At 44.6% G+C, this 71757-nt stretch overlaps 1 protein-coding gene and 1 pseudogene across 2 annotated transcripts; both read left to right on the forward strand.

Moving 5' to 3' along the window:
* Positions 1-7070: 7070 nt before the first annotated feature.
* LOC102981373 (phosphatidylinositol N-acetylglucosaminyltransferase subunit P-like) lies at positions 7071-7474 on the forward strand (annotated as a pseudogene).
* Positions 7475-29609: 22135 nt separating this feature from the next.
* B3GNT2 (UDP-GlcNAc:betaGal beta-1,3-N-acetylglucosaminyltransferase 2) lies at positions 29610-59785 on the forward strand. Of its 2 annotated transcripts, XM_024133603.2 has the most exons (3): positions 29610-29891; positions 47671-47831; positions 57266-59785. In XM_024133603.2, the coding sequence occupies exon 3, from the start codon at positions 57275-57277 to the stop codon at positions 58466-58468; it is 1194 nt and encodes a 397-aa protein (XP_023989371.1). In that variant the 5' UTR covers positions 29610-29891; positions 47671-47831; positions 57266-57274; the 3' UTR covers positions 58469-59785. The 2 variants fall into 2 exon arrangements, with proteins under 2 accessions (XP_023989371.1, XP_023989370.1); XM_024133602.2 differs by lacking the exon at positions 47671-47831.
* The last annotated feature ends 11972 nt before the right edge of the window (positions 59786-71757 follow it).

The raw sequence follows: 71757 nt of genomic DNA on the forward strand, positions 1-71757 counted from the left end.
CTAATCTTAATTCTGTTTTCCTTTTTGTTATTCTGTTTTACATAAAATATTTTAATTTTAAAATTTCTTCAAAGCTTTTTTGTGATGAGGTGGGGTACAAATAAATACTTTTTTGAAAAATGAGACCGGAATGTGGACAACAGATGTCCCCTGGGATGAAGATCAGGAAAGGCAGAGGTGGAAACAGGTATACTAGGAAGGATGGCAAGTCCCCTGATAGCATTATGCCTCTATGAGGTCCTGAGCACAGTTCTGTGTCATTCCAGACAAAACTGACCTTTGTCCGGGCCCAGCCGCTCCGCGGCACGCGGGATCCTCCCAGAGCGGGGCGCGAACCCGGTTCCCCTGCATCGGCAGGCGGACGCGCAACCACTGCGCCACCAGGGAAGCCCTAAAGAGTTATTTTTTTAAAGCCAAATATTTTTGGTACATCAAGGTCCTCTACTCCTTAGATAACTGAGATCCAATAACTGTACAGTAACATGGTTTTATCCATGTTTGCAAGCTTGATACAATGAACAGAAGATGAAGAAAGTGAGAGACTTGAACTTGGATGATAATCTGGGAATCTTCCTTAACAGAATCCACTAGAAAAGGATAGGGTGCTCTCTTAGGTTGAAAATCAGTGCCATTTTGTCACAGGTGAACTTTGTTAGCTTTGTCCTATTTCTTTGCAAAGCACAGGCAGAATCTGAACCCCTTTTTGGAGATCCACAGAGTAAATGCCATTTCTTTTACCTGGAGTTTCAAACAGCCAACTTTGAGGCTCTGCTGGATCCAGGCAGTGATTTCCTTCTTTAACCCTTCCACAGAGTTGTGGAGTTTTTTTTTTTTTTTGCCTCTGAGCACCACAGAGATTTCCCTGACACAGGTTCCTGTGTTCACACGTAATTACTAGTGAGCCCATTACTGATGGCTCATAGGGATGACTTCGGAGGAACTGGCTTCCTCTCGTGCTCTGATCTTGCGTCTACAGTTCCTCATATGCAGGAGCTGAGTCTCCTCCACCCTCAAAGAGCCTAACTTGGAGCCAGGCGTACAGACATGGCTAGTTAGCATTGGCTCAATTGTTTCAAGATGTTTATAGCTCTCTAAAAGAAAGTATGTACACATCTATTAGAATGGCTGAAGCAAAATTAGAAATAACACCAAATGCTAGCAAGGATGCAGAAAAACTGAATCACTCATACATTGCTGATAATAATGTAAAATGGTACGGCCAGTCTGGAAAACAGTTTGGCAGTTTCTTACAAACCTAACACACACTTACCATATGACCCAGCAATTTCATTCCTTGGATATTTATCCTAGAGTAATAAAATCCTGTGCTCACACAAAAACCTATTCACAAATGTTTATAGCAGTTTTATTCATAATAGCCAAAAAGCAGAAATAACCAGATGTCCTTTAACAGCAGGTGAATGGTTAAACAAACGTTGGTACTTCTATTTATTTACTTATTTATTTATTGGCCATGCCTCACGGCATGCGGGATCTTAGTTCCTCAAGCAGGGATCGAACCCATGCCCCCTGCAGTGGAAGCCCAGAGTCCTACCACTGGACCACTAGGGAATTCCCCAAACTTTGGTACTTTTATACCATAGAATACTGTAGAGCAATAAAAAGGAATGAACTATTGATTAAAAAGCCCATCGAAAAAGATACACACTATATGATTCCATTTATAGAACATTCATAAAATAAAATTTTAGAAATGGAGAATGGATTAGTGGTTGCCTGGGATTAGGGTTGTAAGGAGAAGGAACAGGATGAAGATGGGTGTGGTGGGCTTCCCTGGTGGCGCAGTGGTTGAGAGTCCGCCTGCCTATGCAGCAGACACGGGTTTGTGCCCAGGTCCGGGAAGATCCCACATGCCGCGGAGCGGCTGGGCCCGTGAGCCATGGCCGATGAGCCTGCGCGTCTGGAGCCTGTGCTCCGCAACGGGAGAGGCCACAACAGTGAGAGGCCCGCGTACCACAAAAACAAAACAAAACAAAAACAAACAAACAAAAAAAGATGGGTGTGGTTATGAAAGGCAACAAGAGAGCTCCTGTGGTTATGTAATTGTCCTGTATTTTGACTGGGGTAGTGGATATACAAACCTAATCATGTGATTAAATTGTATGAACACATGCATGAGTACAAGTTAAAGAAATCTAAATAAGATTGGTGGATTATACTAATGCCAGTATTCTGATTGTAATAGTGTTTTGAGAGCTATTAGCATTGGGGGGAAACTGGGTAAACAGTATACAGATCTCTCTGTATTCTTTCTTACAACTGCATGTGAATCCACACTTAATAAAATTTCAACAGCCGTTCATGATTAAAAAAAAAAAAACTCAGCAAACTGGGAATAGAGGGAAACTTCCTCAGTATGACAAAGAGCACCCACAAAAATCCTTGTCCTCCCCAGCAGCTGGTATTTCGTTTTGGGGTTTTATTTTTAAGCCATTCTCATAGGCATATAGTGGTATCATGTTGTTGTAATTTGCAATTCCCTAATGACAAATAATACAGAGCATCTTTTCATATGCTTAATAATCATTTGTGGATCTTTGGTGAGGTATCTGTTCAGATCTTTTGTTCATTTTTTAATTGGGTTGTTTATTATCTTATCGTTGAGTTCTAAGAGTTTGTATAATTTATATACAAGTCCTGTATCAGATATATGTTTTGCAAATATTTTCTCCAAGTCTTTCGCTTGTCTTTTCATTATTTTAATGGTGTCTCTTGCAAAGAAATTTAATTTTAATAAGGTCAAACTTATTAATGTTTCTTTCCTGGATCATTCTATTGGTGTTATATTTAAAAACTCGTTACCAGACCCAAGGTCTTGCAGATTTTCTCCTTTGTTTTCTTCAAGAAGTTTTGTGTTTTACATTTAGGTCTATGGTCCATTTTGAGTTACTTTTTATCAATATATAAGGTGTAAGGTCTGTGTCTAGGTTCATTTTTTTGCATGTGGACATCCATCACCATTTGTTCAATCACCATTTATTGACAAGACTACCCTTTCTCCATTGAGTCACTTCTGCCCATTTGCCAAAGATCAGTTGGTTATACTTGTGTGGGTCTATTTTTGGACTCTCTCTTCTGTTTCATTGATCTACATGTCTGTTTCTTCACAAGTACCATGTTGTCTTGATTATTGAAGACATACTGTAGTAAGTCTTGAAATTAGGTAGTGTGAGTCTGGAAACTTTGTTCTTTTTCTTCAGTATTGTGTTGGCTATTCTAGGTCCTTTGCCTTTACATATAAACTTTAGAAGCAGCTTGTTATTATCTACAAAATAGCTTGCTGAGATTTTGATTTTGATTATATTGAATCTACAGATTAAGTTGGGAAGAATTGACATCTTAACAATATTGAGTCTTCCAATCCATGAAGATGAAATAGTTTTATTTATTTAAACCTTCTTTGCATCAATGTTTTCTAATTTTCCCCATATAGTCCTGCACATATTTTATTAGCCTTATTCCTAAATTTTTCATTTATTGAGTGCTATTTTTTAAATTTAATTTAATTTAATTTAATTATTTTATTTTTTAATTTTTGGCTGTGTTGGGTCCTCATTGCTGCGCGCGGAGTTCCTCTAGTTGTGGTGAGTGGGGGCTTCTCATTGCGGTGGTTTCTCTTGTTGTGGAGCACGGGCTCTAGGTGCACGGGCTTCAATAGTTGCGGCACGTGGGTTCAGTAGCTGTGGCACACGGGCTTAGTTGCTCCGCAGCATGTGGGATCTTCCCGGACCAGGGATCAAACCTGTGTCCCCTGCATTGGCAGGTGGATTCTTAACCACTGTACCACCAGGGAAGTCCTTATTGAGTGCTACTTTAAGTGGAATTGCTTTTTGAAATTTCAGATTCTAATAGTTCATTGTTAATATATAGGAAAGTAATTGACTTTTGTGTAACATTGTATCCTGAGACTTTGCTATACTCACTTTTTAGTTCCAGAAGGGTTTCTTGTCAGTTCTTTGGGATTTTCATGTCATCTGTGAATAGAGTTGTGTTTCTTCTTTTCTAATCTATATAGCTTTTATTTCCTTTTTTTGGCCTTAAAGCACTAGCTAGGAATTCCAGTACAATGTTGAATAAGAGTGGTGTGAGAGGACATCGTTGCCTTGCTCCTAATAATAGGGGAAAGCATCCAGTTTCTCACAACTAAGTATGATTTTAGAGCTGAACAGATACCTCACCAAAGAAGATCTATAAGTGGTTAATAAGCATATGAAGAGATGCTCAGTATCATTTGTCATTAGGGAATCGCAGATTACAACAATGTGATACCACTATATACCTATGAGAATGGCTTAAAAAAAAAACTGCTGGAGAGGGCAAGGAGCAACAAGAACTCTCATTCATTGCTGTTGGAAATCCAAAGTTGCAGAGCCACTTTGGAAACAGTTTAGTAGTTTCTTACAAAACTAAACATAATCTTACCATATGATCCAGCAATCATGCTCCTGATTTGAAAACTGATGTCCCAACTGGCAACACAAAAACCTGCATGTGAATGTGTATAACAGCTTGATTCATAATCTCCATCAATAGGTGAACAACTAAACAAAGTATACATCCATACAGTAGAATGTTATGCAGCAATAAAAAGAAGCTGTTCAAGACATGGATGAATCTTAAATGCATACCACTAAGTGAAAGAAGCCAGTCTGAAAAAAAAACAACATATGTTTGAGTCCAATTACGTGACATTCTGGAAAAGACAAAACTATAGAGATGGTGAGCAGATCAGTGGTTGCCAGGGGTTCAGGGTTGGAGAGGCTTGAAAAGGTGAAACCCAGGGGATTTTTTTAGGGCAATGAAACTATTCTGTATGATACTGTAATGGTAAATACAGCATTAAGCATTTTTCAAAGCCATTGAGCTTTGCATTACAAAGAATAAATCTTGATGTACACAAATTAAAAGAAGTAATTTAAAGGGTTAGAGATCCCATGGTGGAATACAAGATGTGACTAAAGAATATAAATATATTCCAAATGTGTGAAACAACCTCACTGAAATAGGAAGGGAAATAATATGCTGACCTAAGTACTTTGGAAATGAGAGGAGTCTATATGACTAAAAGCAAGAAGAATTGTATATAAGTACCATTTTCCATGGGGGTGTGGGTTAGGAATTCTGAAACTACTATACATGTATATTGGAATTGAAGAATTAAATAAATGAATGATGGATGACGGAAGCAAGGTTGTTAGAGTGGGAGGTTATAGATAAGCAAGTGGAAGAAGCTAGAATAATACATGTCCTAATGGATTAGAGTTAGAAATATCAGTATGAACTCATGTTTAGCTTAATATAGGTACAAGTGGTTACAAATAGAAATATTTAAGACGTGTGTATATATATGGGTTAGTATACACATCTATGTTTATTTGTCCTGTCAACTGAGAGCACCTAAAAGATATGACACCCGGTAACAATGAACACACCTAGAGCCCAGATCTCTGTTTCTTATACCATTCTCCAACAAAAGGAACCAAGGCTCCTTGGAGAAAAAGCTGATTCTAGGAATGGGGCAGACTAGCTACAATTTGAGCCTAGAACATTTTGTAGTGCCAGGAAGTTAAAAAAAAAAATGCTCACAAAAACAAAAATCAAAAACCCCTAGAGTGATGGTCATATGTCAAAGGGTTATCAGAGCCAATGGAATAGAGCTCTTAATGGCCAAAGCTGGAACAATTTGAGCAACAAAATTAATAAAGTAGTATTGTATTATAACTCTAAGTATAAAATTCATGATTCCATACTGGTATAAATAAATGACCGAATAAATAAGTAAATTGGGGAGACTAGATATATCTCTCATGCAAGTAATTGATGTAGATATTCTGCCCTTAAGAGGATGGAACATAATTTTCCACTCCTTAAATGTGGGTTGTGTGTGGTGACTTTCTTCCAAAGAGTACAGTATGGAAAGAGAGAGGATAAAAAGAGTAAGTTTACAGTAGAGAAGCCTGACAAACACTATCAGCCAGGTGATCAAGGGTAACATCAGCAGTGATAAGTCATATTGTTAATATGTTCCCTTGATATAATGTGATGAGGATGGCACTTTACCTCTGTGGTCTTCCTCCCCCAAACACATTACCCCAGTCTAACCATGAGAAAAACGTCAGACAAATCGCAACTGACCGATATTCTACAAAATATTAGACCAGGACCCCTCAAAACTCTTAAGGGTCATAAAAAAAAAACAACAAAAAAAACACCAAGAAAAGTCCAAGAAACAGTCACAGCCAAGAGGAGCCTAAGGAGACATAAACTGCGAATGTAGTATTGTATCCTGGATGGGATCTTGATGCAGAAAAAAGACATTAAGGGAAAACTGAGGAAATCTCAAGTATGAGCTTTAGTTAACAAGAATGTATCAAGACTGACCCATTAATTGTGAAATGCTAATGATAGGGGAAACAGGATGTGGAGTATATGAGAACTCTCTGTACTATCTTCACAATAATTCTGTAAATCTAAAACTGTTCTAAGAACCAAGGGGCAGGACAGGAATAAAGACACAGACATAGAGAATGGACTTGAGGACACGGGGAGGGGGAAGGGTAAGCTGGGACAAAGCAAGAGAGTGGCATGGACTTATATACACTACCGAATGTAAAATAGCTAGTGGGAAGCAGCCACATAGCACAGGGAGATCAGTTTGGTGCTTTGTGACCACCTAGAGGGGTGGGATAGGGAGGGTGGGAGGGAGATGCAAGAGGGAGGGGATATATGTATACATATAGCTGATTCACTTTGTTATACAGCAGAAACTAACACAACATTGTAAAGCAATTATACTCCAATAAAGATGTTAAAAAAATAAGATAAAAAAGAAAAATAAGACTGTTCTAAAAAAATAATTTATTTTGAAATAAAAGGAATGGGCGTGGTCCCTGTGCCGCCTGAAGGCAGTCCCACTGCACCTGTGCCCAGGCTGGGGGCACCATCGCCCCTTGGTCTTTCCTTCAATTTTTCCTCTCTACCCGTCTCCCTCTGCTGTGCTTGTTTGTGCAGAGGGCTCAGTTCTGAGACTGTCTAAAGCCACTGGGAAAATGGTGGAAAATTCACCATCATCATTGCCAAAAAAAGTGATTTATGCCTTTGTTCTTAAGCTCCCAATTTGGCTTCACACTCCATCTCCTGTGGGTTTTTATTCCTGAATCTTGGCTTAACTCCTCAGGTTTAAGCTTTCGGCCTCAAAAATATTGGACAGTTACATTATCTGTCCACCTCCTATTTCTTTTTTTTCTTTCCATCTCCTATTTCTATAGTAAGTGGCTACAATAACCAGCTATGTACTCTTATTTGGAGTTCATACAGTCACAGATAACTATGCTAAAAATCAACAGGAGAAGAAATACCAAGAGAAGTCATCCCAGCATTAAGAGATATTCCTCTTGGTGAAGTAAATCAAGTGTTCTTTCTTGCAGCCAAAGAACTTTATACCGCAAACTGAGTTATATGTAGACATATTAACACAAAGCATTTATGTTTTTGAAATAGTAATTTTGACCACAATTATCTTCACTCTTCTTTTATTAATACCCAGTATTCAGATGTAAAAAAAAAAGTAAGTTGAACTTCTTTTAGATTAAGTTCTATTAATACTGTAAATGTTCTTAAATATTAGTTATTATGAATAGAATAAGTAAAATACTGCATTACCAAAAAATTTAAAAATAAATAAAAGGAATGAACTATTGATACACACAACAACTTGGATGGATCTCAAATTATGTTGAGTGAAAAAAGTCAAACACAAAATATTACATTTATATAACACTTTGACATATAGCAATTTATATTAAAAATTTTAAATAACAAAATTATAGAGATGAAGAATAGATTAGTGTTTGCTAGGGGTTAGAGATAGAGAGAGAAGGAGGGCATGAGTACAAACAGGGAGCAGGAAGGATCCTTGTGATGATGAAACAATTCTGTGTCTTGACTGTGGTGGTGGTTACATGAACATACACATGATAAAATTGCATAGAACTACACGCACACACATGCACACACATGCACACACATACACCCAAGGGCATGTAAAGCTGGTGAACTTGGAATAAACTTTGTGGATTGTACTAAAGTCATCTGCCTGGTTGTAATATGGTACTATGGTTATGCGAGATGTTACCGTTGGGGTAAATGAGTAAAGAGTAAATGAGTAAAGGGTAAATAGAATCTCTCATTACATTTTTTTTAACATCTTTATTGGAGTATAACTGTTTTACAATGGTGTGTTAGTTTCTGCTTTACAACAAAGTGAATCAGTTATACATATACATATGTTCCCATATCTCTTCCCTCTTGTGTCTCCCTCCCTCCCACCCTCCCTATCCCACTCTCATTATATTTTTAAAGGCATTAGCTATTGCTTTTACTCATTCTTTTTAAAAAATTGACAAATAATTTTTATGCCATAAATTCACCCTTTAAAGCTTACAATTCTGTCGTTTTTAGTATATTCACAGTTATGCAGCTATCACCATTAATTCCAGAACATTTTCATCCCTCCAGAAGAAACCCTGTATGCATTAGTAGTCGCTCCCCATTCTCCCCTCCCCCTTCCTCTAGAAACTGTTAACCTACTTTCTGTGTCTGTGGATTTGCCTATTCTTGATATTTCATATAAGTGGAATCATACAATATGTGTTCTTTTGTGTCTGGCTTCTTTCATCTAGCATGTTTTCAAGATTCACCCATCTTGTAGCATGTATCAGTACTTTATTCCTTTCTGTGGTTGAATAATATTCCATGATATAGATATGCCACATTTTGTTTATTCATTCGTAATTGATACACATCTAGATTGTTTCTACTTTTTGACTGTTATGAATAATGCTGCTATGAATATTTATGTGCAAGGGTTTGAAAGTAGTTTTTCAATTTTCTTGGGGACATACCTACAAGTGGAATTTTGGGGCCATGTGGTAACTCTATGTTTAATTTTTTGAAGGACTGAAACAGTTTTCCAAGATGCTGTGCCATTTTACATTCCCACCATCAGTGTATGAAAGTTCCAATTTCTCCACATCCTCACTAACACATGTTATTGTCTGTCTTTTTTTTTTTAATTAATTAATTTTATTTTATTTTTGGTTGCATTGGGTCTTTGCTTCTGCACATGGGCTGTTCTCTGGTTGTGGCCAGCGGGGGGCCAGCCCTCGCCGCAGTGCGCAGGCCTCTCACTGCGGTGGCCTCTCCTGTTGTGGAGCACAGGCTCCAGGCACATGGGCCTCAGCAGTTGTGGCACACGGTCTCAGCAGTCATGCCTCGTGGGCTCCAGAGTGCAGCCCCAGTAGCTGTGGCACACGGACCCAGCTACTCTGTGGCATGTGGGATCTTCCCGGACTAGGGCCCGAACCCGTGTCGCCTGCACTGGCAGGTGGATTCTCAACCACTGCGCCACCAGGGAAGCCCTGTCTGTCTTTTTGATTATTGCCATAGAAGTGGGTGTAAAGTGATATCTTATTGTGGTTTTGATTTTCTATTTCTTATTGACTCAGTTTTAGTAGCTTTTGTCTATCCAGGAATTTCTCTATTTCATCTCTGTTATCTAATTTGTTGGCATATAATTATTCATAGTTTTCCCTATAGTCCTTTTTATTTTTGTAAGGTTGATAGTCATGTTCTCTCTTTCATTGCTGATTTTACTCATTTGAGTCTTTTCTCCTTTTATCTTTTTCAGTCTAGCTAAAAGTTTGTCAATTTTGTTGATCTTTACAAAGAACCAACTTTTGGTTTTATTGATTTTCTCTATTGTTTTTCTAGTCTCTATTTCATTTATTTCCTTTCTAATCTTTTTCTCCTCCCTTCCTTTACTTGCTTTGGATCTAGTTTGCTCTTCTTTTTCTAGTTACTTCAGGTGAAAAGTTAGGTTATTGATTTAAGATTTTTCTTTCTTTTTAAATATAGGCATTTATAGCTTCTCTTTATATTCTTTTGCAACTTCATGTGAATCTATAATTATTTCAAGTTTTTATTTAAATAAAAACATAAGAAAAAAAGTATGTACTTATGCTATGCCAGGGGAGCTGTGTGTAGTGATGGCTCAGTCATTGCACATACCCTCAAGGAGCTTAGTCTAGTGGAGAAAGATAGATACAGAGTGATTTGAAAGATGAGGAGATGACTGCAGAGAGGAAAAAACACTGAAGGATGTCCAGGGAAGCCATGAAGGCACAATTGAGGGCTTACATGAATTGAAGAGTGATGCTTTCATCATGGGAGGTCCATACTCAGAGAGACCAGTCCCTAAGGAGGTTGTCACTTACTTCTGAGATTTTTAGGGACCACAGCTAAAGCCATTTGGGACAGGGATGGAACTACACTCTGATTAAGGCTAATGTTCCTAGCTGAGGTCTTTTCTCTGCAGCTCAAATGCTCAAAGATATCCCCATCTTCTACCAAGTCACTCAGAATGTTCAATATATGCAGATTGACTGCCTCTGAAGGATAGCAAGAATGGTGTTTGAACAAGAAGGAAAGGCTAGAAAATTTGTTGGAGTTGCTAATATTTTTTAAAATTTCTTTAAAATTTAATTTTGAAATAATTCCAGACTCACCAAAAAGTTGCAAAAATAGTACAAAGAACTCCGAATACCCTTCACCCAACTTTCCCAATTCTCCCAAATGTTAACAACTTGCACTGAATTGCTAACACTTTTTAATATTTATTAAAAAAATTTTTTTTGACTAAGTAACACATCTTTTAGCTTATAAAGCAAAACAATATAAAGAGGTACACAGGTGAAAAATCTTGTTTTCGGCTCCGCCCTTCTACCTCATCATTCTCACCCCTCACAAACACTCATAATCATACTTTTTTTTTTTTTTTTTTTTTTTGGCTGCACCATGCAGCTTGTTGGATCTTAGTTCCTCGATCAGGGATTGAACCCAGGCCCTCAGCAGTGAAAGCGTGGAGTTCTAACCACTCGACCACCAGGGAATGCCCATCCATATATTTTTCTTTATGCAAAAATAAACAAAATATTTTTATACCTCCCCTTCTTTCCCACCCAAAAAACTGTTCTGGACCTCACATTTATCATTTGACAATAGAGCTTAGAAAGATTTCCAAACCAGAACATAGTAATGCTTTTTTTTTTTAATTTAAAAAAGACTTGAGGGACTTCCCTGGTGGCGCAGTGGTTAAGAATCCGCCTGCCAATGCAGGGGACATGGGTTCGAGCCCTGGTCCGGGAAGATCCCACATGCTGCGGAGCAACCAAGCCCATGTGCCACAACTACTGAGCCCACGTGCCACAACTACTGAAGCCTGCGCATCTAGAGCCAGTGCTCTGCAACAAGAGAAGCCACCACAATGAGAAGCCCTCTCACCGCAGCGAAGAGTAGCCCCCACTCGCCACAACTAGAGAAAGCCCGCGTGCAGCAACGCAGCCAAAAATAAATAAATAAGTATTTTAAAAAAAAAAGACTTCGGTATTTATCCCATTAGTATTTACCCCATCTCTGCCCCACTGTCCTCCAGCATTGCTTTAGACATAGCTCATGCTTCCTCACTCTCTTTCCTGTCTAACCTCTATTGTTTAAATTCCCAATTCCCCAAGCCTCGTTCATTCTCTGTGCTGACAAGCTCAGAGCTTTTACAGACCCCAGCAGTATGACTGGAGCAAAGCCACCAATCCCATGTGCCATCAGGACCATAGGGACACATTCAGAAGGAACAGCAACAGGATGATGATTGCCTTAGCATGAGCAACGCCCCAAAGAGATCACTCTGGGCCAAGAATAAAAGATGATCTGGAACAAGGCCTTGTTGCCAAGCAACCCCAGAGGGGATGAAATTAACGCAGTCTGTTTTTCATGTAACTGCATCTCAGATGAAAGCTGAGGCCAGAGTTGATCCCATGCAAAATTAATAATTACCGTGTGATTCTTACTTTTAAGTGGCTGCTGCCAAAAGGCTGAGAACTGAAGAAACCAGTCCTTTTTTAAAAGGGGTGAGGGGGAGGGAAGAAAAACCAGAACAAGTAAATTCAGATGCTGTGTTTTTCCATTCGAGTCTTAGGTAGGAAATCAGGCATTTCTATCTTAGACTGCTGTTGAATCTGCCTGGTGGGAAACCTGCATTAATAGCAGATCCCAAGTTGACAAGATAATATGCACCAGAGAGCTGTGGAAAGATTTTTTTTAGAGGCGAGAGAAAGCTTCAGATCACTTGAGACCCTTTTAATCTCCTTTTCAGAAAATTTAAAAGTACTTTTCCCTATTAGTATGTTCAGAGAGGATAAATTACCATAAAAATAAAATATCCCTACTGCTTCCACCCACTCTCCCTAACTCCACACTAAAGGCTGAAGGAAGAGCACAGCTTGATATGCTTAGTAACCCTTGCTTTTAGAGAGCTTATCAATATTAAAAAGGCATAAATGACATAGAAAAGAAGATTCCACCCCCACTCAACTTCTGCTGCATTAATTTGGGTAAATTAAATGTGTGGTTAGAGCAGAGCAATGGCTTTCTTATCAAAAGAACCTTTTTGATTATTATCTTGTGGTTGTACAATAAAACATAACTCAAAAAAAGCATTTTTAGCTAAAGAAACTAATTTTATCAGAGAAGGAAAACTTTCTTCCTGAATAGGAGGTCTGAACTTAACTTCATGCTGGGAAAGTAGGAACCAAATTAGGTGTCTTTCTCACTAAGTGTTTATGCAGTATATTTATTATTAGCGTTGAGGCAGGACACTCTGTTGCTTCCCTTCTGCCACCCACCCCCTCACCTCAAATTGGTCCAGTTTGGGCAAATACCCTCCCAACCAGCTTGCCTCTGTGAAGCAATGAGTGTTTGCTGATAGAGCTGAGCAGAATGTACTAGAACATGGAGAAAACCAGATAGCAAAAAGCGTACACTTGGTTTTTGGAACCTCTGTCATTTGCGGTCTCAGCAGGAAACAGATGCTAAATTAACTGTGTGCTTTGAGGAGCATTTAATAAAGGCATTATTTACAAGGGTTTGTGGGGGAACCACAAAGGATTGATGTCTTCTTGGGCAGGTAACATTGGATTGGGAGTCATTATATGTCTAAGGCCTGAAGAAGTGAGAGAATTGGGAGGCAGAGGGGTAGAATGGAGGGGGCCTCCTTGTAAGAATGTAGCCTTCATGGGGGCATATATACCCTGGTATAACTTGCCTCCTTGTCTCTGATCTCTGGCTAGGGTTCCCCATTTGGCTGAACCCCACTGGAAGTCAGGGGATAAGGAAGCCTTTGAATGTAGTCAGTGTAGGTGAGCCTCCCAGGCATGGAGCATCGGGGAGAGAGATTGTGACACACGAAAGACAGCCAATGCTAAACCTCCGTTAATCTCTCTGGTTCCCAGTGTATTCAGTCATTCATTCAGCCAGCATTACTGATCACCAACTTTGTGCAGGCACTGTGCCAGGAGATACAGCAGCAAACAAGGCAGCCCTCCTGGAGCTTACAATCCCTGTGGCTGTGTCAGCTGGGCGAGGCTCAAACTACAGCTCGACTGAAGGTTTAAGATCACACAAGCCCTCCACCTCCTAGCATGGTGATCGCATGACTTCTCTTACTCCTCTTCCCTCTTGGTCAGGAATAGAAATTCTCTTGTTACTATAAGTAGTGGTGGTAATGGGGGTGTGTATGTGTAGGTGTGTGTGCTAAGGCATGGGTTTTGAAAGCTACATACACAGAGGAGCCAGAAAAAAGAAAACAGTTGGACATTAGGAAAGGCAGGAACAGTGGTAAAGCCAAGTCAAAGGCCCTTCACTCCAGGGCGTGACCTTTAAGGACCCAGCTTCTACCTATGCATATGCGCTCTGCTTCCTCCACATATACCCAGCTCCCATAGGTTTTGCCATTTTTCCATGCCAGTCCACTCAATGCCACTACATTGCCTATTGGGGGTAGCATATGGGGTAGGCCCCTGGTCCTGGACAATCAGTGGCCATTCCTGGACATAGAACAGCTTGGTGCTATTTCTCTGAGCAGGGGGCTCTGGGTAAGGGAGGCTCTCCCTTTGTAGGAGACACTCGGTGTGGCCGAGCCCACAGCTGACATGCTCAGGGCCCCTTACTACCACACGATAAGCTCCTGGAGGTCAGAGGTCAGGGACCTGGTCTTACATTGGTTTTCCAGTAGCAAAGGCATTGTTTCTTTTAAGTCAGCCACTTAGTCAATATTTACTGAATCAGACTGGGCAAATAACCCTTAAGTTACAATTGGATACCTCAACCACATCCGTTCTTGGTGATCTAACATACAAAGACATTTGACATTTGTTGAGAAGGACTTTGCTGATACACAGACAGAGAAGCTGACCTGTGTTAGGCTGATGAAGAGACATGCTGGCAAAGCATGCATCCTGTTGGAAACAATGGCTCCCTTTTTCCTGAAACGCCTCCCAGCTGTGTGTGGCCAAGCCCGGGCTAGGCTCAGATCCTTGCACTAAGGAATGTCTCACAGTAGCAGGAGAGCAAGTGAGGCTACTGCCTTCCTGCTATGGTAACCCTCTTATTTCATTTCAGTGATACAAGTTATTGACATTCTGCAGAGAGACTGACATCATCAATTCTTCCCAGAGAGAAGTTGGCCTTTCTGATGATAAGCATAGGACTCAAAGCTGTGTATCATGGAGGTGTTTTCTTCCTGGGTGGATTCGAGGGGTAGAATTCCTTTGGCTGAAAAATGGGGGTATGAACCATAGTAAAAGCTGCTAGCAGAAACGTCTTTGGGCTTTCCTTACATTTCTGGCCTAGAACCTCTGAGGCAGAAAACAACTGTTTTCCTTGCAAGAACAGCTGGCCTGTGCTGCAGGACACAGCTTTCCAGACCAAACTCTCAAGTCCTTGGGAGACCTGCTTATCCGGAGACTAAGCTAGACAACAACTTGCGAGTTATCCATGAACAGCAGGATTTGACCCTTGGGGCAGAGGAAGGTTTTAATTAACTTCATCTGAGAAGTTTCCAAGGCCTTTCCAGCTGTTTTGGAATGTTGTGTTCCAGGCTTTAGAGTTAAAACTTCCCTTTTCTGGCATCCAAAAGTGACTTTTGGAAGCAAAATAAGAATAGCTTTTAGACCCCAATATCACAGCACATCAGCCAAGCCTGGATCTTGCCACTAAATGGGGAGAAACTGTCTCTGGGGTCTCCTTAGGGACAGAATGGCATGTTTGACCTTAGACATGAGGACTTGGCAGTCTTGGAGCCCACTCTGCTAAGGTCTGGGTCTTCTCCCAATATCTGCGACTCTGAGGGGCAGCTGGCAAAATTAGTGGCCAGCCAGGCAGTGTTGAATTCCAAGAAGGAGAAATGTTGGCCCATCAGTACCCTGAGGCCTGGTTTTCCTGACATCTTGAAGGAGAGGGTACCTGTTGGGACTAGTGGATCCAAAAAAGTCAAGGAAAATGGTATGGGATTTTTTTTTGTACCTAAAAGGATGTGCTGCATCTTTTCATGAGTGGACATCTGATTCTTTCATTCAGGGGGTGTTGATTGAGCCCCTTTTGCCCATCAGGTACTGTCAGTGCTGGTGGTTGAAGGATAGAGCAGTAAACAGTCACGTTTTAAGGGCAAGGACCGTGTTTCATCCTCCTTGGTCTTGCTTATAACAGACATTCACATAGTATTTCACTGAAATGGTTCCCCCAAAGTCACAGCTTCTCCCATTCTCCAGTGTCCATTTTCTTTCCCTTTCCCCCCTTTAACTGATCTCCTATCTCACCAAGTCAAGAAAATACATTCATAGTCTTCCCTATGCAATTTGCTGACTTGCACAACAGTTCACCTTACAAACCAAACCAGAAGAGAATAAGAGGGAAAGGAAAGTAAAATTGGTTTCCCTTGAGCCCTGCCTGGTTTTCATCTGGCACAACCTGATTCTAAGAGGTTGCTGGTCACACTGGCAAAAAGCCTGTTTCACCCTAACTCTTTCTCCCCAACTGCCTACTCTCTCATTTTAAAAAAAAAAGTTTTTTTTTAAATGAATGTTTTCTGATTATGAAAGTAATAAATACCATTTGGAAAAGAGAATAAACTCTTCTCCACACCCAATACATTTAAAAAATGATTTTCCAGGGTGAATTTCTGAAGCCATGCTTGGCTCTTCCCTCCCAGGGTTTTCTGGAAGAGGCAGGTGAGTAAATCCCTCCATCTCTGACCCTTGAATCCATCATGGTACCTGTTGCCCATTGAGAGTGCTTTAGCCCCAGTGCCTGTGATTTTATGCAGATGATCATAGCTGCCCAGATGTTCATTTTACCCGGATTTTTACTAGTAAAAGTGTGGGAAGACAGGCAGGAAATGGAAAGAGGGGCCCAGAGGTGAGATTTTATGTTTATAGTGGAATTAGCACTGGACTAGGGCTGAGCCCTCAGTTTGAGTCCAGGCTTTGAGGGTAACTAGCTATTTCCTTAAGAGAGTCGCTCAGCCTCTCTGAGTGTTTATCATTTGTGAAATAATAGTTGATTTGGTTATCTCTAAGGTTCTATAAATTGCCCTGACCCATAGTTTAAGAATAAACGTTTATTTGGTTAATCTACTTTCTCTTTCCACCATGGTTCTTACTCTTTTCATTTCAAAGACCTACCAATTTTACTGTTTCTTGTTACCCAGCCCCACCACTCTTCCATGTAGTAAGGAGCGAAATGTTCTCCTTTCCAACTCTTCATGTCAGTGAGCAAACTCATCTCACTTCTTAGTCACTTCCATGCTCTTTCTCTATGCTCTTTCTGTTGTGTTCCCAGCCTTTTATACCAAATGAGACCTCACAAAAGCAGGTTTGCCCCTGTGATCAAGGGCTTTAATTGACACATTCAATTAATTAACAAGTCTTTAATGTGCACCTACAATAAACAAAGCAGAGTTCAGCGCTCCTAAAAACATAAAATACGTTTAAGATGTGTTCTTAGCCTCCTAGGAGACAAGACCTCTAAGGCTGCAAACCCCCTTGCTACCTTCTGGTCCTCCACTGACTTCCATGCAGCCAACACTGATAACCATCTGTCATGCTGAAACCTTTTCCTCCCTGGGCTGCTGCATCTCCACACCCTGTTTTCCACCTTCTGTTACTGAACTCAGGTTCGGCTGCTGGCTGCTCAAAAGCCAATACTCAAGGACTTCCCTGGTGGCGCAGTGGTTGAGTCTGCCTGCCGATGCAGGGGACATGGGTTCGTGCCCCCGTCCTGGAAGATCCCACATGCCACGGAGCAGCTGGGCCTGTGAGTCATGGCCGTTGAGCCTGTGCGTCCGACAGGCTCTGCAACCGGAGAGGCCACAATAGTGAGAGGCCCGCGTACCACAAAAAAAAAAAAAAGCAAATACTCAAGAGACGAGTGTTGGTTGGAAAAGGAAAGGTGGTTTATTCAGGAGGCTGGCAACCGACGGAGAAGGTGGACTTATGACCCAGAACCAACTCTCAAGATTCTGCTTGGCCATGAAAGTTTTTAAAGGGAAAAAAGGGAAGCTAGTCTCACTTAATCATTTGGGGAGGGGGGTCACTGTCTACGTCATCTTTCACCGGGTGCAGACTTGCCGACTCCTTGTGATCTTTCTTTAGATGCTATCTTGTTCACACACTTTGCTCGCAGGATTACCGAAGGGGAAGCTGGGGAAAAGATCTAGTCATCCATTAATTACTTATTCTTCATTTCTACTTCTTTAATTGAAGAAGAGAATTTACATGTTAAGCAAGGCATTGTGTGATCAGGGACTTGCAAAAGCTATCCAATTAGTGAAGCATGGGGCACAAGCTACAGGGGTTAGGTTAAATATTGCCTAGTAATCTCACATCTGTAATTAAGTTTTTAAAGTTTGAGGGAAACAGAAATGGATAAAAAAAAAAAAAAGGGCAAAAGAGCTGATTACACTTCCTCTCTCACTTCTTCCTGGCTTCCTGATCCTTCCTCAGGCCCATTCACTAAACTTGGTCCTCAGCCCTCTTCTCTTCTCAGTTTCTTTTCATTCCCTGGACCATGTCAACCATTCCCATGACTTCAGATACCATCTGTATGCTGATAATTCCCTGAAATATATATCTTCATTCAGATATATTAATATGCCTGGAGCAGCACCTGTGATCAAACACATTAACATTTGTAGTGAAATATGGGATAAATGAAAACTATAACTACCCCCCCCATGAATTCCAATCAGGTTTTACTGCCAAAATAACCAAATTAGTTATAGTGCCACTATGAGAAAAGTTTTTCATTTTCCAGAGATTTATGGACTTCAGAATTGCAGAGAAGATTATGGACCTGTATGAAGAGAGGTGGCCTTTGTTAGTCCAGGGGTGGAAAAAGGATAACAAAAACTGCTCTGCATTTCCCTTTCCACAGAACAATGAGTATCCACAAGACTTGAGGTCTCTGCTGCTGGAATAAGAGTGACCAGAAACTTGTAAACAGTTTTTCATGTTAAAAGTAATAATAAGATAATAAAGTCCTATCATATCTGGCTCCTGACTACAATAGTGGCATTATTAGATTCAAGTCCCTTACTCTACCTAGAATTTCTCACTTAGCTGAAATGCTTGGGGTTTCTTTTTTTTTTTATAAATTTATTTTTATTTTTTTAAAATTATTTATTTTTGGGTGTGTTGGGTCTTCATTTCTGTGCGAGGGCTTTCTCTAGTTGCAGCAAGTGGGGGCCGCTCTTCATCGCGGTGCGCGGGCCTCTCACTATCATGGCCTCTCTTGTTGTGGAGCACAGGCTCCAGACGCGCAGGCTCAGTAGTTGGTGCGCGGGCCTCTCACTATCGCGGCCTCTCTTGTTGCGGAGCACAGGCTCCAGACGCGCAGGCTCAGTAGTTGTGGCTCACGGGCCTAGTTGCTCCGCGGCATGTGGGATCTTCCCAGACCAGGGCTCGAACCCGTGTCCCCTGCATTGACAGGCAGATTCTCAACCACTGCGCCACCAGGGAAGCCCTGCTTGGGGTTTCTGTAACACATAGTCTCTGTACTTCCTGAATATACACACAAACACTCCTGTGTATGGCTTTAATTCTTGGGCATTTAACTAGATACATAACAACTAACAAAGTAAATTATCCAGTTCCTTTCAATGACAACTGTTTTCATACCCTAGCTTAACACTTCTCTGTGAGTTGGCCCTACAGCCTGATTAGTAACAGACCTAGAGAACGTTCAAGAGGCTAGGGGTGGGAGGACAGGGCAGCATGGAGAGGCTGGATAAAATGTTATTTTAGTATTTTCAGTGAGACAGAGAAAAAATTCATGCAAATATCTCTACTCCCACCCCACCCCCCTTTTTGTTTTATAAAGCCTTTCTTTGTCCAAATCTCAATTTTTGGATTAGACCCTTGTTGACTGTGTCTGCTTAAGTCCCAGATAAAGGCTTATTTGTTTGACCTGTCGTATCCGTAATTGGTCTAACTGCTCGTTTTGATTTTCCCATTGTGCAGACTGTGCTAGGAAGCTTGGCAGGAAGCACACTATAGAAATGTGGAACTGAACAGCTTAATGTGTGTAATTTGGGAAGTTCAGCAGATGCCAGGGCTTAGCAGGCTCCCGGCTTGTTCAAGACTGTTCCTGTGGATTTCCATTCTTGTGAGCATCACGTTCCTTAAGTCTGAGGGCTTGGGTCCCACCCAAACTCAGTCCACATAGCCATCTCCCAGCTGTCCCACTTTTAAAAGCCAGGATGGTAGCTGACACTTGGAGGCTCTCCTGTCATCTCTTCCTAAGGAAGTGGAAGGGTAATGAGGTAATTGGGTTCCAGAGATGGTTCCGGTAAAGGCTGACATATAATGCTTTCTCTAGACGTGAGTGTGGACTCCTCGTTGGTTTCTAGGAGATCTGAGGGATTGCCCATGCAACATCCATCACTCCTACAGTGGATGACATGTTGAGCCACCCAGATCCCCCCTCCAAGACTGAAGCACTCATTTCCCCATCTCCTGGGAGGGTTGACAGCAGCAGTCATCAGCTGAGTCCCTCTCTGAGATTTTTCCTCAGCCGAAAAGAGCCACCTTGCCCCAGGTAATGCTCCCTTCCCAGGGGCAGCCCACATCTAATGTCTGATTGATACTGGAGTAAAAAGACCTAGCTCTCTCACCTCAATTTGGGACAACTCTGAGCCAGCCCAGCACCAGAGCTCCCCGAAAGATCAGCTAAGGTTTTTATTGTGATTTCATTGCAGCTCAACTTCTCCCTTTGTCCATTCCTGCTTACTTCACTTCTTTCAGGTGTTGATGCTGAGAGTACCCCCCAATAAACTTCCTACATGCAGGGCCAGGGAAACCCTACCTGTAACACCCCCTTTGTCCTGGTTGGTAGCACTGTGTTTTGGGGTCCATACCTTCTTCATGTGAAGATTCAGGAGTAAACCTTAATTAGTCTAAACTAGTCAAGGTGGTTCCATTCACTTAGCCAGTGATTGGCTTAGGAAGGGTGATGTGACTCCATCGCAAATGAGTTGCAAAGGGGAATCTCAGGAAAATTTTCCTGAATCATAATAAGAGACAGAGGGAAGAAGAGACCCTTTTCTATATGAATGAGATGCTTGTAGAAAGGAACAGAGCTGGGAAGAAGGTGGAGCCAAGAGAACAGCAGAGAAATCAAACTGAAGCAGAGGCCACCCTGCTTATGATCTTTTCGTCATCTGTGAAAAATCCCCTTTGACAGCATACTAGGGATTTGTCACACAAGGACTTGATGATGGAGTTGGCTCTACAATCTGTGAGTTTTGTTCCAGTTCCAACTGCCCATTCCATTTTCCCACCCTTTGGGGGCCTCTGCTTTTTGAAATGTTTGTTTGTCAGGATTCTTTCTCTTGGAAGTTTCTTGATGACCCAAACTCTCTTTTTTCTGACTTCTGATGATCATTAATTTGACTTTTGTTGATCAATTAAACTCTGTTTCCTTCTTCTATGGCATTATGGGCATGGAGTTTATAGAGTTAATGTTACGCAATAATGTGTATGTGCAGCTGGGGGTGGAGGGAGGGTGACTTCTAAAGGAGGCTTATTCTAGAAAAACATGTTCTGGGATGGCTTTAGATGAGAAAAGAAGTAAATGGTGACGGAAAGGTTTTCAAATTGTAGAGGAATAAGGGCTTGAACCTAATGTTTGGCCCAGAATAGTGTATTCATTTTTAGAAAAGTGCATCCTCTCCTATCTGTAGTTTATTTTGACAAGTCAATTCATAGCTGCCCCAGAGTTTGGTGCTGGGGCACCAAACTGCCCAGCACAGTAGTGGGACTGATGGTGGGGAGCCCTCTTCTTTCACCCACTTGCCTGTACTCCCCTCTGCCTAAACACTGCTGCTTCACTTTTTGTTTTGTTTTGCTAGTTGAGGTCTAATTTATAACCAATAAAATTCACAAATGCAAAGTGTTCAGTGTGATGAGTTTTGACAGTGGTATGCTCCCATGAAATCATCATTCCAGTCAACAGATGGAACATTTCTCTCATCTCAGAAAGTTCCTTCAAGCCTCTTTCCAGTTAATTCTCTCCTTATCCCCAAGGCAAATAGTATTCTGATTTCTACCACCATAGATTAGTTTTCATGTCTTCTTGAACGTCATGTATATTCTTTGGTGTATGAATTCTTTCATTCAACATGAAAGATGTGGTTTTGAGATTCACCCACATTGTTACATGTAGCCTGCTTCCCTTTTAAGACTATCCATGGGGTCCATCGCTCTCAGATTTCTCTGTCATGTTTAAGGAGGAGGCCCTGCCCCTCCTGGTGGTGGTTTTACTGTGAGACAATTTGCCACGTGAGCTTCATATGTCACTGATTCCTAAAGACAAATCAGGTGGCTCCTTTCAGGGACAGCCAATTGATCTTTCCATTCTACATGGTGATAATGATTGATGATGTCTGAACTTTTTGGAGTGAAGACAGACAGTAATTTCTCCTATGGGCTCCCAGGACAAAGATTGATAATCCCCAGGATTCTATGCCAAGATACTACCTGAACTTCGTCCTGGTGAGGACTTAGTCTCACTGCCAAGGCCAAGGGAGAAACAAACAGTTATTAAGCACCAAGTGTTTGCAGGCACTTGGTCATAAGTGACTTAATTTCCCTTCCTGGAAGCTCTTTGAGATAGGTGTTACTATAGCCATGAGGACACACAGGGCTTGATCTGAAAGTAGGATTTGAACCTGGGTTTGTAGGCTTCCATACCATGATTTTTTACCAGCAGCAGCCAAAACTTAAGCTCCTATGTCCATTTAAGGTGGCACATGCATATCTACAGGTGACAGGTACACCCATGACTGAATTGCTGCAGGGCTGGAGAGGACTCAGGGCTAGATGTACTTCCTTTCTCAATAACTCCCACTAGAGTTGGCAGGTGAGTTTTCATTTTCAGAAATGTTCTCTATTCTTCTTAGCCAGGCAAGTTTGACTTTTGGTAAAGGCCAGCAGATCTTTGTTATGCCCCTTGGAAATCACTGTTGTGTAACAATTGTGTTTACAACTGAGAGAGTTTCCAGACCCAGGGAAGCTTTACAAAGGATGATGCCAGCAAAGAGGCATTAAGTTCTCTAATAGGCTTATGCCCTGATAATCGTATTAATGGCACTGTCTCATGCTTGATGCTGCAATTATGGGCCTCTCCTCTTGAATGTAATTTTGGAGTTTGATAATAATTGAGAATATGATTTTGCATTTCTCTTTAACAAGAGTTCCATTCCCTAAACAACATGATGCCCTTAAGAGAGATGACTGTGCCCCTTCAAATTGCTGACCTTATTCATCATCACAATGTCATGAACAAGCTAGACTTTACTCACCTGGGAATTCTGAGTTTTTCCTGCATCAGGACTCTGTGGGCTGTGGAACAAATCCCCTGGGAATCATGACTGGTTTCTAGCATCTGCATCTGATAATGAGGTTTTATGTTTTTCTGCTGTTGCAAAGTCAAAGTAACCTTGGGAGAAAGGGTCTGCTTTAGGAGTCAGGTGATTTTTAACATGTGACTTAATTGTCAACATTTAAGATATTATCTCTGGTATCAGGTGTTTGGCCTCCAGAAAACCACTTTTGGGGCCTTCTTTTTCTCAGTTGTAAGTTCCAAGGGATTTGGACTAGAATTCTAAGAATTTCACCCTTTCCATCAGAAATTAATATTTTAGCTATTGACAGAAGGTGGCTATTGTTTTCATGGCCCCAACTGGAACTGATTAACAGACTAGCCAATCACTGCTATCCTTTTGAAGAAACCTTCGTCCACAGCATATATAAGATTTGGGGATTTTTGCTTCTGATGCTACCCATGTGCACTTGGCTCTGTGGCATGCTGGGATCTTTTCCAGGCCTGTGGTAAAGGGAGGAGGGAGGTCCAAGGCAGAGGCACCAACCAGGCCATGGGGGCTAGCCACTGAGGAGGAAGGCCCTCATTCTGAACAGTGTCCAGAGGGCTGCAGGAGTTGTCTTCAATATAACAAAGGAGGTGGAAGCCAGCTCTGGCGTTGCAGGTCTTGGGCTCTCGGGGGCAGCTCTGTGGGGCCTGTATCTGAATGGCAGGTTCCTGGGTGCTTCTGGACAATGAGGCAAAGGCAGGAAAAAACAAAGGAGGCAGGTGTGGGAACTGGCTCAGGGTTTTTGTTCTATGGACATGCAGGTGCCCTAGGCTGACCAGGTGCCATGAGGCAGATGGCAGAAGGAGGGGCATCCAGGACTCCTTGCTCAAAAGCCCGCAGTCTCAGGGCTTCCCTGGTGGCGCAATGGTTGAGAGTCCGCCTGCCGATGCAGGGGACACGGGTTTGTGCCCCGGTCCGGGAAGATCCCACATGCCGCGGAGCGGCTGGGCCCATGAGCCATGGCCGCTGAGCCTGCGCGTCTGGAGCCTGTGCTCCGCAACGGGAGAGGCTGCGGCGGTGAGAGGCCTGCGTACCGCAAAAAAAAAAAAAAAATAAAAAAATAAAAAGCCCGCAGTCTGGCTGGGCAAAAATACCAGGTGTGTGCTGGCACCAAACAGGGCACAGGAAACTTGCTGAAGATCAACCTCTGTTTCACCAGGAAATGGGTGACATGAGAGACCCAAACATGAAAAGCCCAGAGCAAAGCACATAGGATCCATTGTGTAGCCCAGGCTGCCCAACCAGCTAGGGGGAGCACAGGTCTGTGACTTAGAGCTGGGCAGGGCTATAGGAGTGACAACAGAAGCAGGGGCACCAAGACAAAATGCTTGACCTGGAAACTTTTCGTAGACCCATGTCAGACTGACAACTTTGCAGTTACAAAGGAATGGGCATATTTGCAAATATTCTCCTCAGGATAAATGATCAGTCTGGGCCCCTTCCACCCCACCTTCTCCAGGAAGCCTCCCAGACTTTCCCAACTCTGGCTAATTGTTCCCTTGTCTGAGCTCAGAGCTCTTATTGTCTGCACCTTACAATTTAGCACTTAATCAGACACAGCTGTGCATTCCTCTCTAATTGTTTTGTGTGTGTTTGTCCTGTCTCCGGGGCAAGATTACAGCTTCCTCTGGAGCAGGGACTCACAATCTTTTGGGAAGGGCTCCTGGGAGAGATGTGGGTGTATGTGAGGGGCTTCTGAACAAGGGAAATCACTCACATTCCTACAGTGCTTTACAGATTAGAAAGTGTTTTTACTTAAGTTATCTCCTCTATTCCTTACAATTGCCCTGAGAGGGGTGTGTATTTTAGCGTCCTCATTTTACAGACAATGAAGCTGAGACAGAAGGAGTCAACAACCCACCTGAGGAAGACAGAAGGTGTGTAGCAGAGGTGAGACAAGCCTGAGATTCCTGATTGACAGCCAGTCAGCCAGTGCCGCGTAGGGGTTCATTTGGTGGACAAGAAAGCCCCCAGTGGAAAAGAGGGGGAGGAGGAAGGGAGGCCTCCACATGCCTTTCTCCCTGATGGGAATCTTGGGGAGGAGAAGTTAGTCAGGGGGATGTGGCCCTGGCTTGCAGAGCTCCTGGGTCAGGCTTCATAGAGACAACTGGGGCAAAACCGACTGGGCCACTCGTTCCTGCTTTCAGTGTCATTCCCTCACGCATCCTCTATCCTGCCATCAGCCCACAGTGCCCTCCCCTTCCTGGGAGTTCCTATCTTCTGAACTCCTGGTCACTCCCTCTTCCTCACTCTCTTAAGACTTTGGCTCCTGGCGCCGTGGCCTTCACACCATGCCCCTGACCCCAATTCTTGCCCACATGCTCCTGGATGGCTTCACTAACCACACAGATGACCCACCCAATACCCTGCCTCTCAATCTCTTGACCTTATATTCTCCAGTGACTTTCTCCTCTACTCTCCCCCATCACATCCTGGCTTTGTCATTGTCCTAAATTTCTCCACCTCCTGAACCACAAACTTAAGCATCCAAAATCTCTGACTCAACCCCCTCTCCTTCCAGCATGACTGAGCTTTGACCCCTTTGACCCTTCCAGCCCATTGACTTCTGTCCTTTCTCTCTGATCATGCATCATGTCAACCCCACTTTTGCCAAGGTTCTCAATTCCTTGGCAAAAGGAATTTGCTCCTCTGCCCTAGCAATTCCTTCATCTGAGCCTGCACCAGAGCAGGCAGCTGAGCTCTGCTGGAGGAAATCACAGAGGAGGACTAAAGGGCACCTCACAAGTTCAAGCCACCAACCTTAGGAGGGTTGCCATGCTGCCTTGCCATCCTGCCGTATCTCTGGTCATCTCAACCTTCTCACCTGCAATGACTGTGTCAAACGTTCTCCATTCTCTTCAAATCCCTCATCTCTCTTGCCCTACTCCCAGTCTCCTCCCCAGAGTAAGAGTAAGGCATCAGGTGGAGGGATTCAACGTCCCATACCAAACCTGCCTGGTTCAGTTGACCTTCAACCACGCCCTGGCTGTTATAATAGAGGAGGTGGCCTCCTGCATGAGGTCAGCCTTTCCCACCCAGATTCTGGTTCCATTCTCTCCCATGGTCACAGGAACCACCTTTATTGTCCATTATCCTTCCCCTGCTGTACCTTTCTCTTCCTCTTCTCTATAAGGTCTTCCCCATCGGCATTTAAACACATTCAATTTATTCTACCCTAAACTAAATAAATATAAACTAAGATAAACCCACTGCTGACATAACATTCTTTTCCAGCTATTTCTATCTCTGACCCTTCACAGTCAACCCTTTCCAGATTTGCCTGTAGTCAGTACCTTTCTTCATTTCTCCACTTCTCACGCACTTTTCAATCCACTCCAGTTTATCTCTCATCCCTTCACTCCACCAGTCACTGCTCTGTAAAAGTCCCAATGACACCAAGTTCACCCAGTCTGGTGAATGTATTCAGGCCTCATTTCCCTTGGGTCTTTCAGCCATTTTGAGTGTTGTTGGCTACTGCCTCTTTACAACATATCCTTTCCCTGGCTCCATGACCCCACTTCCCAAACTCCTAGTTTTTGTTTTTTTCCTGCCTCTCTGGCTGCTCCTCCACCTCTGCCAGATAGTTTGCCTCTGGCCAGCCTTTAGATTAGGGTTCATTAGGCTCAGTCCCAGGCCCTCTTCTGATAGAACTCTATACTCTCCTAGGACACCATCTCACTCTCGGGACTTTACTGCTGCCTCTACACCAGCTACTTCATCCCCAGCCTCTCCACAGAGAACCAGACCCTACAGCCAAACATCCTACTCAACATCTCCACTTGGACATCTTACAGGCACCTCAAACCTACCTTGACCAAATGTGAACCTTGGCAAGGTTTTCTCAATCCTCTTTCCCTGAGGGTCCCCCAACTCAGAAAACGACACCACCATCCATCTGGTTGAAGAAGCAGAGACCTGGGACTTCTCCTTGATTCCTCCCTAGCTAAGCGATCACCAGGTCTTGTTGGTATCTACTTCTCTCCATTTGCTCAACTGCTTAGACAAACAGCCCTTTCCCTTATATTACAGCAGCAGCTTCCTAACTGTCCCTCCACCCCCTCCTCCCTCTTTCCTATTCATTCTTCACATTGCAATCAGGGTGATCTTACTGAAAATGGTACAATACACCCTGGATGGTCTAGTCTGTGCCTACCTCTCCAACCTCCTCCTCAACCACACCCCCCTTCGTAGTGTGAACCTGCCAGGAACTCTTTTCCACTCGCCTCTCCTCTTTGCCTGAGTAAATCCTGCTCATCCTTCAGAGCTCAATGTCACCTCCCCTTGGACTCCCCAGACAAATGGTCCATCTACCTGGCACTCCCTTTGGCCAATATCACAACTGTAATTATACAATTGATAGTGCATTTAATTGCTAAGCTCCTTTCTCCCCAGCTAGACTGTGAGCTCCAAGAGGGAAGAGTGTGTCTGCTACGTTCACCACTTCAGTGCCTAGCCCTGTGCCATGCACCTAGTAGATGGTCAACACATATTTGTTAAATAAATGAACAATACATCTTTACCTACTCATGATGGACCAAGAGCAGAGACTGCAGCCAAATGTGCATTTAGCATGGAGTAATTTAGCGGAATAGTGGAATTCAGCATTGAGTAATTCCCCCAAAGACACAGTGTAACAGTTACACTCCCAGCTGCATTAATTAATGGCACTATGAAGAGAATGCCCTTATTTTTTAATTTCAGGGCCTGGGCAGCTTTTGGCAGCTGCAGAGGATACAACTTAATTTCCTTGTTGGTTGCCAGCTGACATTGTAGCAGTTTCTTTACTAAAACCCCTTGGCTGGCAGTCCCTGAAAGTATGTCTGTGGCTAGTGGGAGTGCATTTAAAGGGAAGGCATATGTGTAGAAACAATATACTGATCTGATGGAAGATAAAAATCTTCAGATGTCAGTCTTGTCCCATCACAGCGTTTAAAGATCAGAAGAGCTGCCAGAGATATTTTTATTTAAACCAAGGAACACGGACTCAGGATTAATTATTTTGACACAGAATGAAAGACTCAGGCTTCATTTGTTTATTAATTTATATACTCTGAAGAGTTCTTAAAAGAATTTCTAATGTATTTCTTTAAAAATGTTTCATTAGTTTTCTAAATTATGAGAGTTAATCTAACTGGAAAAAAACAAAATGCGAAGTCAATAAGGGTATAAAACTCATCTCCCCTCCTGAAACCCCAATCCCACATCTGGGGTAATGGTGGTTAACTGCCTGTCTGTATCATTCCAGATGTTTTTCTATGAGTACACAAAAATCTGACTGTTTGGACTTTACATCCCAGTCCTAGGAGAATCATGTGATCAACATAAAAGCAAAAAGGACTGAAGGCTGCAAATCAAAACTTTCCCAGACCTGACTCAGAATTCCTGTTTCTAGAGGAGCGCACCCACGTGGCTCAGTTCATCCAGCAGTGCATCCACCTGCTCTTCTTTTTCGCTCTGAGTTTGGATTAAGAGTAAGGGCCCATAGTTGAGTAGGCTGATCTCAAAGGTGCCTGAAATTACTACTTTAGCAATTCCTTCTCTTTCAACTAATTCCGCCTCAGAAAGCCTTCTGAAAAATGCAAATAATTGAGGGTGTGGTGTTCTTAATTCCTTAGTCTGATTATCTAAAGGGGATTGCTTTCTTCGTGGAGAGATAAATACCAAGAGACTGGGGAGGTTTCAAGTGCGCCTCTGGCCAGGCTTACCTCCCGGCGGAGCGCAAGGGAAACGAGCTGACTGCACTGCACTGGGACTTTCAAGGCAGGGCAACCTCTCCATCCGGTCGCGCCGGGCTTACCTGAGGCCCTCAAAGTTGTGTCAACAGCAACTTGGACTCACCTAAGAATGCAGTGCTCTGGCGAGCCGGTGGGGGCGCTAGGATAGGAGGGTGCGTCGTGGTCCCCGGAATTCCAGCGGGTGGGTGTGGTTAGCGCCAAGTCCCCGTCCTGCGGGGGGAATGTATATCACAGTTCAGCCATTAAGGCTGCACCTAGGTATCCGCCCTGTCCCTTGGGCCGCGGCGCGTGTTCGAGGCCCAGGCACCTTGCGTTTCTGGCTTCCCGAGACTCGCCTGGAACCTCGAGGAAACCCTCTACAGGACACCACATAAGAGAACTAAAACGCCTCTCTCCCCGTGTCCTGGGCGGCTTCATAAAACCGAAGATGGCGTGGCAGTGTCAAGTAGGTGTCATTTGGGCTCCTAAGAGGTGGAGGCAGCTACTGGATGGGCAGAGAGCAATGGTCAAGTCCAATTTTGGCTCTGGTTCCCCCTAGCTACCCCCATCTTCCATGGTGGAACCCTGGGTTTTGGGGGGGCACATCTGCCCAAGCACTTGGCGGCCGGGGTTCGGTCTAGGACCCGTCACAAACTGACTCCGGCCAGAAGACGCCACTGGAGTCCTCACCAGGCCATGTGCTTGCTTAGTTTCCCAACATCAGATGTACTGCAAGAGGGATTCAGGTTAGACTGGAGTTGGAAAATATTTCTTTTGAACTTCGAGCCGCCCTTTTTCCCCGACGGTCTAGTTCTTGGGGTCCCCTTCCCCCAGTTTAAGCCTTTGCTTTCCAGGTGAGGGCCCGGGTGGGGGGGTCCCCGGAGGCCAGGAGGAGCACCAGCCTGCGCGGGTCCCGCGCGTCCACCGCCCGACAAACTAGAGCTGTGCCTTCCCCAAACTTGGGGCGCGGGGCGGTGGGCCGGGCGGGGCGGTGACGTGAGGGGCGGTGCCGGGCCTGATTGGCCCGTGGGGCGGGGGCGGGACCGGGACTGGGCCGGGGAGCCCTGAGGCGGCGACGGCGGCGCCGGGAGCCAGAGCCGGAGCCGGGAGTGAGGCGCAGCGGCCACGGCGGCAACAAGTGCCGGAGCTGAGCCGAGCCGGGGCCAAGCAGAGGCGGAGCCGTCCCGCCGCGGACACCACCCGGCCGCCCATCGCGGGCGCAACGCATGGAGCGAGAGCGGCGGCGGTCGCCGGGCTGAGCCGCGCGGAGCGGCCGGGACGTGGATGCAGCCGCGATCTCCCGTCCCCGCCCCGCTGAGCAGGAGCTGCTCCCGGACAAGGTAGGGCCGGGCGGGTGTGCACTCCCGTCGCCTCCCACCTCCCCAGGCTGGCTCTGCGCCCTCCTAGCTCTCTGGTCCCCGGCTCCCCCTCCACTGGCCCATCCTCTTTCCCTCCACACCCCGTTCCTCGCCGGTTCCGGCTTCGTACTGGCGCCCCAGAGCAGGAAACAGTCTGTAGGTGGCTCCTGCGGCGTTTAGGCGTCCCGGTCCTCCCCCTCGGCCCCCCGCCACCTTCCTTACCCTAGAGGAAGAGGATAACGCTACCCGCGGCAGCCTGTCTTTTGAGCTTCCTGCCCCACTCCACACACACCCCCCCGCGGGACCCGGGAACATCTCCGCCTCCCCGCTGCACCCCAACTTCCGGGGGAGCGCGCGCCGGGGTGATGCAGGCGTTGGGAAGGGGCGTCTGAGGCCTGGCGTCCTCATCTGGGTTGCATAGGCGTTTTGGGGAGGGGGCCCTGCTGGATTTCGCGCTACACCCCCGCACCCCACCCTCGCACTGCGCTGACTCCCGTGCCGCATGGGGAGATCAGGTGTTCTGTGAGCTACAGGGCCGCCAGCAGTCGCTCCCCAGCCCCATCCGCCTGCGACTGCCACCTCAGGGGCCCTAAAGGCTGGTTTCTGTGAAACTTAGGAAGAACCTTTTGCTTTGACCTCTACAAAATATTCCACACCGCCCGCGTTGAATGATTAACCCGGCTACTTGACCGAAACCTGGGGAGGGGGAAGGGTGGGTGCTGCGGGAGCGTGTCTAGCCGGCCTCTGCGAAACACCTGGAGTGGAGGGTGGACGTGGGGCTGCTCGGGGCGGACTCCTCGAGGGCTGCGGGCGCGGGTCCTGACGGCTGCCCCGGGACGGCAGGCGGACCCTTCTGGAGGCAATAAAACTGAGTCACCTTAATTTCTAGGCCACAGTGCTTTCCACTCAGGGCTGGGGAGCCCCAGAACCAACTGGCTCCCCATCAAGTGGGGAGGAGCACCCGAGATATTCCCCACAAGTGTCACAGCGTGAAAGCTCATCTCCGAAAATAATATATACGTTTTAAACCTGGGTTGTCGAGGAGGCTCCCTCTCCTTCTTAAAACGTAGGGGTGGTATCTTTGTCTTTTCTCCTCTGCCCCTCATGGCCTCCTGGACTTCCCCAACTTCGTAGAACGGTAGTTTGGAACAATTATACCATAATCTCTTGCCGCTCCCCTGTTGGAGCCTTGCTGTAGATTTCAGATTGCAAAGCCAGTTGGTGAATATGAGCTTCTTCTTGTTATAACAGATCCTTCCAGTGTAATTTTGCTCCGGGGAGGTAATGGGTTGGTTAAAGAGGTGGCCGACAGGGCCAAGAATGGGACTAGGAAGGCGGGGACCCAGCCCAGTCCTAGGGCTCTCAACCCAGGCCATTGCGTGGTCTCCCCCGTGTGTTATCTGACAGCTGCCCCAGAGGGAGTATAGGGCTGGGCGGTCACTTTTTCTCACTGCCCTAGTTCCCTCTTCTGTTTCTTTTTATTTATTTTTAAAAATTATTTATTTATTTATATTTTTGGCTGCGTTGGGTCTTTGTTGGGGTGGGGTGCGCCGGCTTCACATTGAGGTGACTTCTCTTGTTTCGGAGCACGAGCTCTAGGCTCGCAGGCTCTAGAGCGCAGGCTCTGTAGTTGTGGCGCACGGGCTTAGTTGCTCCGCGGCATGTGGGATCCTTCCGGACCAGGGCTCGAACCCAAGTTCCCCGCACTGGCAGGCGGACTCCCAACCACTGTGCCACCAGGGAAGTCCTTTCTGTTTCTTTTGAATAGAGGTCATTAAGACTGGTGGAATTTGGGAGAATGTTACACAGAGTCACTGTGCTCTTAAACCAGATTGGATTTTAAGACCTGGGAAGTTCGGGAGCCCTATAGCACTCTACTTGAGTAAACCTTTTCCTACTGCCAAGCCTTTACAAATGTCTTTATCTTTAGATCTGCCTTTCGGAAGTACTTTTTCAGTTTGGGATATTGCTTTTTCCCTTGGGAATCTTCCTGCAGTAGGGGCTCACTGCTCTTCATTTAGTTTTTGTGCAGATGGCATGTGTATGATGCAGGCCTAATTCTCCATAAGAGTTCTGAGTTCCCACCTTCACTGTTCACTGGTCTTAATTCCTCCACATACTGTTCTGTGACCTTGGACAAGTTGTTTATCATCCCTGCCTCATTTTCCATGTCTGGTTTTGGGATGGTAGTGTCTGCTCTACAGGATTGTTTTTGAGGACAAATAGGATAATGTTGGCCAAACTCCTAGCTCTGCATCATGGCGGGGGGGCGGTTAAGAAGTGCTTAATAAGTGATGGTCATTGTGTAATCAATATAGAAGTTCCTCCAGGCACCAACTTCCCCTTACCAAAAACAGTATCCATTTAGATTTGTTGGAGACTGAAATCAGCCAAATTTGGCAGATGGCAGATAGTTTTTAAAATCCAGGGAATGAGGTAATCTTTTGAGGAAAATAAACATAAACATGCTTGTAAAAATTATGAATTGTTTTTTTTTTTTTCCTGGGTTTCCTGGATGGAGAGTTGAGTATATATAGGTGGCTTGTAATTTGGAAAATTTCCTTGTTTTTAAAAAACCCCCACAATTTAGATTTCTCTAATTCTAAGACACTAAAGGTTTGCTAAAAGTAGGAAAGTGGAACTGATAATTCATGGTGGATTTTTCACTGTACAGTTTGCCCAGATGTATGGCTTAAAAAAAAAAAAAGAGTTACATTAGGAAATGAATGAGAACCCAAAAAAGTTAATCATTTTGCTTTACCTGGTGCATTGTTGGTATAAAGCTAAGATGTTCTGGATACAAATGTGTGGGGCTTTTTCAGCTGATGCAGGGATAAGTGAATCCTTTGTTTCTCAAACTTTGAAACTGTAGGAGAGGAAAACTTGTCTCTTTTTCCCCTCCAAGTTCTTTGGCTGATCTAATAATTAAATTGACATAAGACAGATTAATCGGAGAAAAACAAATTTCATATGTACAAGGATAAAAATATGTGACTCAAAAAAGTGGCCAAAGCAGGCAGCTTTCATACGTTTTAAAGAGACAAGGAAACAAATACATTTGGGAAGAATTGACAAAACAAAGGGGTTTGGGTTTAGGGTGACTGATGAGTGAAGAAGTAACAAGGTTTGTGCAGGCTTCTCAGCCCTGAATTCCCTATCTCTGGTGATAAGAATGCCTTCTACCCTCCTGGTGCAGGGGAGGGTACCTTCCTACGGAAGATTTTTCTCCTGTTTTCAGGGGGACAAAGGGGGATCAGAATGTCCTTACACTGGCTGTTTTCTCAAGTAACTTTAATTCAAAATAATCATTGTGTCAAAGTGACGTATCTTGGGGTGGCATATTCTGCTCCCCTTCAAAACTTTTAAGTTTTAATGTTTTCTGACAATGCTGGGTTTGTTTTTGTTTTTGTTCTTGTTTTGTTTTCCCCTCCAACCATAATTTAGGAATGCTGAACCAGGGCTGTGAATGTACTTAAAGCACACTCTGTTCTTAACATACTGGGTCAGTGCTTTTCATTCATTCCAGCTTGATTAATAGCTACAATATTTGACTCTACTTAGGTTTTTTTTTTTTGACAGTTTTATTGAGCAGTTTGTTAAGGACTTTAAAAATTAATAAATATAAATGGTTACTTTTATAAACATTGAAATTCGTGCATCTGGGATAATATTTGGTTATGTAATCTTGCGCATGGCCCATAGTGGTGCATAAGTTATCAATACTGAAAAATTCTCGTAAAGGCCTTTTGGTCTTATATGCAAATGCTCAGGAGAAACTAAAATCATTTCAGTCAATTGCCTGGCACTTTTGGTGTGTACAGAATGTTAAAACATGAATTAAACTGGGCTCTGAATTTGAAGGTTGGGTTTCTTGGCTTGCATACTCAAAAGCACCCAGGAAAGACGATATATCCAACAGGTGTGGATCCACCTGTCCCTCCCCACTTCCCCAAAGGTGGTAAAACTGTAACTAGGTGCTTGCCAAATATGTCTCCAAATTGTGGATGAATAAATTCCTCTCTCAGGAGAGGCAAATTACCGCTTGACTAAGAGGTATATGTATGTGTGGGTGAGGCTTTGAGCGAATTGATGTAATGATTTCATCATCACCAGCTGATGAGGCTTTGCTAGTCTGAACAAAGCTTTGGTGGGAAGAACTTGCTACTCGATGGAGAATTTGTTATTAGGGCGTATGTGGCACAATCACCTTACTGCTGGGAAAAGTTATTTGAGTTTTCTGTTTGTTACAACTCTGCTTTGAGATTTTTACACTCACTGTGTTGCCTCTACTGTGAGATTTATGCACTTTGCCCACCAGCTTTGTCTTCTTGCCTTGTCTTAGTTTTTGTAACAAAATTGAAACTTCCTTTGAGGGTCAGCATTGTTGATAAAGTTATAATATATGTCTTGAAATATTTTGTGTAGTTTTATTTAGGTACTTCCATAGATAACTCTTAAGAATTTTGTTACAAATTAATTTCTGTGCATCTATGAACATTCCTTTAGAGCAAGGCTTAAAATTATTTTTATTCTGATGTGGCTACAGACAGGAAATTCCCAGTAGCAGGGAAATGGATACTTTCTACTTTTCATTCTGTGGCATTTAAAAATAAGCTTATTGTTCAGATGCCTTCACTCTGATGTGATTAGGATGTACTTCACTTAACCAGAATGTTTTAAAAAACTGATTATCCAAGAGAATCAATTCCAGAGTGTGGTCAGGTTCTGTCAAATAGTGGTATGATGGTTTAGTGGTTAAAGAACATGAACTTGGAGTCAATCAAATGAGGATTTTTTTTTTTAACTTGAGGCATAGCATACAGTAAAGTGTGTAAAGTGCACCCATATTAAGCGTGCAGCTCATGAATGTGTGTCCACCACCAGATCAAGAAAAAAACGCTTTCAGTACCCCAGAAGGCCCCTGTGCCCCTTTCTAGTCAGTCTCCATCCCCTAAAGGGAACCATTATTCTGACTTGTTATATCATTTTAGATGTGCTGCATATCGTCATAGATTGGTTTTGCCTGTTCTTGAACTTCATGTAAGTGGCATTTCCAGAATCATAGAGTGTGTAATCTTTTGTGAAACAGACCTGGATTTGAGTTCCATTTTTGCCACTTACTGTGTGACGGTGGCTACTGTGTGATAAATTACTCTAAGCCCCAGTTTCCTCATTAGTGAAATAGGGGAGATAATCTAGCTCAGATTTGCTAAGAAAATTAATTTGATTATGCACCTAAAATACCTAGCACTGTGCCTGACATACACACTGTGCCTTTGTCCCCCTTTTATTTCTTTAAAAAGATGGTAACTAAAGCAACTGTATCTTCTGTGTTTTAATATGCTATTTCACTATAAACGTTGTGTAGGTCTTTTATTGAAAGTTAGAAGCCAAATCTTTGTTGAGTCAGCACTTTGTTGATGTAGCATCAGCTTAAATAAGACATATTATTTGTTGATAGTTGATCCCCTATTATTTTTAATTGACATTTCCTCTGTAAGTCATAAAATGACAGTCATTGAAATGTTCCATTTAGAGCTGATTGGTCACCTGTGTGATGTGAGCTAAGGTGCAGTGATGATAGCTAGTTTACACATGTTTATGAAACCCATGGAAGAGTTTAATTTAGATAAGAGGCATCAGTAGGTGCCCGGGATGCCCAGTACAATGTTTTACTACTTTATGTTTTGTAAAATAATTATTTCAGAAGTGAAAACACAGGGTCAGTTGTTAATTGCATGCTTCATACAATCCATTTAAAATGTTTTCAGTTTTTACAGACTTCCTCTATAAGTGGTATTGTATATTCAGTGGTCTCATGTCTCCAGTGTATGTGGTTTTTGTTTTCTTTTTTTTAATACTTTTTATTTTTGGAACCATTTTTTAAATGTAACTTGATGGTACTATGGTATTCTTTCTAAGAGACTTTTTTCTTATGTTTATTTAGGGAAAAATGTCAAGAGAAAGTAAAAGAAAATAAAGTTAATTCCATCTCTTAATACTGTAATTACTGTTAACTGGTTTGAGATCCTTCTAGGTGCTTTTGTCTACATCTGTATACTTCTAGAATGAGACTAGGAAAAACATGTTGCCAACGCTTTGGGCAAATGTAAAGCAAATTGTATGGGCCTTCCTAGAGATACCTGGCTCAGAGGACAGAAGACTTTGAAGGTCTGGTTCAGATCCATCCCCACATCCGTACTTGTAACTGTACCATGGAGTACCCAGGGGCTCCATCAGAGGGACCCCTGTCCTCCAGATTACAGTAGCCAAGGGGGAAAACCTGTCCTTGGACAACTCCGCCCACCCCTCCACCCCCCAAGACCTCAAGAAGATATATAACAAAAGGGCCAATTTGTTCATTTAGCCAGCATGCGTTGATTGAGCGCTTAGTGGAAGCCTTGCACTGTGCTTGGCCCCTTGTGTATTCCTAGATGAGTCAGGCACAGTTCTTGCTGTCAAGGAGTTAGCAATCTGGTGGGAACTCGAACCAGGAACTGATGAAAGAGCGGTCTGGTAGAGGTGCAAGAAGAGTGCAGTGTTGGGGGCAGCCAGGAAAGGCTCCTGAGGAAGTTGTGTTTGGGCTTAGCCCTGATGGATGAATAAATAACTTTTAGGGGCAGAGAAAGGAGGGCAGAGGCAGTTGGGGATTGCAGGCTTGTAGCGATGTGTCAGGGGAACAGCAGGTGATCCTGTGCGTTTGGAGGGCATGGTGCTTAGGGAGGGGTAATAGGACACGGTGCAGCCTTGATGACCATGTGAAGAAGTGACACTTGATAGTTACGGAGGTGATGGGGAGCCATGGAAAGTTCTTGTGGAGAGGATGTGGTGACATAATCATGGTCAGCCTTATGTTTAGGAGGGTGACTTGAGCCAGAGAAGGTGGACGTGAGGTGGGTGTGATCATGGCTCCAGGTCATTTTACGGCCTCTTAACGGGGCTCTCTGCTTCCTATTTGCCCCACAGCAGTCTATTCTCAGAAGGAAGCTGGGGGGATATTTAAAAACTGAAATTGCTTTACATACTTCTCTACTCAGAATCCTCCACTGGCCCCTAGTCTCCCTCATGGTAAAGCCAAAATTCACTGTCACCTGTCAGGCCCTTGGCTCAGTTCACTGCCTCTCCTACCTCGCCCCCAGCTCAAGTCTCTGCAGCCACACTGGCCTTTGAGCTCTCCAGTCTCTGGCCTTTACACTGGCTGTTCCCTCTTCCTGGAATTGTCTCGCCCCCTTCCCTCCACCTTCCCTCTGAGAAGAGAGGCTTTCTCTGACTGTCCCCATCCTTATCCCCTGTACTCTGCTTTATATTTCATCTAAGCCCTTAGCAACCTTATGATAATTGACCATATAACTTCATTATTTGTGGTCTGTTTGAAACATTGCTTGGTTTAAGTAGGTGCTTGATATTTGTTGAATTAGGTCACTTCATCAGTCTTGCTGGGGGAAAACTGAGGGCCCAAACCAGGTCAAGGACGGTACAGGATTAAAATGGAATCTTAAAAAAAAAAAAGTGGTCATGAAGAACCTAGGGGCAGGACAGGAATAAAGATGCAGATGTAGAGAATGGACTTGAGGACACGGGGAGTGGGAAGGGTAAGCTGGGACAAAGTGAGAGAGTGGCACGGACATATATACACTACCAAATGTAAAATAGATAGCTAGTGGGAAGCAGCCGCAGAGCACAGGGAGATCAGCTCGGTGCTTTGTGACCACCTAGAGGGGTGGGATAGAGAGGGTGGGAGGCAGGGAGATGCAAGAGGGAGGAGATTGGGGATATATGTATATGTATAGCTGATTCACTTTGTTATACAGCAGAAACTAACACACCACTGTAAAGCAATTATACTCCAATAAAGATGTTTAAAAAAAATAAAAAGGATGTGGTACATAAAAAAAATAAAGTGTATGTGTGCGTGTGTGTGTGATTTATTTGAAAGGGAGTGAGAGAGAAAAAGATAGTGGATGGGTTAAGATTTGGAAACCAATTAAGGGAGGTGTGAAGTAAGTGAGCTACAGATAGGGGTACGTTGGGACATTTCTTAACCTCGGGACTCAGAGGCTGTAGTGGTGTTGAAAGGAGGGTCCAGAGGACAGGAGTGTAGGGTGAAGGAAGACCCACCATAGACTTGAACCCAGAACTGTGGAGAGTGCCCATTTTGGGGGATGAGGCCAGGAGCAAAGGCTGCCAAGATGCAAGAGAACCAGTATTGGGGAATTGGGGTTAGGGGATGGATGGTCTTGAACTTGGGGTGGGGGTAGGGATGGTGGCCAGCAGTATTAGGTGCTCTGGGAAGTCAGGAGAGGCAGAGGACTGTGAAGATTCTAGAGGGGTGAAGAGGATTGGGAAGGTCAAGGCACAACAAAGGGGCGTGACAAGACATGGAACCTTTTCAGGAAGTTGTTGGAGAGGGAAAGAGCAGCCTGTGCCTGGAGCTACTGGAGAGGGAGAGCTTTGAGGTGGACGATGACATTGATACAGGACCCCAGGGGAGCAGCAGCAGGGACTGTCCCAGGAGACAGTAATCTTGTGGGGGCTGGGGATTGACTTACTGAAAAGGGAGACTGGTCCATGTGGAGAACTTGAAGTAGATTTTGGTCCCTGAGCTGACATTAAATATCTTTGTAACCATGGCAACCCACTTAGCTTGTTCCCTCCTCATCCCCACCCCCTGCATAATAGGAAAAAACCTGCACAGCCAAGCTCATATGTTGATTGTTTGAATCCACTGCAGTCATGAATATGGACCATATTTACGGTCCATGGACCATTAACTTGCTAAGGCTTATAATTTGTGCTTTAGAATTCTGTTGTTGTTTATTTTCTTTGAAAAGCACTTAACATCCAAGTGCTTCTTGAAGTGCTTCTTGTTTTTTTGAGTCCTGATCAGGGAGTAACACAGTTGTTTAAAAAAAAACAAAAACCAACTTCAAGTCTGGGTCTAGATTGTTCAGTGAAAAGCCTGGTGATGTTTTCAGAATCAAATCTATTTGTCTTAACAGTGAAAGGGTCAAAGTGGGTTTGTTACAAATACCATCCTCTATAAATATTTAACCTTTGGGACTAATGACATGTATTTTACATTTATTATTTTATGGCTAAATTTGATGCTTGTTTATAAGGAACTTATGTAGCTTTTATTCTTTAAGTAAATGAGATGCAACCCTTTTATTTTTCTTCTCCCTTCACCACAAAAGGAATTATTTCCTTCAGATGAACTTAAAATATCTCTCATGAATACTCCTATTTTTAACTGACTGTTTCTCTCTTTTGAATTTTTTTTCCTCAAGGTTCTGATGGATCTTCTTTAGAAAAAAAAGCCTCTTTATAATGGAAATTTTTAAACAAGTGCAGATAACAGAGAGTGATATAATGAAGCCTCAGGTAGCCATCTCTGGTTTCAGCATGATGGCCTCTCTTTTTTGTCCCTGCCCCACATGTGACTAAGATGCTATGTGAGCACCACCCAGAGTGGGAGGGCAAGCTCATGCTGGACCTCCAGGTGTGGGTGTGGGAGTCATCAGTGCAGAGGTGGCAGAAGTTCTGGGAGTGATTGGACCGCCCGAGGGAGGAAGGAGTGGGCACAGCGTGCAAATGACACTGAGAGACAGAGATTGCTGTGGTCCCCGATGTTTCCAAGGAGGTGATAATCTATGATATATGAAGGTGACATTCACAGAGACACTTAAAATTAGGTGATTTAAGAAAACAAATTTAGGGTTACCAGGGGGTAAGGGGGAGGAGGGATAAATTGGGAGATTGGGATTGACATATGCACACTACTATATATAAAATAGATCACAAATAAGGACCTACCGTATAGCACAGGGAACTCTACTCAGTACTCTGTAGTGGCCTATATGGGAAAAGAATCTAAAAAAAGAGCAGATATATGTATATGTATAACTGATTCTCTTTGCTGTACACCTGAAACGTAACACGACATAGTAAATCAACTATACTCCGATAACAATTTTTAAAAGTAAATAAAATTAGGTGATTTAAACTGCTTGGTAAAAGAGGCCCAATTTCTAAGCTGCTCAGCAGTGTGCTCATATATTGAGCAAACAGCATGTTCTCTTTTATTTTGACAACATAAATTTTTCTTGGCAGGTGGCCAGAGAAAGCGATGTTACTATTTCATCCCTTCTTTAAATATGTAGATGTAAGTCTTGGTTGAACAGCTTCCCCTTTAATAGAACATTTGGACAAAAAGCCAAAATGTCACTGTTTTGAGGATGTATATTTGAAATCCATGTGATTAATTTTGATATTAAAAAAATATCTAAGAACAGTCCTGAAGCACCCATCTGTAACTTGGTGAAATTTAACAACATTTGAGAAAGGGAGAAGAGGCAGGAAAGGAATCTGGGAGATGGAGGCTGGGAGAGAGGGGAGCCACTCTGCTTGTTTGGTACCCTGTCCTGAAGTTGCCACCCCAGGGTCACTTGTCACTAGAGAGGTTGTCTTCTGGGAGGAGGATGGCCTCTGACTCTGGAGAAGAGGTGGTCTCCCAGGGGCACGTATTTTCATTGGATACTCTGTGTGTGAAGAGCAGAGCCTGGTGCTCAGCAGTTGGGGTGCTTTCACCTCACAGTTAACAGCCTGTGGGTTGGGGAGCCTCTTGGTCCTGACTCCCTCCAGGGTGAGGAGAGTGGATCTCAGCTCACCTGGAACTATTCAGGCTGGGAAGCATTGCTGGGGGTAGGGGGGTGTCTGGGTAACTAGCTCTTGGCAGTCCTTTTGAGGGGCTTCAGTTTGGGGAGTCCCACGTGCTAGGAGGAGAGGATTAGATACAGTGCACTAGGGGAACCGAGGGTGTCCTTATGGAGAAGGCAGTGGGCTTTGAACCTGTACCTTTAAGCGTGGGGGCAGGATTGAGAAGCAAGATAATGGATGTCTTAGGCTGGGAGAACCAGCATGAGTGATGGTGTGAGTGAGGACAGCAGTTGTTCTTAAGGGCTGCTGGGTCCCAGGAGGGGGTTTTGAGGGTGGCATACTTGGATCTAGGATGGGGTCCTTGTGAGAGCACTTAATGAGGACAGGGTGCCAAGTGCTCCTCCATCCCAGCTGTGCCATCCATGCAGCTCTCTGCCTGTCTTCAAGTTTGGCAGCAGCTGAGATGGACTTGCAGGCCAGGAGCTGCCCATTTGGGTTCCCAGTTCCTGCCCCCTCCCTCCACTCTCCATCTTGGGAACCTCAGACAGGTTTCTGGAAGCAGTTCACTTATCTGTAAAATGAGGATACCTCAGTAACCACTGTGTATTCCCTTGGGCCTTTGGCACAATTCCTGGCACATGGACAAATGTTACCGAGTCCAAGCTTGGACAGCTCACTGCATGACAGGCCAGTAAATCGAGAGATGAATTGTTGGGGCAAGGAGTAGGGGCTATATTCGGAAAGCCAGCAGACTGAGAAGATGGTGGACTGGCGTCCAAAAGAACCATCTTACCTGGGTTAGGATTCAGGCTGCTTTTATGCTAGAAGGGGAGGGGGATGTGGCTGGTTGTTGCAGACTTCTTGGTGTCAGAATCCTTTGTTCTTGCAGCTGTCCATGTAGGTGTCTAAAGGTCATGTTGCTCCTGTAAACCTCCAACAAGACAAACGTTATTCTTTGTTCTGCAGCTTTTTATATGAATGGGAAAGTGTTATACCTTTAAAGGTCAGAGCCTTGAGAATGGACTGTCCTGTATATTGTAGGCTATAGGCAACATTCTTAACTTGTAGCAAAAGCAATAGAACGCAAATGTTAAGTAAAAGAAACAGATTCAGTATGGAGTCAGATTTTTTCTTCCCTATTACAAAAGCCGCTGGTGAACGGATAGAGGCTGGTGTGCAGTTGTTAATTTTTCTTGTTGTAAGGAGTGTCCCTGGTACCTCCACCCCATTTCATTTCTTTTTTTCCTCCTCTCTCAAGATGTCACACCTGTTGATTCCTTTTTTTTTTTTCCCCCCACCCCCGGTACGCGGGCCTTCCATTGTTGTGGCCTCTCCCATTGCGGAGCAGAGGCTCCGGACGCGCAGGCTCAGCGGCCATGGCTCACGGGCCCAGCCGCTCCGCGGCATGTGGGATCTTCTTGGACCGGGGCATGAGCCCGTGTCCCCTGCATCGGCAGGCGGACTCTCAACCACTGCGCCACCAAGGAAGCCCTGATTCCTTTTATTTTAAAACAGCATTGTTTATATCTCTGCACATGCCAATTCTGTACAACTCTGATTTTCATGCATGTTTTTGAAAGAGTGAGTCAGGCAGTTATCTCAAAGCTGCTTCTCTAAGAGACTCCAAATGGCTAAGCAGGGAGTCCTGGAGCCCGAGGCATGGCACTTGATGCTCCTTGGTGTCCCCTTGTGTCCCCTTTGTTGTACCCAAGGGCAAATGCTCTTTAAGGAAATTTGTCACTGGAAACCTTCGTTCAAATAGCCACGAAATTGAGACTTCCCAAGGCAATTTATTAAATTATTTAAGAAAAACACAATGAATGTCAGTGGTATTAATGCAATCCCAACTTGCAGCATGTTCAATCAATGTTTATTTTGGGAGATATATTTTTATTTTGGAAATAAATGTAAACAGACTTTTATTTTGCAAGAGTTGATGGAGGTGCTCTCAAACCCTACATTTCATGGGGACAAGGATTACCAAATTCAATAGAATTGGGGAGGGCATTGGTGATCGAAAGAGTTTGTAAAGTACCTATCGGAAGTGACATAGGTGAATCTCTGTCGGGGAAAACAGCAGATTGAATTTGGCTGCCCAAGTGCTTAACATTAAAGTGATTGCTTTCTTTTTTTTTTTTTTTTTTTTTTTTGTGGTATGCGGGCCTTCCTCTGTTGTGGCCTCTCCCGTTGCGAAGCACAGGCTCCGGACGCGCAGGCTCCGTGGCATGTGGGATCTTCCCGGACCGGAGCGCGAACCCGGTTCCCCTGCATCGGCAGGCGGACGCGCAACCACTGCGCCACCAGGGAAGCCCAAAAGTGATTGTTCTAAAATCTAAAAAATTTTACTTCTCTTTATGGTCATTTATTATAGCCTATGGAATTAAGTGGTGAGGAATGATGTGATTTTGAAAGTCAATCCTAAAACTTTGAGGAGAGTCAACTTTTGATTTTGTTAAATTAGTCTTTTTTTTAAATAGATTTATTTATTTATTTTTGGCTGCATTGGGTCTTCATTGCTGCGCACAGGCTTTCTCTAGTTGCGGTGAGTGAGGGCTACTCTTTGTTGCCATGCGCGGGCTTCTCATTGCCAGTGGCTTTTCTTGTTGCGGCGTGCGGGCTTCAGTGGTTGCAGCACACGGGCTTGGTAGTTGTGGCTCGTGGGCTCTAGAGCACAGGCTCAGTAGTTGTGGTGCACGGGCTTCGTTTCTCCACGGTACGTGGGATCTTCCCAGACCAGGGCTTGAACCCATGTCCCCTGCGCGGGCTTCTCATTGCCAGTGGCTTTTCTTGTTGCGGCGTGCGGGCTTCAGTGGTTGCAGCACACGGGCTTGGTAGTTGTGGCTCGTGGGCTCTAGAGCACAGGCTCAGTAGTTGTGGTGCACGGGCTTCGTTTCTCCACGGTACGTGGGATCTTCCCAGACCAGGGCTTGAACCCATGTCCCCTGCATTGGCAGGTGGATTCTTAACCACTGCGCCACCAGGGAAGTCCCGTTAAATTAGTCTTTCATTGAGTATTTCATGCATTTTACTGTGTAAAATGACAATAATCTCTTTTCCAGTACCTATGGGAAAATATTCTTTCTTAATTGGTTTCACCAGCTTTTCTCTATGTGTGACTGTAGACAGAAGTAGCCCACATAGCAAGCCCCAAGTTACCTCCTCCCCTCCCCATCTCTGTCCACCAAGATTACCAAGCCATGACTGATAGCCTGCTTGTTTCCAGAAGCACTTATACAAGGTCAGTTTGATAACTTAGTTTATGTAATATAGTTTATATTATATAACGATAACTTAGTTTCTAGTCCAGTGCTGTAATTTATGCTTGAGCATTTTTATTAATTTTTAATTGCCTTCTTCCTCCACTCCTCCCATCCCTTGGGCCTTAGTTTGTTTACAGATTTGTTTAATCATATGAGACTGTTTCCTGGGATTTTTTTAGGTGATGTCCTGCATTGAGATGACACCCAGTGTTGCTGTCCTGATGGGTGAGGGTGAGGCATGGAGGGGAAAGCACAGGAATTGGAAAAGGCTTATGACAGTTGTGAAGAGGAGTGGCCTGGCCTGACACATAGACAGCCCGGGGCCAGCGAGGGTTTCTGCGGGGGCCGGAAATGTAGGGCCTGTGTGTGATTATTCAACAGTGATTTGTGTGGAGCAAAAGATGAAAAAGGTCAAAGAATAGAAGTTTTCCTTTATTTAATCCTCGTTCCTTTACTGCCCCTCCCCGTTTATGTCCTTCTTGTCCTCAAATGTATTGACTGTCAATATGTTGTCAGAGTGGCAGATGCTAGAGAGACTGAAATGAAATGGCCCAGCCCCTGCTCTTGATGGCCACGTGCCCTGTGGGGTTTGTAAGACTTGTTACCCAAGAGGTGTGGTAAGTCAGATAAATGTGTGTGAAGTGTTAAAGACAGCAAAAAGGAAGTAATAAAACCACTGTCTGGGCGCGGGACGGGTTCACGGTGGTGCTGCTGCAGTCCGCCTTGCTGGCCTTGTTTTTTATGTTGATGGCTCAGAATTGAAGCTACGACTATGAGAATGAGACTTTGTCACTGATGATGATTCTCACTGCGGGACCCCTCCCTACGCTGACCCTGGGCAAGCCTCTGTGCCTCTCTGCATCTTGGTTTCTTCTTCCGTACGGGAGGTGGTTGGAGTAGATGAGCTATAAGGCCCTGGAAAAGAAATTCTTGTAGCTTCTTTTTGGTAATGAACTTGGGATATGGTCTGTGTGTGGAATGCGTGGCATGTTCCGGAGAAAACAAGTCAAAAGGTGAGAGGTTTGTGGCCAACACTTGCTCTTCCATCACCTTTTCTGACACGGCCAGTGTCCCTTGCTCTCAGAGCCTGGAGAGCTGGGCTGCAGGCCCACTCGGATCTAACCTCTAGCAGGTGGGAGGACCGTCCTGGGATCCCTTCAGCCTCAGGCTGTGGTTCCCCCGGGAAGGGAGGGGGAGAGGAGAGGCAGGGCTTTTTCTGTGTAAAAGCTCTTGCCAAAAGGGTTTGCCCAACAGGTTTGTTAGATTGGGCTGGTTGAAGCTGCTGCCGATCTCTCGTTCCTCAGTGTGGATTAACACCTACCACAGAGCTGCAGGGACTCCACCCGAAGCAGGGGCGGGGCCCGCCTTACCAGACCAGGACCTCTGGGCACCTTAAGACTACCGACTGGTTCCCTTCTGGAGATTCTATCTACATTATTACTTTCTCATGCTGCTTAAAAACAAAACGCAACCGCCTGGCTTTCTTTGAAACTGCCTACATCTTCTGGGTATCCACAGATGCAATGATTTTACTTCCTAAGTAATTTTTTTTTTAAGTGCAACTTTATTTGAGGATTCTTGAAATCTTTGAGCAACGAGGTTGTGTGGTAGAAAGAGTTTAGACTTGGGGTCAGGGTCCAGGGTCCAAGCGCTGGCTCTACCCAGATTAGCTTTGTGACCTCAGAGTAATTGCTTCACATTTTTGAGTTTGTAAAGATTAAATGAGGGCTGTCCTGGTGGCGCAGTGGTTAAGAATCCGCCTGCCAATGCAGGGAACACAGGTTCGAGCCCTGGTTTGGGAAGATCCCACATGCTGCGGAGCAACTAAGCCCGTGCACCACAACTACTGAGCCTGTGCTCTAGAGCTTACAAGGCACAACTGCTGAGCCCGCGTGCCACAACTACTGAAGCCCTGCATGCCTAGAGCCTGTGCTCTGCAACAAGAGAAGCCACTGCATTGAGAAGCCCGTGCACTGCAACAAAGGGTAGCCCCCACTCGCCACAATTAGAGAAAGCCCGTGTGCGGCAACGAAGACCCAGTGTGGCCAGAAATAAATTAAAAAAAGAAAAAAAAGATTAAATGAGGTGAGAATATCCCGGTGTGGAAAATGGGCAAAGGGCATGAGGAGTGGGAAGTCAGGAAGGAAGCACATGAATGACGATGGGTCAGTTAAAACAAGCAGAGGTCCTTTTTTTGTGAAGATTAAAAAGAAAGACAGTCAACGTGGAGAGTGCTGTGCTCTTGGGTGTGTACAGCGAAAGAATAAATCAATCTGGCTTTTGTTTTTGGTGGGGGATGGTTGGGATGGGGAATAATTTGATTATATTCTAAATGACTTTAAAAATGTATGTTCTCTGTAATTTTTCCAAAGGAAATAATAAGACAGTGGACAAAGATGCACATATGAGGTTGTTCATCAGTTTTTCTTTTTCGATTATAGGGAAAATCAGAAACAACTCGTGTTTGGTTGTTTTTTTTTGTTTGTTTGTTTTTTTTTTTTAGTATTAGACTGCGCTGGGTCTTAGTTGAGGCACGTGGGCTCTTAGTTGCAGCACACGAACTCTTAGTTGTGGCATGCGGAATCTAGTTCCCCAACCAGAGATCAACCCAGGCCCGCTGCATTGGGAGTGCGGAGTCTTACCCAATGGACCACCAGGGAAGTCGCCGGCTCGTGGGTTAGTGATTAGTAAGCCAGGCCAAATGCCTGTACTCTGTCAGAGGTGCATTAGAGATCTGATGATAGAAGATGAACCCCTCAGATCATGCTGTCTTCCGCTTGTGAACCTAATCTGCTTTATAGAAGTTAAATCTCTGAACACAATAGCCAACTGTATTTGTAATCAACATGGACATCCAATTTGGAAGTTCTTCATTTTTCCCTATTTCATATTCTTGTGTGATTTAGTCAGTCTCTTTTTTTTTTTTTTAATAGAGGGGCTGTGAAAGAAAACACATTCCTACAATCCCTCTGGCAGCAGCATTTGTTACGTTAGATGTAGGCATGGTGCACTCCCATCCCGTGGAGAGCCCTTGGGCTCAACAGCGCTTATCTGTTCTCTCCAGTGGCCTCAGCATCCATCTGCCCACAAACTGGCTGTGTTGGTATCTGCATGCAGACACCCTGTACCACGCCTCCAACCTCTTGCCTGCCCTGCTTCTCCTCACATCTCTGAAATCCACCCTGTTTCAAGCCCCACTCAGGTCCCTGCCTCGTCCTCTGCTGTCGACAAATGGACTGTCTCGTATTTATTGCTTGTCTATCAATTCACTGTACAGGACCCATGTTTTATACACTTTTCCCATAACTCCAGACTTGAGTAACAGTGTTCATGGTTGGAATATGACTTCAGGTTGGTGATATAGAGATCTCTAACTTGTATCAGTTTTTAACTATTGCCTGTCAGCTCCAAATTCACCCTTTGTTGCCTGATCTGTGAAAATGGATCAGAGCCTTCAAATATTTTTCCTCTGCCTTCTCTAAGTTGAGGGCTCTGAAGAGGATGTTGCAGGAGAAAGAGATTTTCCTTCCTGGTTCCCAGAGTCTAGAACCAGGCTTCCTGTAGTGGTTCCCAGAGTCTAGAACCAGGCTTCCTGTAGTGGTTCCCAGAGTCTAGAACCAGGCTTCCTGTAGAGCCTGCTGTTTTTCCTGCGGGTCTGCAGGCCACAGCTCTCTCCAGCATGTGGCTGCTGTGTCCTCTCTCCAGCCCTGGCAGCCGTGGTAGAAAGGGGAGCCTGTGCCCAGCCTAGGTCACTGCTTCTCTTCAGCCCCCACATGTATACACACTGGGAGCCCCGTGATCCTGGCTGTCTAGTGAGCTGGCCACCTGATCTTTGTCCTGAGCAGTGGCCCTGAGCTGTTCCTGTCCGAGCCATGCATTGACGTGCTAAGCTCCTGCAGAGGGAGGCCTCTCCAGTTCCTGTTCCAGCGGCAGCCAGACTCCCTCCGTGTGCATGACTCCTTCCGCACCCTCGTTCTCTCTGCACACCATCCCAGCGGTCTGCAAGGTTTGTTTCCTGAAACCCTCCTGATGGGGACTCTTGTGTGTTCCAAGCTTTGTGCCTGCATCCCAAAGGGTTGTTCCTGTTCTCCTGGTGACTGGACCATCTCTGGCCTGGGAACCCAGGAACTGCCACCTATACCTACTTCAACAAGCTCTGAACTTTTCTTCCACGCTTGTCCTTTCTTGGGTACTTTTCATCTGGTGCAGGGCATTAGAGTTCTATTCCATCTTTATAGTTATTCAATTATTATATTTTTAAACTTTCCCTGCTTGAATTACTGTGTGGTTTCTGCCTCCTGATTGGACCCAGACTGGAATACATTCCATGTAACCCAACTAAGCAAACGGAAGGATGAATCAAAGAGAAATCTTCTAGGGATTTCTCTGAGGGCTTGTTGAGAGCCTGCCAGACTATACTGGTTTGTACATAGGTCCTGGAGCTTGGAGGGGAAACACTTACCAAACCATAGCCATGTACAGGCTCTTAACAAGGGCTTCCAAAGCACATGAAGCTCCCCAAGAAGTGACTGCCTGCATTGCAGCATTTCTTTTCTAAAATGGTTTCCCACCTAGGTAAATAGATGCCCCCAAGCTTCCAGTCTGTACTGGGGCCTGCCTTCCTTTATGCACATTCACCCTGTCCCTCTGCTATCATGGCCTTGGTGGGGGTAACACTTGCTGGAGGTCCTCCCCTCACCAGGAAGGAATGTGGAGGCTCCTCTCTGTGGGGGTGGGATGAAGGAGAGTTGGCTTGGATGTGCTGCCAGAGGACGGATGGAGCCCTCATCTAGAAGCACTGCTGAATCCCACGCTCCTGCATTCCCACACTGGAGGGCCTGGGCTGCCTGTGGGAAATGAGGGGCTGGGCTGGGCTTTTCACCACAGTTTACCTCTTCAAATCTTGCTCGCACCCAGGTGAGACAGATTTCTATAAATACATATGTGTCGTTGACTAGCACACATATAAGTGATTTTTCCTGTGTCATCTCTTTGGAGAAAGGGCATGTATATTTAGTTAATCTCATTTCTACTGAACATCTGTATTCAGTGAACTTGACCAGATGACCCAAATACCTTTCTGTTCAGCAAATGCTGAATGACTCTCAGATGCCATGTGCTGGGGTAATGGTGGCGCAGGATGATCACAGAGGATGCCCTAACTCCTGGGAGGTGGGCTCTTCAGGAGTGACACTTGACCTAATTTAGGAGTAGAAGCTCTTCAGGAAGGCATGGCAGACAGAGGGCACTCCTCAGGTGGCAGAGTGAAGCTGGGGTTTTTCTGGAAGAGAAATGTGTTCGCTGTGGTGGAGGTTCAAGTGTATATGGCGTGGAGATGGAGGATGTTGGCAGGAGGTGGTGTGAAAGGAAGCACAAATCGTCATAAAGGGACCAGAAGGGCATGTGAGTGAGAAGATTGGAGGAATGAGGCTGGTATTTAGGCTGGGGCATATCCTTGGGCAGGAGAACTCACAGAAGAGGGGAAGAGGCCATGAGGCCCTAAGCTCCAAGAATGGAGAAGAGAGGAGTTTTAGAAGACAACACAGTTACAGTTAGGCTATGAGGGAGCAATGCCATGTTGGTGGTGGTGACCAAACCAGGGAACAGCATGAGAAGGGAATGTATGTACAGGGGCTGAAGACTGAGTAGCTGGGGAACAGGGCATATTTGGGAGCTGTGGGAAGTAAGGCATTGGGCTCCTGCGTAGCCGCCAGTGGCAGAGCCTGAATGGGGTAGAGGACAGGTGAGGAGGAGGTGCAAGTGATGTTACAGAGGTGGGAACACAGATGTGCTGGATGTGGAAAGCAGGGGGAAGAAGCAATTCAAGGTCCTGCTGGGGAGTGCACATGGGAAGTTGATCCAGTGCAGATGGGGGACCCAGGAAGAGAAACTCCACACGGCATTTACTATCTGGAGTTAGCTGGGTCAACTTGTGATACTTCTTCTGGAGGTAATGTTTAAGACGATGGATAGATGGGTTTCTAGAGAGAGAATATTTGTAAAAGAGGCAATGAATGACAAAACTTGAGAAGTATGCTTAGTGTTTGGAGGAGGAATCAGAACCTGTGAAGGAAAACTATTGAAAGCCCAATGCACGGTAGACAACACCCTGGTGTGGTAGGTTATATCATCCCCATTTTATAAATGAGGAAACTGGGGCTCAGAGAAGTCAAGCAACTTGCATAAGGTCACACAGCTAGTCGTAGGTAGCATAACCAGAATTAAATTCTGGGCTCTCTGACTCCAGGTACCAGACTAACTATGGATCTGGAACATTTCCATCCTCAAAACATCTACGAGCCTTGTTTTATATTGACATAATCTTATACACTGAAGATCTAAAATTCTTACCAGTTTTACAAAGGCAGGGGCCGGATGGCCTCTGGGAGGGTTAATTCCCTGTCATTGTTTACTAAATTTTCCTCTTTCTCCTTTTCTGAAAATTCTATGCACGTTTATTTAAAGAATGAGCTTAGGAATTGATTTTATTTTAAATGATAAATACCATTTGAGAAAATCGGCCACATTGGGTTTGGGGGGAACTATAATCAATGGGGACCAAAACACGTCCTATATAGACACTTTGATGTATAATGTCACCTGTGGGGGCATGTAGGTAAATAGATTCATCATATGTACTTTTCCCTTTAAATTTGGAACATGAAGGGTACTGCTAATGACTATGAAACAAATACCTTGAATTTAGCTGATAGTTGTTCCAGGACTTACAGACCAGAAAGCAGTCAGACACATGTTCTCACTTCATGGCAGCTTCTAGGTGAGACTGTGGGGGGAATCCTGGGGCTCCCCGGCACCAGCCCAGGCAAGAACCGAGGCCAGGCTTCTTGCTCCCATTAAGGAACGAGCTCTAGGTATGGCCCAGCTCTTCTGGTCCCACTGAGCTGCTGCACTCACACCCCTATCGCCACCCCACTGTCTGCCCTGAGTGCTGGGAGGTGGCCCCCAGAACCACTTAGCTGCAAGCTCTCCCTGTCTCTTTATCTGAGCAGAATCTGGAAAAGTCTGGCAAGGACCAGGCAACAGATGTTAGAAGCCTGGGAAGTGAGGATTTAGCCACTCTCACCAGGCTTCTGGAGGGAAGATGGGGGAAGTTGGGCAGGCAGAATGACGTACACATCCCCTGCCTCCGTGGTATGGCAGCGGGCTTGGGCTCTGTATCTCCTGGAGGATTTGTGGGTCCCGTTTGCGCAGGAGAGTGAGCAGGAAGCAGGACGCCCCTAGACAGGGAGGCTGCCTGCTCAGACTCCCGTGACCGAGTCCGGAACTTGGATTTCTCGCCTCCAAGCCTCAGCCTGACTAGATGGAGTGGCTGGTCATTTCATTTTCTGATTACAGGAAGGTCCTGCCTTTCTTTTATCTTTCACTTTGGTACTGGGGGTGCGGGCAGCAAAGGCAGTCCTGGGCACAGGTTTTGGACTGGGTCCGGGTGTGGTTGCTCTTCTGTCCCTGACCAGCTACTCGTGGCTGTCTGCCTAACATGCCGGAGCCCCTTGGGGTGGAGGAGTCAGGCTCTGACTCAGAGCTTTGTGAGAAGGGGTCTTTGTGGTGGTCAGTGGCCACATTCAAATGTCTTCTGGCCAGCGCTTCACTTTCAGAACTGGAGGGAACCTTTTAGGACCATCCTCTTTAGTGGTTCCCAGTCTAGTGTCCAGGAATGAAACATTGGGATTGTTTAGACTGCATACTGGAAATGACTACAGAATAGTCATTCAGTAAATGTTACTTATGACCCTGCCCTACCTCTCATATCTGACTTTGACTGATGGTAGTTTTGAGGGTTCAGATGTATAAATATAAAGCTTTAAAAATTTTAAATAAAAACAATTTTTAAAATAATCTTTTAAGAAGATTAACCATCGAAAATCAGACCATACGTCCTAAGCCTGTGCTGCAGTGTTCACATGTATCATGGTTTAAAACTCAGATGCTAGAGTTTTAGGAGGAGCCGCTTAGGTTTGAATCCTGGCTCTGCCATCTGCCAGCTGTGTGACCTTGGACAAGTTAAATCTCCTCTCTGAGTATCTGCCTCATAGCATCACTGGTGCCTGGCACATAGCCAGTGGTACCTAAATATTTATTAAAATAAAGCATAAGTGTTCATATTCTACTATTATTTTGAGGAGTCCTCTCTAATAGATGGCTTCAGGCAGAGAGCACGGGCCCACGGAAAGGTGTGCAGTGATCTAGGGATGGATGTTGTGACGGAGCCTGTGCTGAACACCGCAGGGTCCAGTACAGGGCTGGAGTGTCTGGGACTGGGGGGCCATGGCCCAGGCTAGTGATGTGGGCTCTAGAAATGGGGACCTGGCATTAGGATTTGTGTGTGATGTGCCCCAGCCCCCGTCCCAGGCAGTCTAGATGTGAGTGGTAGAGGCTGCTGAAGGGGGAAGATGGTGTGGCAGCATTAAAGAATATGAAAATAACCTATAATCCTACCACCCTGATTAACCCGGTTTTGTTTTTGTGTGGTATCTTATCTGGATTTTCACATAGTTTAAGCATGGCATCTGTACTATTTTATAATCCATTTTCAGCTAACAAATTTGTGTGTGTGTGTGTCTCTACCTTTCTAAATATTTTAATTGCGAAATAAAGAAGGAAGTTGTTGTTAAACAAAATCAACTGAAGTGTTTTAGAAATTTTAAGACTGTTCAGTCTCTGTTGGGGAGAGTCTACTCCCAAGTATAAAGTGAAAGCTAAGGTTGTTCTTTGTCTGCATATGGGATTTTCTATTTTTGTTACTCACAGTAAAAATTCTGTGTCTCACGGTGAGGGTTGTATAACATCTTCCCTAGCTTCAGGATAGGTTTTCTTACTCAAAATTCTTTTTGAGCAATGTAACTTCCTGCTCAAAAAAGGACACGGAATTGGTTTTATGTCTGTAATGGGAATATTTAGTCAAATATTCAGAGAGCTTTTTCCCACAGATATTTTTGTGGAGGTCACTGCTTTAACCTCCTTTCCATGAACTTTGGTTTACTGTAAGAGTCTAGTTCTCATGCGAGGGACTGTGCCTCAGTCACAAATGAAAGTTGATATTTACACTCGATGGAAATGTATAATTGAGGATCTGGGTGGTTTTCCTACCCTTCCTTCTCAGGTTGGTTTGGAAGAAATGCCCTTTAGAAATAGTGGTAAGAGTTAGCCCAAGATGCACGTTTGGGAATTTAGAAAAGGAAGGCTGGCCCCTTGTCAGAAGTGGGGCTGGGAGCTTCTAGGCTCCAATTTCCCTTTCTTTGGAAAATCTTTGTAACAACCAAATGTACCATGACCCAGTGCCTTGGGTCTTTTCATCCTTGAGCCAGCCCTTGAGACTTCACTGTTGACCTGGACCAGGTTACAAGAATGTGGCCATGCCTTGTAGAAGAAGGAGGAGATCCCAAAAGCCCTGGATTAGGAGCCAGAAGACTGTGTCATCTTGGCCTTACCTCTTAACTCTGTGGTGACATTTAGGCAGCCCAGTTATAACCCTCTTGGAGCCTCTGTTTTGCTCCCTGGTAAAGTGGTATCCTCTCAGCTTCCCTGAGGGGGCACAAGTGAGAAATGGACAGGAAATGTTCTGGAATCCTTGAATCAAGGACTCGAATCCTTGAAACAAGGGGAGGATGGTGTCCCTTTGAGAGCCACAAAGCCCTGTCTTGGCCGAGAATATGGGAGGTCCTGGCTGGGTCTTGATGGCAGAAATAAAAGCCTGAATTGCCGTGATAAAGCTGGAAACCTTAGCCAGGGTCAGCAAGCTTAATGCACTCTTCAAAGTATTCCTGAAAGAAGGATTGGTGCTTTTCGTGATACGAAACTTCACACCACCAGTTCAGATGGTTCTGGCTGGATTGCAGGTATCCATAGGTCTGGATGCGTAACTGGCTCATTTATCTGGAATTATATTATTGACCCTGAATCTTTTCCTAGGAAAATTAACTTATAGTTTCACGACCTGCTATGGAAAAGTACTGTGCTTCTCTTTTTTTCTCCCTTAAGCTGACCTGTTTTACTGTAGACATTTCAGGAATAGTCTACTGATATCCATACTCCTTTTCTGAGTTGAAAATTTCTGCCTAGTAGTTAGCTGTTCATAGCGTGTGCTGCTTTTCCTTCCAGATCTTCTTGCTCACTGTAGTCTTTCTTTGTTCACCCTCATACTTTTCCTTGTCCTCCTTTCAGCCTGTTCACATGAAGGGCAAGACCAGTGATACTGGGTCAAGTGCTACTTCAGCTTTAGGAAAGTTATCCTAATTTAGAGAGAATGGTTTGTTTAGTGTCCACTTGAGCTCTCCTGTCCTGGCAAGTTAGGCCCATAACAAAGAGGTTTAGGGTGCCAAAGATGTACTGGCCTTCAGTTTGCATAAAAGGTGTGCTCAGAGGCTCACTTGAAAGGAGCTGACCTAAGGAGGGCATGGACCATAGACTTATGAATTATTCAGGTTGTGTGTGACTCGGGGCCCTTTAAAACTATAATTAAGGAGTAGGGAATATCTTGTGGGGTTTTGTTTTTTTTTTTTAACCGCCTTCTTTGGAGGAAGTTTACGAAGGCCCTTTCTTGGTACCTCAGTAGTAGGATTCTTGAGGGGTGGAGGGTGGGTAGTGGTTGAGAAGTGAGGGGAGAATGGAGTGGTGATGGGAGGCTGCTTACCTGGGTGAGCTGAGAGCACCCACATAACTTTATCATCTGCCATGTTCTCTAGCTGTGTAGAGGCTTTGGGGAGTGGAAGGTATGGTGTAGGGACTGGTTTTATATAAACATCTTTTACTTATATGTCCTTAACCAAAACTATTTAGCAGTGATAAATACAAGCAACTAGATTTGGATCTACTGGACAGATTTTAAGAGACGCAAAACAGTTTGTGAATTCCCATTGATCTAATCTGGACTGTTCAACATAGTGATAACTTCGCAGCATTCTCAGCATGACAAATACTTCTGCCTTCAGACTATTTGTTAGAACCCAGTGAATTTTTAAATCTTAGAGTAACAAATAAATAAATAAACACTACCCTTGACTAAAATACATAATCAATAAGTTACAAGGATGTAATGGACAGCACAGGGAATATAGTCAATATTTTATCATAACTTTGTATGGAGTATAATCTATAAAAGTAGCAAATCACTATGTTGTATACCTGAAACTAATATGTTGTAAGTCAACTATGCTTCAATTTTAAAAAAACAAATAAAATCCCATGCTCCTCCAGTGATACCAAACTGTTTCCTTTACACCATCCTTTTTGAACTTTCACATTTTGTATTGAAATTTTAGAAGAATCAATGTTTATTAACTGCAGCCCCCCCCAATAAAAAAAAATTTTGTTCTAGAGGTCAGAGATGAGTGGCTACCATTTGACATGGTGGTCTTAGAACCCCTATCACCTTGGCTAGGATTCTAGCTCTGCCCTTAACACAGTTACTTCTTTAAATCTGTTTCCTCAGGTATAAAATGGGAATAAAAGTAACAATACCTACTTCAGAGGCTCCCTGTATCAAGATAATGCACCGTGCCTGAGAAGCAATACTTCTCTGGGATTCTTTTCTGAGGATGAATTCTCAGCTGTAGAATTAACCTGATAAGAAAATTCTTTTTTTTTTTTTTTTTTTTTTTAAATTTATTTTTGGCTGCATTGGGTCTTCGTTGCTGTGCACGGGTTTTTCATAAGAAAATTCTTTTTTTTTTTTTTTTTTTATTTAAATTTATTTTTGGCTGCATTGGGTCTTCGTTGTTGTGCACGGGTTTTTCTCTAGTTGTGGTGAGCGGGGGCTACTCTTCGTTGCAGTGCACAGGCTTCTCACTGCGGTGGCTTCTCTTGCTGCGGAGCACGGGCTTTAGGCACCTGGGCTTCAGTAGTTGCAGCACGTGGGCTCAGTAGTTGCGGCACACGGGCCCTAGACCTCGCGGGCTTCAGTAGTTGTGGCACGTGGGCTCAGTAGTTGTGGCGCACGGGCGTCGTTGCTCCACGGCATGTGGGATCTTCCCGGACCAGGGCTCAAACCCGTGTCCCCTGCATTGGCAGGCAAATTCTTAACAACTGTGCCACCAGGGAGGTCCCAACCTGATAAGAAAATTCTTTACCGAGTATTGCCATTCCACTTTTTGGGGTTGTCTTTTAATGTCAAGCTTATCTAACTGGTTGTTCTTGGGCTTTCTGTCTCACTAGTGTTAGAACTCTGCAGTTACAACCCCAGCAAACCATCTCATTACTCTTTCTTTGTTCTGTTGCCCACAGCCTGAAATATATTCTTGGCCTTTGATATTTCACTAAAATGTCATTTTCATTTCTCTTTTCCTTCTTGCTATAAACAGCAGGGATCTTAAGAATACAGTTTGACTTTTGACAGATGTATACACCCATGAAACCTCATCCAGATCAAGACATACACAGTATATTTCTATACCCAAGAAGGCCCCTCCTGACTCTCTCCATTCAAAACCCCTACCCCTATCACTTTCAGATTTCTAGGGCCTAGATTAATTTTGCCTTCTTGAACCTAACATAAATGGAGTTTTGAGGTCTCTCTCTCCCTCACTACACTGTTGTTGCTCGTAGCAGTAGTTTTCATCTTTATTGCTAGGAGTTGTTCCAGTGTATGAATATAGCCCAGTTTCATAATCCATTCTTCTGTTGATGACATTTTGGTTGGTCTCAGTTGTGGGCGATTTGGATGAAGCTGGTGTGAAGCTGGTTTCATCTCTCTGAACGCTCAGTGTGGTTAGTGTCTCCTCCACCTCCTAACCCTGCAGCCCTGGGCAAGTGTCTTAATCTTTCTGCCTTGGTTTCCTCATCTGTAAAATGGAAGGTCAGGAAACAACTCAAGGTTGTGGCCACCATTTAAAAAAAAATAGAGTAAAATAGGGGATCAGAGTGAATGACATGGAACTGTACATGTTGCAACTCACATAAATACAGTTATGTGTGTGTGCAGGTATGTACATAATAACAAATATAGACTGTATTTGTTATTATGAATTGTGAGCACATCCGTTTGCAGCACACTGATTTGTATATGTCCTTGTGTAAGCAAGGAAGTTGAAGCACCTGTGAATTATCTAGTTAATGCGTATCTTTGCCCTCCGGTGTCCAAAACAGCCACAGCGTTAAGGGTCATTTATACACAGCTCGCTATAGGCCAGCCACTGTTTTAAAAGCTTACATATAAAGGCATATAGCTCTCACAACCATCCTATGAAGTGGGTTATTATCCCCATTTTATAGATGGAGAAGCTGAGACATTGGTTATACAACTTGCCCAAGGTCACAGAGCTTGAATCTAGGATGATAAGGCCATGATTTGAACCCAGGCAGTGCAAGTCTAGAATCTGTACTCTAAACCGCTATTCCGGGGGACATAAAAAGAGGCAAGTGACATGTGAGCAAACGCAATTAATAATAATCTAATCAATACAATGCTCCTCTCTTTTATTTCAGATATGAGAAATGAGTGTTGGACGTCGAAGAATAAAGTTGTTGGGAATCCTGATGATGGTAAATGTCTTCATTTATTTGATTGTGGAAGTCTCCAAAAGCAGTAGCCAAGAAAAAAATGGAAAAGAGGAAGTAATAATACCCAAAGAAAAGTTCTGGAAGATATCTGACCCTCCCAAGGCATATTGGAACAGGGAACAAGAAAAGCTGAACAGGAAGTACAATCCCATTTTGAACATGTTAGCCAACCAGACAGGGGAAGCATACGGATTTTCCAACATAAGCCATCTGAATTATTGTGAACCTGACCTGAGGGTCACGTCAGTAGTTTCAGGTTTCGACAGTTTGCCAGACAGATTTAAAGACTTTCTGTTGTATTTGAGATGTCGAAATTATTCACTGCTTATAGATCAACCCGATAAGTGTGCAAAGAAGCCCTTCTTATTGCTGGCGATTAAGTCCCTTACTTCACATTTTGACAGAAGGCAAGCGATTCGGGAATCTTGGGGCAAAGAAACCAATGTGGGGAACCAAACAGTGGTGCGAGTCTTCTTACTGGGCCAGACCCCCGCAGAGGACAACCATCCTGACCTCTCAGATATGCTGAAATTTGAGAGTCAGAAGCACCAAGACATTCTTATGTGGAACTACAGAGACACCTTCTTCAACTTATCTCTGAAAGAAGTACTCTTTCTCAGGTGGGTGAGCACTTCCTGCCCAAATGCTGAGTTCATGTTCAAGGGTGATGATGATGTTTTTGTGAACACCCATCACATCCTGAATTACTTGAATAGCTTATCCAAGAACAAAGCCAAAGATTTGTTTATAGGTGATGTGATTCACAATGCTGGACCTCATCGGGATAAGAAACTCAAGTACTACATCCCGGAAGTTGTTTACACTGGCGTCTACCCCCCTTATGCAGGGGGAGGTGGATTCCTGTACTCTGGCCACCTGGCCCTGAGGCTATACAATGTAACTGACCAGGTTCTTCTCTACCCCATCGATGATGTTTATACTGGAATGTGCCTTCAGAAACTTGGCCTCGTTCCAGAGAAACACAAAGGCTTCAGGACATTTGATATAGAAGAGAAAAACAGGAATAACATTTGTTCTTATGTAGGTTTGATGTTGGTACATAGTAGAAAACCTCAAGAGATGATTGATATTTGGTCTCGGTTGCAAAATGCTCATTTAAGTTGCTAAATTATGTACAAAACTAAATTTTGCATAGAAAGATGTATCTCAAATAGTTCCCATGTTGTGTTCTCTCACATTAGAGGTAATTTCTATGTAAAACCATCAAAACTGCCTTTATGAGTAGTATCCATATGAGGGCCTCTAAACCTTTCAGTGTAGTACTTTCTGAAGAGGGAAAGCAGAAGATCCTAATTTTTATGTAGGATAGGACAGGACAAATGGTTATGACCCTTCCTGCTGGCTAGTGGTCATTATTTTCTAACTTGTCCCCCTTGTCATCTGAAATCATGTTTCTGGAATCTGATCGTGTTAAGTTATTTTTGTTTTGCCCTCATATGATGGTAATCCTATTTCCCATTATAATGAGTGAATTATCTGCAGTTTAGGTATTCATAAACCTATTGGCTACAAAGACACTGTTATATATGACTCAATGCTTTTTGTGAAATGGAATTACATTTATTTTCATGAAATTTGGATGAATTTTTTAAATAGTCTGGAAAAATTAACTTCTGTTGAAATTTCCTGCCGCCCCAACATTTCCTTGGGTTAATCTAATCAATCAGTTTTGCAAAATGGGAATCACCGTGTGACATTCATCCAGTTTATCTTGTTATGGTCTTTTGGTCATAATAATGAGAAAGCTTAACTATCTTGTATTTGGTTTGCTGGGTGGTGTCATGATAGTTCTCTCTTTTTTAGTATTTGAAAATAATGAGTATGATTCCATAATCTTCAAACTGAAGATTGAATTGACCCTGGTAACCATATTGTGTTTATGATTTTGCATTGTGGACCAGGAAAGCATATGTAACTTTTGAACTTTAAGTGAAAAGATTGAAGTTGCAGACCTTTTTATCAGTGGTTTGTCAGTTTAAAACTGCAGAATTCTATTCTTGCCAACATGATTATGTGTTGCTTATATATAATTATTATCCTGAGTAGTGACTGCTTTCCTGTCTCAGTGTAGAAGTGCCTGTGTTTTTATTTATTGTTCAGATCAAATACCAAAACATTTTCTTAAATATATTTTGTGTAATATTTTATTTGTATACAGTGTTGTTGATGAATTATTTAACTAGAGCATGGTATTTTAAGTAGGAAGTATAACATATGTTAAATAAAGTTAATTGTTATTTTTGAATTAAAAATTTTGGGGGGGGATATGAAATAGAATTCTGCCAAACTGTTGCTTATATATACTGTCTTGTAACATGCTTTCTTGAGACATTTTTGTGTTATAGATATGAAGATTCTTACCAGATGTGATTCTGGGGATTGTAAGAAGATGGAAATAAAGTCACCATATTTTTAATTGTCACGTGTAATGTGTAATCTATAATCTCTGTTTCCAGCAATTAATTACATTTTCCCCAAAGAAGCCATTTTTTCCCCTCAGAAACTATTACAGTAATATTGAACTCTATACTTTTTCATCTGGCTTTGTATTTAAAATTCTTAAAAGTGCTTTCCCGTGTAGAGTCTTTAGAGAGGAGTATGAATACTTATTTATGCTTCCACTTTCAGTGAGTATAAAGGATTTATCTCTTTATACTCACTGAAAATGGAGTGAGTGGAATGGAGCAGCATCTTAAATATTGTATCATCCTAAGCCATGTCCATTTTGGGGTTTGTATCCATGGTGATGAAACATAGAGCAGCTTTGACCACTCAAGTTTCTTTCCTAGACTTTTGCTGAGAAGAAACTGCTAACGCTCAATTAAAAACAAGTAGGCATTGGATGAAACTCAAAAAACAGAAGGGTTAGTGTTGTGAGAACATGTAGCTCACTGTCCTCTCCTAGTGGGAATGTTGAGGCCATACATGTGAGCAAGTATGAGGGCACAGATACTCGATGTGGGTTTGGAGATTTGTAAGCTTGGTCCTTCTAAAGAGTTCATGTGCCTACATCTGACCTCTGCTCCAGTGGTTGTGAGTAGAGGGTGGTGGCCACATCACCACATCAGGTGTAGAAAAGAGTAATGAAGCTCTCAGAGCATTCATAGGCAATTGGTTCACAAATTGCTTGTGTCCATGTAACTTGACCATGTGTTCTTAAGTAATAGATTTCTCCTCTGAGGAAGATTTAATTTTTTTCTTTTAGGGAGTCTCCTTCACTGAGATTTCAAGTCTACAGAGAAAGAAGAGATGTAGCAGGTTTTGAAACATGTTTGGAGGACCCCTGAGGGCCTTTGGTGAGCCTCTTCTTGACATGTGCCATTATTCGAACATCAGTCCTTGTTGCTGACAATGTCTGGTGGGTGAGATGCTCTCTGGCTCTTCTTTATTTGACAGAAGCTCTCATGCAGTCGTTACCTGAGCCCACAACACTGGTCATCAACCTCATGGGATCACCCTTTTCAGCAAAGGGATACTAGATGTTACAGCTTTCCACATGCTTGGGCTCAGTGTTGGTACTGACTGATCCCAGGCAAGCGCTCTTGGTGCCCATGAGCTGGATTCTCACCTGAGCTTCCATCTCTTGGATGTAAGCATCACAGCCTAATTCATTCTTGGAGAACTGTTCAATAACTGAGGCCTCAGTGGAAACTGCTTTTTGGACCTTTTTTCATGGTTACTCCCAAGTCATGTTGTTTTTGAGTTTGAGGGTCAAAAAGGCTAAATGAGCATTGCCAGAGTTTGGACTTTTCATAAACCCAACCACACCTTAAGAGGAAAAGGATGAAAGAGACCAGAATGGCTCATTTCCATCCCTGACCCTGGTTTCCTTTCTTGAGTTGGTTGAGAGAGAATGGAAAAGAAGGGCAAGAAGTTTTGAGTCTCACTTGAAGTTGAATCCAGAATTAAAGGCACCCAAAGTGTGACCACCTCCTACTTTTCTGCTCCTGATTGGTATGGTCTGGAAGTCTGATGTTCTGGGTTATCTTGTTTCCCTTAGATGCAGGAAGGGAGAATGCTTTTATGAAGGTAAAGGATGGCTTATTTTCACTTCCAGGAAAGCTGAAATGAAAGAATCCTTTACTTGGGCCAAAAGTTAACTTTTCTGTGATTTGCCTTAAGAAAAATGTCAGATGAAGTAAAAATTCTTGTTTAGAACAGGAAAGTAAATACTTCATGTGCTGGGCTGTCTCGATTATAGGATAAATTAGTTTTTCCTTTATGTTAATTCTATATTAGTTTTATTTTTTAAATGCTAGGGTCATCTGCCAAGTAATTTTGAAACTGAGCTTTACCTAATTAGGGTTAACAATCTGAAAAATTAAAATATTTATCATGATTTATTTAGGTCTCAATACACTTGAAAGTTTTTTTGCCCTTAATATCTTTTTTTTTTAATAAATGTATTTATTTATTTATTTATTTATTTTTGGCTGCGTTGGATCTTCATTGCTGTGCTCGGGCTTTCTCTGGTTGCGGCGAGCAGGGGCTACTCTTCACTGCGGTGCGCGGGCTTCTCATTGCGGTGGCTTCTCTTGTTGCGGAGCACAGGCTCTAGGCGCGCGGGCTTCAGTAGTTGTGGCTCGTAGGCTCCGTAATTGTGGCTCGCGGGATCCAGAGCACAGGCTCAGTAGTTGTGGCGCACGGGCTTAGTTGCTCCATGGCATGTGGGATCTTCCCGGATCAGGGCTCGAACCCGTGTCCACTGCATTGGCAGGCGGATTCTTAACCACTGCGTCACCAGGGAAGCCCACCCTTAATATCTTGAAAGGTAGAGGCCAAGAATGAGATACTTTTGTCTTTAAGGAGGCCCTAAAATCTTGTTTGTTCACATCACATATGAAATTCCATATTTATTAATTGTAAGATTCAGTACTTTTTATATACCACTAAAAAGCCCAATATGATTTGTATCAATTGTACGATATGCCTCAATTGCGAGGGTGTTAAAAAATGAAATATTACATCTTAGAATAATTGAAGTACTGCATTAGTGTGTGTATGTGTGTGTGTGTGTGTGTGTGTGTGTATGCCCTTAAATTGAAAGATGAAGTCTCATTTAGGTTTATTTGAAAGATGGAGCCCTGTTTAGGTTTATTTCCTGCTTCTTTCACTTTAATCTGTGTTTAGGAATTTTCACCCAAGCAACCATAGTAGTGGCTTCTGACCTTAGGCAGTTGTTTTCTTCCTGTCTGTTGTGCATTGTGAAACGGAATGTATTGATTGCGCTGAAGCAGCAGAAGTAGAGTTTTTAATTTGATTGTAATCCAAGGGCTTATTTCGAAGTCAGGGGCCAGGCGGTTGAACAATGGTTCTTGCAGCTTCCCGACAGCTGCCCTGTATCAGGGAAATGCTCTTTCATCCTAGGCAAGCAGTAAGCCGGCCACATGAAGAACTTGCATCCTCAGTGTCCGCATGGGCCCACTCATTGCTCTGGAATCCTACCATCCTGTATACAGCCCATCGCTAGCCTGTCTTCAACTAACACTCTCTTCTAGCTCATCATCCAAGCTCTTCCCCAAATTGGCTTTCCTAACCATTCTATTAAAAGGCCATCAGTAACTCTGATCCTGGTACCAACTTCAACCACCTCTTCTTTTAAAATAATTATATCAAAATAAAAAAATATTATCCTACCCTTGTTTGGGGTTCTTCCAGAAACAGATCTTAAAGAGGAGGATTCTAGCTCAAGTTAGTGTTTTGGGAAGTGCAGGTGCATGGTCCATGGTGAAGTGATGTTGGGAAGGCAGACAGCCAATAGGAGTGTGTGTTAAGCCAACGGGCGCCATGGAACTGGAGCTCAGCCCCTGGGGTATCTCTGAAGAACAGTCCAGAAAACTGGCATCAGAAGGGTCCCTCCTCCAGCCTGGGGGTGGGGGGTGGGGGGCTGGACTATTTTTTGTAACAGTTCTATTGAGACATTCAAGTGTGTTATGATTTTGAGTAGATTAGGGTTGTGCTGTAACTATCACTACAGTCCATGACAGAAACAATTTAGTTTTCCGTCATAACTGTTCTATTACTTAGCCCTTTACAGAAATTATTTATTTTGGCTATGTCTTTTACTTTTTAAAAAAATTTCCAAAGCAATATCTTGTTCTCTGAATACTCCTCTTTCCATAGCCGCCTGTTCTTTATGGATGCAATGACTTCCTATAAGAAAATAAATTAGACTTTTATTTTGATAATCCACAGATTTTCTAAGGACTTGGTTATGAAGAGAATATTAAGTGATTATTTGCCATTTTTGTGAATGAAGGATTGAACTGACTTGTATAAGTTCCTGAGAAGGATTTCTTTTTCACAGCTATTCACCCAAAAGGCCACTTCCCTGCATTTGGAGTGAGGGTTTATATGCATGTGTGTCTTGGTTTAGGCCAATGTCCTTTCAGGGGCTGAGCAGGTGGGGAACAGGTAGATTTGACCCCAGAAGCTGGAGCTGCCTTTCCTTTTTTTGCTCTGGGCTTGTTTGGGGTGTTCTGCTGTGTTCTCCCAACCCACATACTGCATCTCTCTGCTCAGTTTAGGGAACATTTCCTAGCATGTAAGCATCTGAGCTCATGCTCACCCAACTTGTGTATATATGTGTGTGCACGTGCGTGCGTGCGTGTGTGTGTGTTTGGTGGGGGACGGTGCTGGTCCAGATGGTGTGCAGCCAGGCCCTCAGTCAAATCACCCCCATTGCTTCCTCGAACCTGGGAGCTTCTGTGGGGCTCTCATGGGAAGGCCGGCCATGTATCCCCTGCAGCCTTTTCTCGTTCATGTTCTGGGCTGTGCTTTCCTTCTGGTTTGTCCATTAATACAATTCCGTGTGTTTTCCATCTTTCCGAGAGGAAATCTTTCTGTTGCTGGTACCATGTTCGTTGCCAGCGCTGCCTTGGGTTTCTTCATTTTTGTCTCCCTTATTGTCATTTCAAGGTGATTTTAGTAGTGGGAGGAGGCCAGCAATTCTGACCGCGCTCTGTTCTGAACTGGGGTCCCCAGACTGTTCCTCCTAGTCCCTGACCTCTGCGGCATTTCACTCCACGCTCTCCCGCCTGCCCTGTGCGACAGGCACTCCTCATCCATCTGCGCCACCACCAAATCCTCTGCTCCTTGATCCTGTCAGATCCCTGGTTCTGAGCTGCCCACGCTGCTCCCACAGCCTCCTGCCGGGCCTCTCCCTTAGGGTCCTCCTGCTGCACCGCTCCCCAATACTCCCACCACTGAACCCCACTCTTCAGTCTACCTCCAGTGAAGAAACCAATGGGAAACCTTCCAAGTTCATTTCTCTCCCACCTCTCCTCCTCTGCCACCCTCCTGTCCTTCACTCAGTTCCTCCTCTGCAGACCCTGCCTACCTGGCTTCTCCCTGCAGGGACAGATCTGCCTTGAAGCCCAGCACACTCTCGGGGTCACACTTGTCCACTTTATAGACTTAGGGTCACAGACACCCCAGATGTCCCCCCTGCCCCCACCCCCCATCCTGGGGAAATCGGTCTCTGAGGCCCCAGGTCTGGAGGAGGCCTTACGAAATGGGAGGGGTTCCATTTTATGGTTTCTACGGTAAATTTCCCCCTGACGTGAAAGGACTGTCCCTTGGCTCCTGGTCTCTTTGAATGCTTTTACCTCTGGGGCAGGTCGGGGTAGGGTGCAGACCTTCAGTTCCCCTCCAAGTGGCTCTGGGTGGCCCAGGAGCGTGGTGGATGTGTGAATGCCCCTCCGATCAAGGAAGAAGATTAGTATTCAAGGTCAGTTCCTTTGTTGTTGGGGTCAGAGCACTTGCTACCTTGCCTTGTCCTTGTCGATATCTGCCCCATGCTCCCCCTCAAAGCACCCTCAACCCTCCTCTGACTGCCTTGGCACAAGGCATCTCCTAACCTCCCTTGTTTGTCTTTATTATCCTGGTGGTGACAACGGGAACTGGCCTGAAAGGGCCTGGGCCAGAGCTGTCTCCCGCTGCCCTGTCCTCCACGCTGTCCCCTGGGCTGCAGCTACTGACGGCTGAGGTGGGAGTGAGGGCTGGCCCGGGGAAGGGGGCTCTGGGGCTTGTTCACAGACACCCGGCCCTGCCCAGGCAGCACCCCTTCAGCTGCCCAAAATTCCTGAGTGGGTGGGAGGTGGCCAGGCCTTCCTCACCTCGGCCTGGTCCAACCCTACCCAAGCTCTCCCTGGACAAAGGCCCGGCGCTCGCCTCCTTTGAATCAGTGGCCCTCTGGACTCCTCCTCCTCTCGTTCAAGGGTTCAAGGCACTGGGCTCAGAATGCCTTTTCCCACTTGTCCCACCTCATTGCAAAATGGGATACAGTCATGAGATGTTAACCAATCATTGGATGATTTATTTCCAGTCTGTGGGTAGAGAAGAGGATGGGAACACAGAGTTTTGTTGGCACATCGCAAAGTTAGCCAAGGGGCAGGCTTGGAGGGGCCTAGCAGGAAACCTCACTGTGCAGAGACCCAGGGTCAGACAACAGGTGCCACGGTCCAGAATGACAGCAAGGCTCAAGTCCTGTCTGTTCTGCCCGTCGGAACCTTGAGGCCCAGCACACCGGAGTGGCAGTCAGTCAGGAGCCAGAGTTGCAGATTCTGTGGCCTCTGGTCTGCTCTTATCCTCCTGGCTGGTGAGATGGGAGAACCCCAGAGAGGCACAAGGATAGAAGAACCAAGAAAATGATCAAACCTGGGCAATCCCGAACCTCTTAAATAGCAGTAATCTCACATGTATTTTTCCTCTTGTGGGATGTAAGAAATGAGTATTGAGGGCTAAAGTTGTTGGGCTTAGAGTTGGTGGGAAATGCCTTTATTTATTTGATTTCGAAAGCCTCCCAGAGTGAGTCACTGTGGAAGGAATGAAGAAGGAGGGGCTGTGATGCATGGTCAGAAAAGCTAGAGAAACTTCTCACTCACAGAGTCCTGCTGGATTGGAGAACAAGATGAACAGAAGATGCAGCACAACCCCATGGAGAGCCCGCTGGCCCATGAGGCGGGGGAGGGGCGTTTCATGGCCTGTCTTGCTGGTCACACTTCCAGAAATCCCAGAGGTGCTTATTGGAATGAGCTGGCACGGTCCCTGCAACTGAGTACCTGCTCAACAAATAGGAGCTATTATAAAAATTTTAAAAACTCAGCTGTGGCAGATTTTTAATAATATGGCAAACAAAATATTTTCTGCTTTACTCAAAGTCTGGGCATTTTTCATTTCTGACAGACCAACCCCGTAAGTTATTCTTCTGAGATGGGATTGATTTGTTTGGGGAATCTTGCACTTAGAAAACTTGAAATTCAAAAACAATTTAAAATTTTGAATTAATTTTTTGTTTCCAGAAAAGTTGTAGAGCAGAGAGTACCCATATATGTCCACCCAACTTTCCCTAACGTTAACATCTTACATAACCACATCACAATGATCAAAATGAACATCAACCAACCAGCAACAGGAAATCAGTACTGCTCTAATTCTATTACCTCCACTACAGACCTTATGGGGATTTTACTAATTTTTTCCACTAATGTCCATTAGGCTTCTGTTCAAGGTCCCACATTACGTGTAGTTATTTTTCCTTGGCCTTCTGCAATCTATTAGTTTCTAAACCTTTCCTTGCCTTTCCTGACTTTAATCTTTTTGAAGAGTACTCGTTATTTGTACAATGTCCTTTAACTTGGGCTTGTCTGATGTTTTCTCACGATTTGCACGAGGTTTTGTATTTTTGGCAAGAATACAACAGAGGTGGTGTTTTGTCCTCAGTGCATCCTGTTGGGGGCTCCTGGTGTCAATACGTCCCATTCCTGGCAATTTTTTTTTTTTTTTTTTTTTTTTTTTTTGTGGTATGTGGGCCTCCCTCTGTTGTGGCCTCTCCCGTTGCGGAGCACAGGATCCGGACGCGCAGGCTCAGCGGCCATGGCTCACGGGCCCAGCCGCTCCGCGGCATGTGGGATCTTCCCAGACAGGGGCGCGAACCCGGTTCCCCTGCATCGGCAGGCGGACGCGCAACCACTGCGCCACCAGGGAAGCCCCCATTCCTGGCAATTTTAACCTTTGTTTAACCTGGTTTCTCCTCTGTAAGGTACTTTCTCTTTGTAGTTAAGAAATATCCTGGAGGGCATTTGTACATTTAAAACTAACAAATAACTGAGTTAATGCATCTAAAGCACTTAAGGCCTGGCTTGTAGTAAGTGCTCAAGGAGTGTAGCTGTTGTTTTTTTCATCATCACTTTTATTGCTGCCTCCGTCCCAGTTCTGTCCCTGGTTTTCCTCTGGTGTTGGCTACCTTTACTGTTCCCTTTATTATCCTCTGCATACCCTGCCGATCCAACCTGCACTGGTCCCTTCCTCACGTTGGGGTTGGCTTTCTCATTCAAACTGTCTGTGGCCTCAGGAAGGGCACAGAAGAGCTGGAGGCATCTCTGCACATGGGGGTCGGGGTGGGGCAAGAGCCTACTGTTACTCCAGGGTGAGGGGAAAGCCTGCTAACAGGAGGAGTGCTCATCTCTCTTTGTGGGATGTGCTTACTTTAGAGGGGGCCTTGGCTGGGGAGGCCGGCTGGCCTATATCATTCACAGTGGAAGTCTGGACCAGAACCCGAGGACCCACGGTCACACTCCTTGTGGACCTGCAGGGACAGGATGAAGGAGAGCCCACCTGGCTGAGGCCTTGAAGCAGGAATGAGCCAGAGTCAGACCTCCTTCTGTAGAAGGTGGTGGAGTTTTCTCCAGCGAGGCAGTGGGTTGCTGCTCTGAGCCACCTTCAGGGGTCACTCTAAGGGGGAGGGTCAGGGGTGGAGGGAGCCCTGAGCCCTCCCTTCCTGCACAATCCCCAAGTAAAGCAACCCTGGCTCCGCCTAGATGAGAGCAGGGGCTCCTCAGCCAAGGTCAGGAGATGCCAGTGCTCTCAAGGAAGCCTGCTATAAACTGCTTTCCAGGAGGTTCCTTGTCCTCCTAGCACACACAGTTTTGTTTGCAGAATGGCTTTTCTTGGCAGCCTTCTCAGCCTCCCAGACTCTTCCCGTACTTTAGAGCACTCGGGCTCTATTTTGACCCAGAGATGAAGTTTCGCATGTTTGAAAATAGCTGCCATGTAGAGGACTGTTGTAGCTACTGTTTTTGCCTGCAGCACACTTACCCCCATCCTCCTCCTTCTGGAAGCAGACTGAGCCCCGGGACTGGAGGGTTGGCCACGTGGCCAACCAAGACCCATGGGAGTCCTCCCTGCACTGGGAGAGGAGTGCTCTTCTTCTTCGGGGCTGATGGAATTGCCCGGCCAGCTCCCTGACTCTCTTCAGGAAGCTTCCCATTGGCAGAGGAAACAAACAAGGGTGACTTGTGTGGAAGCAGGAAGGGTGGGTGGAGAGGGCGATGGTGACACATGGGAGCGTTTGAGCCCTGGGTCCATGTCCACCGTCGGCCCTTCCTGTCTATGTGAGTCAAAGCGTTCCTTTCCTCTCAAGTTCGCTGGGGTTGGGTTTCTTGGTCCTGGCTGACACCATGAAGCCTAGTTCCTTCCCTGAGTTCTAGGTTGAGCCCAGCTGTGGATGCCTCCAGATTCCTACACTAAGGCACCCAATTTCAGGTCGATTTCTCCCAGGAGGCAGCTGGGGATGGGAGTTGAAGTACTTGTCTTAGGCCAAAGAATCTGGGTGGAAAGATCTAGGAAGCAGGCAGCAGGGAGTAGGAAGTAATCTCCTTTCTCCCAGCGTGTGTTCAGCGCCGGTCTGGAGATCCCCGGATGAGAGAGGTTACAGCTTCTTTTTCAGGGTCAAGTTTATAGGCTCAGTTTATAAGTGTTAGCTCTGGTGACATGTGAAGAGCCAAAAAAAGAAAAGGAAGAGGCGTGTGTGCGCTCACATGAGTGTGTGCGTGTGTAAAATCCAGTTCCTTGGGAGAAGAAGATGCTGGTGGGCTGGGAGAAGATTGGGGAGGGGGAGGAGCTTAGCTGCATCTACAGCCAGTGTGTGGGGTGCGGATACCCCCAAGGGGCCTCACAGTCAGGTGAGGGAGACCCTGGCAGCTCCAGTGGGGTAACGAGCAGCTGGTACCAGCTGTGAGGGGAAGGTGGGTGGGTGCTCATTAGAAGATTCTGTGCTCCAAGCTGCACAGGGCTCTCCGGGGCCTGAGCGAGCTGGGGCCGGGCAGCATACAGCTGCAGAGGTTGGAACGATCCCCTGCTTTCATAATCGATGTGACCATTCCTGAAAGTGTGCTTGGTGTTGGCAGGCGTGGGGAGGCGAGACCTCTGGGCCTGTTGGAGGGAGTGATCGCGTTGCCGCTGGGTGCAAAGTGCTCTGGCTGCTGGGAGGGGAGTTCAGTGCGTCTATGAGATGTGATCCATTGAGCCCAGTCCTGGTTTCCTCCTTCAGTTCACAGATGAGGCAGGCAGGGCTTCAGAAGTTATGTCAACTCAAGTTCACACAGCCAGCAAGTCAGGACCCTGAACTTATACTTGGGGCGTCTGACTCCAAATTGTAAGGGCTTTACCTCGCTGTGGGACTGTCTCCCTGGGCCTGCCAGAGGAGGACGTGCAAGGCCATCACGGTCCCAGGAAGTGCCACTAGGGCTGTGGCATCTCTGCCCAGGTCCCCGGCCCTGAACTTGTATTTGCCCTTTGGCCTCTGACCCCACTGTCCAGAGATTTTTTTCCCTCCATCAGCCACCTGACTCAGGTTTTGTCTTCCGAGAGTCTGACCCCAGCCCCACCCTGGTGCCCCACTGTGCAGAGCCTGGGGTTCTACTCACAGACCCACAGTGTTTGTTGATGAAGGTGTGTGGCCACCGAGAAGATGTGTTAGTCGGTGAAAAAAACTGAGGCTCACAGAGCATGTGACCTTTTCATTTCAAATAGGCAGTAAAAGGTAAGGCAGGTTAGTGATTGCCTAGGGCTTGGAGGTGATGGAGGAGGGAAATGGGGAGTGACTATTAAGGAGTATGTGGTTTCTTTAGATAAAAATGGTCTAAAATTCATTGTGGTGATGGTTGTACAACTCTGTGAATATACTAAAAACCATTGAATTGTACACTTCAAAAAGGTGAATTGTGTGGTATGTGAGTTATATCTCAGTAAAGTTGCTACTAAAAAAAAATTAAATTTCACCAAATTTTAAGGGGGAAAAAGGGTAAGGCAGGGCCTCAATTCCAAGTCTTGCACAAAACAGACCAAATCAATTGACTCACGTTTTTCCCCCAATACCAGTAACGGACACATTGGGCTCTATGACAGTTACTGCCCACTAGAGGTGTCCATTTAATGTTTCCCCACAATTGTCCATACACTCCTTCCCAATTCTGGAGACAGAGGCCTAAGGCCTCTTCCGATGTTGAAATTCTGTAATTGTGATTCCATGATGCTGGGAGACCCCTGCCTGGCCGTGAGCTGGTTGCTTGGAATCAGGGGTGCAGTCAGGGCAAAGGGCTGGTGGTCTCTGGGCTCAGTCACTTTGCTGCTTTCCCATCAGTCACCCTGTTAGACTTGGTGTGCACCCAGGATGAGGCCGGTTCTGTCTTGTCCGTCCCTGAGTCCCTGGTGCCTGCTGTCCTGTTCCTCCAATTTACTGGCTTCAGAGCACTGGTTTCTTTGTACGTAGTCTGCCATCCACACCCACAGGGCAGAGGTGTGTCTGTCCTGTTCACCTCTGTACCTGCCCATGACAGGAGCTCAAGGGGTGGGTGTTGAATGAATGAATATGCGAAACATAGTAATATTTGTCCATAGAAGATGTATGTGAGTGAATAAATAAGTTTCCCAAGTGTTTTTCCTAAGATTTTTTTACTAACCAGATTGACTGATTTAATTTGAGTTTAATCTTTGTTCTCTTCCACTCAGTTTTCACATGAAAGTAGGTGAAAAGTTCTCTGAGGGCAGGTATCTGTTGTGTTTACCTCTGTATCTTGTCCATAATAGGAGCTTAATAGAGAGTTGTTGAATGAATGAATAGATGAACAAGGTAATATTTGTTAAAGGAAGAAAGGGTAGTATAACAAGCAAAATGTCCCCAGAGAGGAAAGAGGAAAGGGAGAAAGAGCAGGGGAGTGTTTGTTCCACACAGTTTCTGACTCTTTTTTTTTTTTTTTTTTTAGTTTCCCATGACAGGAGCTCAAGGGGTGGGTGTTGAATGAATGAATATGCGAAACATAGTAATATTTGTCCATAGAAGATGTATGTGAGTGAATAAATAAGTTTCCCAAGTGTTTTTCCTAAGATTTTTTTACTAACCAGATTGACTGATTTAATTTGAGTTTAATCTTTGTTCTCTTCCACTCAGTTTTCACATGAAAGTAGGTGAAAAGTTCTCTGAGGGCAGGTATCTGTTGTGTTTACCTCTGTATCTTGTCCATAATAGGAGCTTAATAGAGAGTTGTTGAATGAATGAATAGATGAACAAGGTAATATTTGTTAAAGGAAGAAAGGGTAGTATAACAAGCAAAATG

This window comes from Physeter macrocephalus, chromosome 12 (assembly GCF_002837175.3).
Source record: "Physeter macrocephalus isolate SW-GA chromosome 12, ASM283717v5, whole genome shotgun sequence".
In the NCBI taxonomy this organism is placed as follows: domain Eukaryota; kingdom Metazoa; phylum Chordata; class Mammalia; order Artiodactyla; family Physeteridae; genus Physeter; species Physeter macrocephalus.

Coding starts and splice junctions, on each gene's coding strand:
- B3GNT2 (XM_024133603.2), top strand. CDS start 57,275: ATGAGTGTTGGACGTCGAAGAATAAAGTTGTTGGGAATCCTGATGATG.